General features: G+C 42.5%; 1 protein-coding gene across 2 annotated transcripts; it reads left to right on the top strand.

Annotated features, from left to right (window-relative positions):
• The first annotated feature begins 20,531 nt into the window (after window positions 1-20,531).
• MRPS5 (mitochondrial ribosomal protein S5) lies at window positions 20,532-58,514 on the top strand. Of its 2 annotated transcripts, NM_001131367.1 has the most exon segments (12): window positions 20,532-20,607; window positions 24,393-24,473; window positions 28,161-28,298; window positions 33,840-33,965; window positions 35,471-35,704; window positions 37,428-37,462; window positions 39,166-39,256; window positions 42,170-42,216; window positions 43,002-43,059; window positions 43,356-43,418; window positions 54,370-54,506; window positions 56,996-58,514. In NM_001131367.1, coding segments are annotated over 12 exon segments (1,290 nt in total). In that variant the 5' UTR covers window positions 20,532-20,549; the 3' UTR covers window positions 57,218-58,514.
• Window positions 58,515-72,089: the final 13,575 nt, after the last annotated feature.

Here is a 72,089-nt window from a genome sequence, read left to right as displayed (position 1 = left end):
GGGTTTATTTAATGTCATTTGTTCTGTAGGTGCAAGTGAAAAAGCCATTGCCTATTATTCCCTATAGACTCATTTGATGAGACTAGAGCTTGTCAAATGTATTTATCATGGTGGTCTGGTGACGGATGGTATAACCAATGTTGGTAAGATTGAGGGTACTGGCTACTGTTTAGGATAATGTAAGAATGGCATTAGAATGAGCATGTTCTGACATAACAATTATAACAAAAATGAAAGAAAAGAGACAAAGGGCCACTGTGGGTGGATGACAACCAGGGGTCTATAGAAAATGAAAAGAAGAATGACCATAAGCAAGCAGATGAAAAACAAAACAGAAGTTTTACAGACGTCTTGGTCTGATATCTTGGGCAGAGGCTATCTACTATTCAAGATAATTTATTCTGAGGGTCTTGAATTATCTGTATAGTTCTGAAGATCAGCTATGTATAGAATACCCTGGAGAATCCTAGTTTTTAATTTTCTATTGGAGTAGCCATCTTGTTGTGTCAATTCTTAATTGTTTCCTTAGTTGCAAAATGAATACAACTTGACTCCCTAGAGTTTGATTGATTTATTCCCTGGAGTTTCACTGCTGTATTTTTTGCTAATGGTACCTGATAATGTCCCTCACAATAAGGTTCAAAAACAGTTTTTCTTGGATGACTCTTCCAGTAGACAAAATCTTATGATTTAACATTATAAAGAGGCTGTTTAGGAAGATGTGGGAAGGTGGCCTCAACCTGTTGGTGATAAGACTGTTGGTGACAGTACTTGAATCCTTTACCCTATTTTGCCATGCCTTCATACAGCATGGTAGAGTATAGTATTGGAGGTAAAATCCCTAAATAAGTGGGCCTTCCAATTACCAGTTCTTAGGGGGAGAACTGATATGTCCCCAGGGGAGTGAACCAAATGGCCATAAGGTATTCTGGAAGTACCTTTGCCTAGAGAGTGCAAGGATTTCTGAAAATTTTGTTAATTTTAACTTAAGGATGCTATTTATTCTTCCAAGCTTTCCAGAAGATTGTGGATAATAAAAGAAGTATAATTTTTGAGTAAGGGTTAATGCCTTATGGAGTTTTGTTACGTGGTTCCTGTATTAGGCTGTTTTTGTATTGCTATAAAGAAATACCTGAGACTGGGTTTTTGGGGAACAGGTGGTATTTGGTTACATGAATAAGTTCTTTAGTGGTGATTTATGAGATTTTGGTGCACCCATCACCCAAGCAGTATATACTGTACCCAATGTATAGTCTTTTATCCCTAATCCTCCTCCCATCCTTTCCCCTGAGTCCCTGAAGTCCATCTGTTGTATCGTTCCTTTCTTTTCTTTTTTTTTTTTTTTAAGACAAAGTCTCACTCTGTTGCCCAAGCTGGAGTGCAGTGGCGTGATCTCAGCTCACTGCCACCTCCACCTCCAAGGTTCAAGCAATTCTCCTGCCTCAGCCCCCTGAGTAGCTGGGACTACAGGCACACAACACCATGCCTGGCTAATTTTTGTATTTTTAGTAGAGACGGGGTTTCACTATGTTGACCAGGCTGGTCTCCTAACTCCTGACCTCATGATCTGCCTGTCTCAGCTTCCCAGAGTGCTGGCATTACAGGCGTGAACCACTGCACCCGGCTCCATTGTATCATTCTTATGCCTTTGCGTCCTCATAGTTTAGCTCCCCCAACATCCCAACATATATATATATATATTTTTTTTTTCAAGATGAACTCTTGCTCCGTCAACTAGGTTGGAGTGCAGTGGTGCAATCTCGGCTCACTGCAACCTCTGCCTCCTGGGTTCAAGTGATTCTCCTGCCTCAGCCTCCCTGGGATTACAGGCACATGCCACCACACCTGGCTAATTTTTGCATTTTTAGTAGAGATGGGGTTTCACCATCTTGGCCAGGCTGGTCTCAAACTCCTGACCTCAAGTGATCTGCCCACCTCAGCCTCCCAAAGTGCTGGGATTACAGGCGTGAGCCATTGTGCCTAGCTCCCCAACATACTTTTTAAAAAAACGTTAAAAATTTTTTTCTGGCCTTTTATTATTATTATACTTTAAGTTCTATGGTACATGTGCATGGTGTACAGGTTTGTTACATAGGTATCCATGTGCCATGTTGGTTTGCTGCACCCATCAACTCGTTATTTACATTAGGTATTTCTCCTAATGCTATCCCCACCCCCAGCTCCCCCCACCCCCTGACAGGCCCTGGTGTGTGATTTTCCCTTCCCTGTGTCCAAGTGTTCTCACTGTTCAATTCTCACCTATGAGTGAGAACGTGTGGTGTTTGGTTCTCTGTCCTTGTGATAGTTTGTGAGAATGATGGTTTCCATCTTCATCCATGTCCCTGCAAATGACATGAACTCATCCTTTTTTATGGCTGCCTCCCCAACATACTTTTCAATGACAAGATCTTGTAAGCACTTTTTCCATTCATGAGAACTCCACCCCCATGAACAAATCACCTCCCACCAGGCCCCACCCTCAACATTGGTATTACATTTCAACATGAGATTTCAGTGTGGACAAATATCTAAGCCATTTCATTCTGTCCCTGGCCCCCTCCAAATCTCATGTCCTTCTCAAATTGCAAAATACATTCATGCCTTCCCAATAGTCTTCCAAAGTCTTAACTCATTCCAGAGTTAACTCAAAGGTCTGAAGTCTCAAGTTTCATTTGAGACAAGGCAAGTGCTTTCACTTATGAGCCTAAAAAATAAAAAAACAAGTTATTTACTTTCAAGATACAAGGGGTGTATAGGCATTGGGTAAATATTCCTATTCCAAATGGGAGAAGTTGGCCAAAAGAAAGGGGCTACAGTCCCCATGTAACTCTGAAACCCAGCAGGGCAGTCATTAAATCTCAAAGCTCCAAAATAACCTCCTTTGACTCCATATCCTGCATCCAGGGCACACTGATGCAAGGGGTGGGCTCCCAGGCCTTGGGCAGCTCCACCTCTGTGGCTTTTCCATGCTGAGATTGCAAGCTGCTGGTGGCTCTACCATTCTGGAATCTGGAGGGCAATAGCCCCCTTTCCACAGCTCCACTAGGCAGTGCCCCATTGGGGACACTGTGTGGGGGCTCCAACCCCACATTTCCCCTTGACGATGACCTAGTTGAGGTTCTCTGGGAGGGCTCCACCCCTGCAGCAGGCTTCTGCCTGGGCACTGAGCCTTTCTCATACAGACTCTGAAATCTAGATGGAGGCTGACAAGCATTCTTCACTCTTGCACTCTGCACACCAACAGGTTTAATACCACGTGAAAGCTACCAAAACTTACTGCTTGCATTCTCCAAAGTGGCAGCTTGAGCTGTACCTGAGCCCCTTTGAACCACAGCTGGAGCTAAAGCAGCAGATATAGGCAGCACTGTCCTGAGGCTGTGCAGGAAAGCATGGCCATGGGCCTGGCCCATAAAACCATTCAGTCCTCCTAGGCCTCAGGGCCTGTGACGGGAGGGGCTGCCACAATGGTCTCTGAAATGCCTTAGAGGCTTTTTTCCCATTGTCTTGGCTATTAGCACTTGGATCCTTTTTAGTTATGCAAATATCTCTAGCAAGTAGTTGCTCCACATCCTGCTTGAATTCTTCTCCCAATAAAGCTTTTTCTTTCTCTGCCACAAAGTCAGGCTGCAAATGTCCCAAACTTTTACACTCTGCTTCCCTTTGAAATATAAATTCCAACTTTAAGTCATTTATTTGCTTCCACATCTGAGCATTGGTTATTAGAAGCAGCCAGGTCACATCTTGAATGCTTTGCTGCTTAGAAGTTTCTTCTGGCAGACACCTTAAATCATCACTCTGAAATTTAAACTTCCACAGATCCCTAGGACATGGATATAATACAGCCAAGTTCTTTGCTAAGGCATAATGGGTGACCTTTGCTTCAGTTCTCAATATGTTTCTCATTTCCATCTGATACCTTGGCAGTGTGGACTTCACTGTCCATATCAATATAAGCATTTTGGTCACAAGTACTTAACTAGTCTTTAAGAAGTTCCAAACTTTCTCTCATCATCTTATCTGCTTCTGAGCCCTCCAAACTCTTCCACCCTCTCCCTGTTACCCAGTTACAAAGCTGCTTCTGCATTTTCAGTTATCTTTATAGCAATGTCCCACTGCTGGATACCAATTTTCTGTATTAGGCTGTTCTTGCATTGCTATAAGGAAATACTTGAGACTGAGTAATTTATAAGGAAAAGAGGTTCAGCTGGTTCATAGTTCTGCAGCCTTTACAGGAAGCATAGTGCTGATACCTGTTCAGCTTCTGGGTATGGGCTCAGGAAGCTACAATCATGGTGGAAGGTGAAGGGTGAGTAGCCACATCACATGGTGAAAACAGGAGTGAGAAAGAGTTGGTGGGAGCAGGTATTACCTAAATGACCAGATCTCATGAGAATGCACTCCATTCATGAGAACTCCACACCCATGATCCAGTCACCTCCCACTAGGCCCTGACCTCAACACTGGTGATTACATTTCAACATAAGATTTGGGTGGGGACAAATATCCAAACTATTAATTTATCAGTTCCCCTAAAGTGTGTGTGCCTTGATCACTTGCTATAAAAGTTTGGATGTTCCAGGTTGGAAACCTCTTAGTGGCTGTAAGGACTGCAAATTTTCAGAAAGGAAATGCTTCAACCCATTAATATAATACATACGATACTAAAACATACAATAACTAAAACATATTCAAATATCATGAAGGGAGGAGGCTGGATAAAATCCATCTGAAAGTTTCCAGAGGGCTCCTGAGACTTTGGTTCCTGGCCATGTCCTGCCTTTACAGTTTTTCCAGGACTATGTTGACAGATGGTGTACAGCCTAAAAATACTGTTAAAAAGCTGTTCTTCAAAGTTTCTTCATCAATGATAATTTAAGATAGTAACAGTCGTATGTACCATAATGGATAATATAATGGAGAAATTTAGCTGATATCCGCTTGAAAAAACCTGGCACAACCACATGGCCATTTTGGGAACACTAGGGATTATTTGAGTGAAGGTTATAATTTTTAACACTTTTCATTTCCAGAATCAGGGCCTTAATGTTGATATTTTTGAATCTCTTGGAATTCCTCCAGAGATGGATCCTTTGAGGGTTCAGTGAGGAACATAGCCTTGGTTAAGGCTGCTTCTTTGGCATGGTAATCAGCTAGAGCATTTTCTTTCACTTCCATATTATCTTTTTCATATTTTCACTTCTCATACTATCTTTTCATGAGCCTTAGCTTTCATAACAGCTACAATCTAAGAAGTAGGAGTGCATCTACCTAATAAAAGTTCTTTAATTTGTTGTTCATTTTTGAAGAGGGTTCTATCTGAGGTTAGGAAACCCTCTTTGTTTTTAGAGTACCCTAAAGTCATATACTCCTCCCAAGCATGTCTGCTATCTGTATATATGTTTACTCTCTGGTATTTGGCTAGTTGATGAGCTCTATATAGTAAGTGAGATAAGTTCTGCCATCTGGGCTGATTTTACCTCAGATAGGGGACTATATTCTAAAGAGAACTTAAATTAGTAATAGCTTGTCCTGCTTAATAACCTCCAGTTTCAGTTTTAAGGTATCATCCATCATAAACAACAACAAAAATATTAGGCCATGGTTCTCACAGGAGTCTCTAATGGATCTGAGTGAGGTACAGAAAGTTCCATAACTTTCTGTTAGGTAAGACAATTGTGAGGTCCCTCTTTTTTTTTTTTTTTCTGTTAGGAGCAGGAGAATGGCAGGATTCAGAGTGCTGCAGTGGTGAACAGAAACGTCAGAGGGAGAGAATAATAGAGCCAGGTGCGGTGGCTCATGGTTGTAATCCTAGCACTTTGGGAGGCAGAGGCAGGTGGATCACCTGAGGTCAGGAGTTCAAGACCAGCCTGGCCAACATGGTGAAACCCCATCTCTACTAAAAATAAAAAAAAATTAGCCAGGTGGGGTGGTGTGTGCCTGTAATCTCAGCTACTCAGGAGGCTGAGGCAGGAGAATCACTTGAACCTGGGAGGCAGTGAGCCAAGATCACACCACTGCACTTTAGCTTGGGCAACAGAGTGAGACTCCATCTCAAAAAAAGCATTGTAAATGTTTAATTAGTTGGTTGAACATGAAAAACTATTTCTATTCACAAATGATATGATCTTGTGTATAGAAAATGCTAAGGAATCCATTAAAAACCTTTTAGAGTAAATGAGTTTAGCAGCATTGCTTGATATAAGATCAATATACAAAAATGAATAATATTTATTTACTTAATTAATTTAATTTTTATTTTTTTGAGACGGAGTCTCGCTCTGTCACCAGGCTGGAGTGCAGTGGTACGATCTCGGTTCACCGCAACCTCTGCCTCCCAGGTTCAAGTAATTCTCCTGCCTCAGCCTCCAGAGTAGCTGAGAATACAGGCCACCACGCATGGCTAATTTTTGTATTTTTAATAGAGAGGGGGTTTCACCATGTTGGCCAGGATGGTCTCGATCTCTTCACCTTGTGATCCACCTGCCTCGGCCTCCCAAAGTGCTGGGATTACAGGCATGAGCCACCGTGCATGGCCAAAAATGAGTAATATTTCTATACATGTGTGATGAACAATTCAAAAATAAAATTAAGAAAACAATTCCAGACCAGACGTGATGGGTCATGCCTGTAATCCCAGCACTTTAGGGGGCTGAGGCAGGAGGATTGCTTAAGCCCAGGGATTCAAGACCGGCCTAAACAACATAGTGAGACCCTGTCTCTACAAAAAATACAAAAATTAGCCAGGTATAGTGGTGTGGGCCTGTAGTCCCAGCTACTTGGGAAGCTGAGGTAGGAGGATTGCTTGAGCCCAGAGGGTTGAGGCTGCCATGAGCCATGATCATGCCACTGTACTCCAGCCTGGGCAATAGAGCTGACCCTGTCTCAAAGAAGAGAAAGAAAAAGAAAGAATGAAGGAAAGAAGGAGGGAAGGAAGGAAGGAAGGAAAACAATTCCATGTGTAATACAATGGCATCAAAAAGTATAAAATACTTAAGGTATAAATTTAACAAAAGAAGTGGCAAAACATATTCTGAAAGCTACATGATACTGTTGAAAGAAATTAAAGAAGATATAAATAAATGAAAAAACATCTCACGTTCATGGATTGGAAGACTTACTATTGTCAAGATAACAATACTACCCAAATTGATCTACAGATTCAAGGCAATCCCTATAAGAATCCCAGCTATATTATTGGTAGAAATTGAAAAGTTGATTTCCAGCATTTATATGAAATTGCAAGGGATCTAGAATAGCCAAAACAATCTTGAAAAAGAATAATGAAGTAGAAGGACTCACACTTACTAATTTCAAAACTTACTATAAAGCAACAGTAGTCAAGATAGTATGGAAATGGTAAAAGTGTGGACATACAGACCAACAGAATAGAATTTTGAGCTCAGAAATAAACCTATGTGTCTATGGTCAACTAATTTTCAACAAGAGTGCCAGGACCATTCTATGGGGAAGGAATAGTCTTTTCAACAAATGGTGCTGGGACACCTGTACAGCCATATGCAAAAACTGGACTCTTACCTAACCCAATATACAAAAATAAATGCAAAATGCATCAAAGCTAAAATGGTAAAACTCATAGAAGAAAACGGATAAATTTCGTGACCTCAGATTTGGCAGTGGGTTCTTAGTTAAATTAGTGGTTTCTTTAAGCTAGGGCGACAGACTGGACGAAGTTTAGGGGAGAAACAGCTAAAGGGTATGGGGTTTCTTTTCACAGTAATAATAGATGTTCTAAAACTGCCTCTGTTCATGGGTGCACAGTCCTGTGAATATACTAAAACCCACCAAGTTTTACACATTAAATGAGTGAATTGTGTGGTGGGTGAAATATATCAAAATGTAGCTGTTATAAAAGGGGATGAGGTCAGCCCTAGGGAACCGGGGAGCCTTAACCACGGCCTGAACTGCCTGTATCTGGTTCTCCGGAGCATTGGTAGCGAGTCCTTCCAGGGAAACACCTGGGAGGGAGGCCTTAAAAAGCAGTTCGAATAACCAGGGTGCAGAAATAGGGGTGATCCCTAAGACTGAGGCCTAATTTGCTGGCCTGGTTTGAGCAAATGAGTAAGGGTGATGAGATGTGGCTTGGACATCCAGGGACCACCAGAAAGAACCTTTGTAAAAATCACAAAGTTTATGATTTTTGAGAGGCTATCAACTCCCAGTAAAAAAATATGGCCAAGATTCTTGGTAGGGAAAAAGATTCCTTTAGTCCTTGGTATAAGATATCCATTCTCATGGTCAGCTGAACTTTTTTGAGTTCATGTACTTGTTACATTAAAATTTTTATTTGGAAATAACTGTAGATTCTCATGCAGTTGTGAGAAATAATACAGAGAAATCCCATGTACCCTTCACCTAGTTTTCTTCATGGTAACACTTTGCAAAACAATAACAATATGACAACCAGCATATTGACATTGATACAGTTAAGTTACAGAATATAGTCATTCCTCAATATCCCTGAGGGATTGGTTCCAGGACCCCTGTAGATACCAAAGTCTGCGACTGCTCAAGTCCCTGATACAAAATGACATATAATAGTATTTGCATATAACCCATGCACAATCTCCTGTAGACTTTAATATCTAGATGACTTATAACACCTGATACAATGTAAATGCTATATAAGTAGTTGTTATACTGTATTGCCTAGGAAATAATGACAAGAAAAAAGTCTGTACATGTCTAGTACAGACACAACCATCCTTTCTTTTCTGAATACTTTTTATCTTGATTGGTTGAATCCACAGATAAGGAACCCATGGATTTGGAGGGCCAGCTGTACTTCCATTACCACAAGGATTCACGTTGCCCTTGTATAGCCACACCACTTCCCTCCTGCCGCCACCCCCTTCCTAACTCCTGACAACCACTCATCTGGTTTCCATTTCTATGTTTGTCATTTCAAGAACATTGTGTAAATTAAACCATGCAGTATGTGACCTTTTGAAATTGACGTTTCCTTTTTCTTTTTGAGACAGGGTCTTGCTCTGTCGCCCAGGCTGGAGTGCAGTGGTGTTGTCGCAGCTCACTGCAGCATCAACCTCCTGGGCTTAAGCGATTCTCCCACCTCAGCCCCTCAGAGGGCTGGGATTGCAGGCATGAGCCATCGTGCCTGGCCAAGATTGGCTTTTTTTCATTTAGCATAGTTTTCTGGAGAGTCACCCAAACTGCGTGTATCAATGACTTACTCCTTTTTATTGCTGAGTAGGAGTATATGACATGGATTTACCAGAGTGTGTTTAACCATTGACCCATTGAAAGATGCATGGGATGTTTCCAGTTTGAAGGCTATTACAAATAAAGCTGCCATGAACGTTCATAAACAGGTTTTTTTGGTGTGTAAATAGAAGTTTCCATTTATCTGAGATAAATTTTCAGGAATGCAATTGCTAGGCGTAGTAGGGTAGAAGCATGTTTAGCTTTTTTTTTTTTTTTTTTTTTTTTTGAGACGGAGGCTTGCTCTGTTGCCCAAGTTGAAGTGCATGGCGTGATCTCAGCTCACTGCAACATCTGCCTCCTGGGTTCAAGCGAGTCTCCTGCCTCAGCCTCCTGAGTAGCTGGGATTACAGGCACATGCCACCACTCCCAGCTTATTTTTGTATTTTTAGTGGAGACTGGGTTTTGCCATGTTGACCAGGCTGGTCTTGAACTCCTGACCTCGTGATCTGCCCACCTTGGCCTCCCAAAGTGCTGGGATTACAGGTGTGAGCCACTGTGCCTGGCCTGCATGTTTAGCTTTTTAAGAAACTGCCAAAATGTTTTCCAGAATAGTGGTACCATTTTATGTCCCCACCAGCAATGTATGAGTGATCCTGTTTCTCACATCCTCATCAGTTTATGGTGTTTGGCACTACTTTTTACTTTAGCCATTTTGATAGGTGTGTAGGGATATATCATTGTGGGTTTGATTTGCATTTCCCTAATGGTTAATGTGGTGGGACATCTTTTCATATACCTCTTTGCCTTCTGTACATCTTTTTTGGTGAAATGTCTTTTCCTCATTTTCTAATAGAATTGCTTGTTATTTTACTGTTGAGTTTTGAGAATTCTTCATAAATTCTAGATACTAGTGTTTTGTCAGGTATGTGGCTTGCAGATATTTCCTCCCAGTCTGTAGCTTGTCAGTTAATTTTCTCTCTCTGATTTTTTTTTTTTTTTTTTTTTTTGAGACAGAGTCTTGCTCTGTCGTCCAGGCTGGAGTGCAGTGGCACAATCTTGGCTCACTGCACCCTCTGCCTCCTGGGTCCAAGTAATTCTCCTGCCTCAGCCTCCTGAGTAGCTGGGATTACAGGTGTCTGACACCACGCCTGGCTAATTTTTGTATTTTTAGTAGAGACAGGGTTTCACCATGTTGGCCAGGCTGGTCTTAAACTCCTGACCTCAAGTGATCTGCCCTCCTCGGCCTCCCAAAGTGCTGGGATTACAGGTGTGAGCCACGGCACCTGGCCCATTTCATTCTCTTAATGGAGTCTTTCATTGAATACATGTTTTATAAAAATTATTGTGGAAGTCTAATTATTTGATAAAGTATAAGGTTCAGGTTGTGGCTTGCTTATTTATTTTGCCTGTGGTTGTCCAGTTCTTCCTGCACCATTTGTTGAAAAGGCTATCTTTTCCTCACTGAATTGCTTTGGCCTCTTAGTAAAGAAATCAGTTGGGCATTGTTTTAATGCCCTCTCATTCACTCTGTTGGTGAGGGGAAGATTCCAGCTCTGGGGTTTAGGGATGGCTGAACACCTGACACCCGAAACTGGAAAGAAGAGCTCCACAGTGGTTTATGACTCACATGTACTGAGAGAAGGATACCCCATGCCCACTGGGCAACATGGAGGCTGCATTTGGGAACAGAGTGAACCAGCAAGGGCTGTGGGAAACAGGCTTTGTAGTATTAAGAGGGAGAAATGACTCCTGGTTCCTGTGGGAGGATGTACTAGTTTGTTTGAATAATTCTGTGGGCTGGCAGGAACTGAACTCCATTACTCTGAGATAAGCAGGAACTGTGCCTGGTCCCTTTGTTATAGAGCATTGCTTGGTTCTTATCCACAAGGAAGAGTGGGGAGTAGATCTTACAGTTAGGCCATTAGGAGCCTTCCTGATTTCACCAGATGTCAAGGCAGCAGTCCATATTATTGGGCTTTAATTTTAGGCCTTACACAACAGGCATATTTGTGTATTGCTGGATTTTCTAATCTGTTCTGTCAATCTGTCTATCCTCCTGTTGCGGGAAGTCAGGGACCCCAAACAGAGGGACTGGCTGAAACCATGGCAGAAGAACGTGGATTGTGAAGATTTTATGGACATTTATTAGTTCCCCAAATTAATACCTTTGTAATTTCTTATGCCTGTCTTTACTGCAATCTCTAAACATAAATTGTAAAGATTTCATGGACACTTATCACTTCCCCAATCAATACCCTTGTGATTTCCTATGCCTGTCTTTACTTTAATCTCTTAATCCTGTCAGTTGAGGAGGATGTATATTGTTCCAGGACCCTGTAATAATTGTGTTAACTACAAAAATTGTACAGCATGTGTGTTTGAGCAGTATGAAATGTGGGCACCCTGAAAAAAGAACAGGATAACAGCAATTGTTCAGGGAATAAGAGAGATAACCTTAAACTCTGACCGTTGGTGAGCCGGGCAGAACAGAGCCATATTTCTCTTCTTTCAAAAGCAAATGGGAGAAATATCACTGAATTCTTTTTCTCAGCATGGAACATCCCTGAGAAAGAGAATGCGCACCTAGGGGCAGGTCTCTGAACTGGCCCCCCTGGGGGCGTACCTGTCTCTTATGGTCGAGATTGCAGAGGTGAGATAAACCATACCTGTCTCTTATGGTCGAGATTGCAGAGGTGAGATAAACTGCAGTCTCCCATAGCGCTCCCAGGCTTATTAGGAAGAGGAAATTCCCGCCTCATAAATTTTGGTCAGACCGGTTGATCTCAAAACCCTGTCTCCTGATAAGATGTTATCAATGACAATGGTGCCCGAAACTTCATTAGCAATTTTAATTTCGCCTTGGTCCTGTGGTCCTGTGATCTCGCCCTGCCTCCACCTGCCTTATGATATTCTATTACCCTGTTAAGTACTTGATGTCTGTCACCCACACCTATTCGCACACTCCCTCCCCTTTTGAAAATCCCTAATAAAAACTTGCTGGTTTTTGTGGCTTGTGGGGCATCACGGATCCTACCAATGTGTGATGTCTCCCCCGGACACCCACCTTTAAAATTTCTCTCTTTTGTACTCTGTCCTTTTATTTCTCAAGCCAGTCGACGCTTAGGAAAACAGAAAAGAACCTACGTGATTATCGGGGCAGGTCCCCCGATATTCTCCTCCAAAACCACATATTCTTGATTATAAATAAATAAATAAGAGACCCCTGGAGGCCTCTTAGGTGTCTCTTTCTGGCTGACCTAGCTGGCTGTGCTTAAGTGCTGTTACCAGACTCCTCCTACTTGCTGACCAACAAAATCACTGTTCTTAAGAGTTCCCTTAGGTTTGAACTTCCCCAAACTCTGTTTTAAATAAAGTCAATTCCTTGAGGGGTAGCTTTGGAGCTCTCTAGTCTTGTGGACTCTCTCTCCTACTGGGCAAAATCTCTGAGCCTCTACTCCCAGACAGTGGGTGGGGGTGGTAGCCTCAGGTCTTCTTGGCTTGATTCTCCTGGTGTGGAATCCCTGTCCAATGAATGAACTGAGATGAGGGCAACGGGAGCCCCTGTCTCCTCAGCCTGGTGCACCAGTGATCCAGGCTTATCCTGTAAGTGGGGGCAGTTTGGAGGAAGGAAGCCTCTGATCTCTCAGCTGCACACAGTAGGAATTTAGCCTCTTCACCTAGGAGTTGGAGGTGATGAAGAATCTTGTGGTCTGCCTTTCCCAGCGAGACACCACATCCCTTGATTGGGAGCTGAGGTGAGCCCTGTCTTCTTCATCACACCTGTCGAGAATGGAGCCTTCATCAAGCTGAGCTGGGAAGGAGGGTGCTGAGGGTTGGAGTGGATTGTAGCTCACATGCCATGGACTCTTTTGTTCTTATTGAGTTTTAGTAGATCTTCCTGAATAAATGTTTCTTCATTTGCTGCACGTCCTTAGGACAATTTCCAGAGATTAAAAAGCTTCTTAATAGTTTTCACCAATTATGCTTATTTCACTGGGGAGTGGGTCTGCATAACTCCTCACCATGCCACCCTGGAAGTGAAACTCCTCCTTAAGCAAAACTTTCAGAGTCAATGTTTTGGCTAAAGAGGCTAAAAATGTCACCAACAGTTTTCTTCGTAGACTGACAGAAGTGTAGGCCCAGAGTGGCCTATACCAGAGGAAACTGAAATACCAGAATTTCCTTGGTATACTACAGAAGAAGTGATCCAAAGGCTTGGGGAGATTAGAATGATGGAGTGGATTTATCTTATGAGACCTGCTCACCCACCTTGAGAGTGTTGGAGGATCCTCCTTTCACCACAGTTGTGAGAAATAAGTTGTGAGATGAGCTTCAGCGTCCTTGAAGAGCTCTGTGATGGCTCTCTTTTTCCACCTCTCCTTCTCCTCCTGTTCCTCCTCCTCCTCCTCCTTCTCCCTCTTCTTCTCCTCCTCCTTCTTCTTCCTTCTTCTCCTACTCCTCCTCCCTCCTCCTTCTTTCTCCTTCTTCCTCCTCCTCCTCTTCCTCCTTTTTCCTTCTTCTTCCTTATTCCTCCTCCTTTTTCTTTCTTCTTCTTCCTCCTCCTCCTCCTCTTCCTTCTTATTTCTTCTTTTTCTTGAGATGGAGGCTCACTCTGTTGCCCAGGCTGGAGTGCAGCGGCACGATCTTGGCTCACTGCAACCTCCACCTCCTGGGTTCAAGCAATTATCCTGCCTCAGCTCTCAAGTAGCTGGGATTACAGGGACACACCACCATGCCCAGCTATTTTTTTTTTTTTTTTGAGACGAAGCCTTGCTTGTGTCGCCCAGGCTGGAGTGCAGCAGCACGATCTTGGCTCACTGCAACCTCCACCTCCCAGGTTCAAGCAATTCTCCTGCCTCAGCCTCCTGAGTAGCTGGGATTACAGGCGCCTGCCACCATGCCTGGCTTTTTTATATTTTTAGTAGAGATGAAGTTTCACTATGTTGGCCAGGCTGGGCTCGAACTGCTGACCTCAGGCAATCCGCCCATCTCGGCCTCCCCAAGTGCTGGGATTACAGGCGTGAGCCATTACGCCCAGCCCTAATTTTTTATTTTAAAAACTTTTTGTAGAGGTGGGGTCTCACTATGTTGTCCAGGGCTGGTCTTGAACTCCCAGACTCAAGTGGTCCTTCCACTTCAGCTTCCCAAAGTGTTGGGATTTACAGGTGTGAGCCACTGCATGTGGCCATGGCTCTTCAGGTCAAAAATACAGAGGGAACAGCTACCATCAAACTAAAACATTAGGACGGGTGCGGTGTCTAACGCCTGTGATCCCAGCACTTTGGGAGGCCGAGGCAGGTGGATTACCTGAGTTCAGGAGTTCAAGACCAGCCTGACCAACAGGGTAAAATCCTGCCTCTACTAAAAATATAAAAATTAGCCGGTCGTGGTGGCAGGCACCTGTAATCCCAGCTACTCGGGAGGCTAAGGCAGGAGAACCACTAAGGCGGAGGTTGCAGTGAGCCGCGATCATGCCACTGCACTACAGCCTGGGCAATAAGAGCAAATCTCTGTCTCAAAAAAGAAAAACACAAAACACAAAAAACAAAAAAAAAACAAAAACAAAAACAAAACAACCAAAAAACCCCAAAAAACACTAAACACAATGAAGACAGTGAGGTGACAGGCACTATGTGGTGGCACTTAATCACTGAACAGAAGTTGGGTATGGTTACCATATAGACAGTAGAACAAACACAGTCGTCAGAATGGCCAGGCTCACCAGGACCTTTGGTGTTGCTACCTTTGGTGTTTCTGGAAATAAAAGAGATGGAGAACCTACTGAAGTCTTACTGGATTTGTATAGGCAGAAAATATCTAGGCCTAGTGAACAGAAGAATCACCAAAAGAGGGAGTCATGTCTCCTCAATCAATTCCCAGACTTGAGTGAATTCACAGATCCAGAGTCCCTTGAGTGAAGGGCAGGCTGGGTCCCCTTTCAGGAAGGGCATTGGTACACTACCAAAAACGTACAGTTAATCTTCCTTTCAGCCTTCCCCAAAGGTACTTGTAGCCATTTACCAGGGTGACTATGCATTAAGGACAGAGAAATATCCAGATGTTTTAAGGATTACTCAACACTGGCTCTGAGCTGACACCAATTCCTGGAGACCCAAAATGTCACAGTGACCAGTCAGAGCACAGGCATAAAGAGATCAGGTGATTGATGGAGTTTTAGGTCAGGTCTGTCTCACGGTGGGTGCAATAGGTCCCAGAACCCATCCCGTGGTTATTCCTGTAGCTATGGGAGGCCAAGGCAGGAGGATTGCTTGAGGCTGGGAGTGTGAGGCTGCATTGAGTTATGATAGTGCCAGTACACTCAGCCTGGGCGATACAGCAAGATCCTGTTTCCAAGAAAAAAGAAAAGAAAAAGAAAAGAAAATGGACTCACATGTAGAATATACAAAGAATTCTCAAAACACAACAGTGAAAGAAACCGAACAATCCAACTAGAAAATGAGCAAAAGACATGAACAGACATTTTACTCAAGAGGGTATACAGATGGCAATTCTAGAAGCACATGAAAAGAAATTCAACATCATTAGCTATTAGGGAAATGTAAATTAAAACCATGATGATATGTCACCATACCAATGAGAGCAGCTAAAAAAATGGGGACAACACTGAATGTTAGTGAGGATACAGAGAAACTAGATCTTTCACACATTGCTGGCAGGAATATAAAATGGAATGGCCACTTTGGAAAGTAGTTTGGCAGTTTCTTTCTTTTCTTCTTCCTTTCTTTCTTTCTTTTTTTTCTTTTCTTTTTTTTTTTTTTGAGATGGAGTTTCACTCTTGTCGCCCAGGCTGGAGTGCAATGGCTCAATCTTGGCTCACCGAAACCTCCACCTCCTGGGTTCAGGTGATTCTCCTGCCTCAGCCTCTTGAGTAGCTGGGATTACAAGTGTGCGCCACCACACCTGGCTAATTTTTGTATTTTTAGTAGAGATAGGGTTTCACCATGTTAGCCAGACTGGTTTCTAACTCCTGACCTCAGATGATCCACGCACCTTGGCCTCCCAAAGTGCTGGGATTACAGGCGTGAGCCACCGTGCCCGGCTGGCAGTTTCTTTAAAAACTAAACATATACTTACCACACAATCTAATAATCTCATGGCTTGACATTTATCCCCCCAAATTAAAACTTATAGCCACAGAAAATCATGTACATGATGGATATATTTCAAAATAATTGAAAGCAGAAATTTGAAGAGATTATCTGTACACTCATGTTCACAGCAGCATTATTCACAATAGCCAAAAGCTGAAAGCAACCCAAGTGTCCATTGACAGATGAATGGATAATAAAATACGATCTATTCATACAATGGAATATTATTCACAATATTAAAAGTAAGGAAATTCTGGCACATGCTATACCTGGATGAACCTTGAGAACAACATGCTAACTGAAATAAGCCAGTCACAAAAGGACAATACTATATAACTGCACTTACATGAGGGGAGAGGGGAATGGGGAGTTATTGTTTAATGGCTGCAGTTTCAGTTTTGAAAGATAAAAGACTTCTGTGGATAGATGGTGGCAATGGTAGCACAACAACGTGAATGTACTTAATGCCACTGAACTGTACACTTAAAAATCATTAAGATGGGCCAGGCGCGGTGGCTCACGCCTATAATCCCAGCACTTTGGGAGGCCAAGGTGGGCGGATCACGAGGTCAGGAGATCGAGACCATCCTGGCTAACACGGTGAAACCTGTCTCTACTAAAAATACAAAAATTAGCTGGGCGTGGTGGTGGGCGCCTGTAGTCCCAGCTACTCAGGAGGCTGAGGCAGGAGAATCGCTTGAACCCAGGAGGCGGAGGTTGCAGTGAGCTAAGATCATGCCACTACACTCCAGCCTGGGTGACAGAGCGAGACACGAGACTCCGTCTCAAAAAAAAAAAAAAAAAAGGATGGCAATTTTTATGTTATGTGTATTTTACCACAATTTTAAAATTTCTGGTTGGGCACAGTGGCTCATGCCTGTAATCCCAGCACTTTGGGAGTCTGAGGTGGGTGGATTGCTTGAGGCAGGCGGATCACTTGAGGTCAGGAGTTTGAGACCAGCCTGGCCAACATGGTGAAATGCTGTCTCTACAAAAATACAAAAATTAGCTGGGCATGGTGGCACAGGCCTGTACCTAGCTACTCAGGAGGGTGAGGCAGGAGAATCGCTTGAACTTGGGAGGGGGAGTTTGCAGTGAGCCGAGATCGTGCTACTGCACTCCAGCCTGGGCGACAGAGTGAGACTCTGTCTCAAAAAAATAAAAATAAAATAAAATTTCTAAATATCAAAAAATCACATACATGAATGTTGATGGCAGCTTTGTTTGAAATAGTTAATAACTGGAGATAGGCTGGGCGCAGTGGCTCATGCCTATAATCCCACCATTTTGGGAGGCCGAGGTGGGTGGATCACTTAAAGGCCAGGAGTTTGAGACCAGCCTGGCCAACATGGTGAAACCCCATCTCTACTAAAAATACAAAAAATTAGCTGAGTGTAATGGGACACGCCTGTAATCCCAGCTAATCGGGAGGCTGAGGCATGAGAATCGCCTGAACCCAGGAGACGGAGGTTGCAGTGAGCTGAGACTATGCCACTGCACTCCAGCCCGGGCGACAGAGCGAGACTCTGTCTTAAGGAAAAAAAAAAAAAAAAAAAGGAAAAGGAAAATAAAAATAATAATTTGAGACAAACTAAATGTCCTACAGTGGGTGAATGGTTAAACAAATGTTAGTGCCATGGAATACTACTCAGCAATGTAAAGGAAGAAACTATTGGTACATGGAACTACTTGGATAGACGTCAAGGGTATTATGCTGAGTGAAAAAAAGCCAGTCATGAGATCATGTATTATATGATTCCATTTATATAATGTTCTCAAAATGATAAAATTATAGAGATGAGAAACAGATTAGTGGTTGCCAAGGGTTAAAGATGGTGGAGGAGAGGATAAAAGGGGGTGGGTTTGACTCGAAGGGAGATGCACAGGTGGTCTTGGAGATAGAACAGTTCTGTATCTTGATTGTGGTGCTGGATACAGAAATCTACACGTGACACAATTGCATAGAACTATACACACATACACAAATGAGTGTATGTAAAACTCATAAAATCTATGGATTGTACCGATGTCAGCTTCCTGGTTTTGATGTTGTACTATAGTTATGTAAGATGTACCATTTGGGGAAACTGAATAAAGGATACATGGGACCTCTCTGTACTATTTTTGCAACTTCCTATCTGTATCTTTGAATCTGTAATTATTTCAAATTTAAAAGTTAGAAACAAACGACTAAGTAATCAAAACTTGCTTTGGGCCTTAACAGAGTCTGAAGGCTTGACCATTGACCAGCAACTTACCATGCAGTTTAAGCTGCTCATCATGAACTGGCTGTTGTATGATCACCAAGCCATAAAGTTGTGTGTGCACAGCAACACTCCATCATCGAATGGAAGTGGTACATATGAAACTGAACTGGAGCAGGACCTGAACATGTAAGCTACATGTTCTCTCTCTCAACCCCTACCCACAGCTTCATGAGGAATTACCTGTGACCAGTTGCCTGAAGAAGAAAACTCTTGGGCTTGGTTTACTCATGGTTCTGCATGATCTGCTGGTATCACCTGAAAGTGGAGAGCTGCAGTACTGCAATCCCACTCTGGGATGCTTCTGAAGGACGGCGGTGAAGGGAAATCCTCCCAGTGGGAAGAAGATAAGAGTAGTGTGCCTGGTTGTTCATTTTGCCTGGTTAGAAGTATAGATCTATACTTTTTCATGAGCAGTGGCTAATGGCTTGGCTGGATGGTCAGTACTTGAGAGGAACATAATTAGGAAGTTGGTGACAAAGAGGTCTAGGGAACAGGTATGTGGATGGACTTCAGCCCAGAATGTGAAGATAATTATTTCCCACATGAGTGCTTATCAAAGGGCGACCTCCACAGAGGATTTTAATGAGGTGGATAGAATAACCCATTTTGTGGATGTCAGTCAGCCTCTTTACCTAGCCAAATGGACTCATGAATAAAGAGCTAGGGATGGAGGTTATGCATGGGGTCAACGTGGACTTTCACTCGCCAGGGACAATCTGGCTACAGCTCCTGATATGACAACACTCCTGGGGGCTCAGCCAGCTATCTGGTTGTAGGTTGATTACATTGGACCATGGAAGGGGCAGCAATTGTTCTCACTAGAATAGACATTTTGGATATGGATTTGCTGTTCCTGCCCACAGTGCTTCTGCCAAAACAACTATCCTTGGACTTAATACTTAATTATTTCACACACTGTTGCCTCTGACTTAGGAACTGACTCCACAGCAAATGAAGTGTGGCAGTAGGTCCTTGCCCATGGAATTAGCTGGTCTTACCATGTTCCCAATTATGCTGAAGCAGTTGGCTTTACACATAGGTGTAATCAATCTCTTTTCTCTTAATTTCGCCAACTCAATATATAAAAGGTCTGTTGAAAATGGTGTGCATCAAAATAACCTGGAGTGAAATAAGTTGTCTATTTCAGCAAAGAAAATGGGAAAATAATAGATGAAACAACTGTGTTCCTCTTGATAATCGTTAACTCTAGCTTGTCAGTATTTTTACTCTTCGGTATGTTTGAAAATTTTTATGCTAGACTCGAAAACCAGACGTTTATCTGAGCAGGCTACCCTCTTACAAGACATTGTGCCCTTCTGTGTTGCAGGTGTGTGGGTTACTTGAGTAGGCGTAGATGGTATGGAGGCAATAAAAAAACCATGGCCCAGGGCTGAGATATGCATGTGTGACCAAACGTTAGAATCGGTATGAATCCACAAGTGTATGTGAAATGCAGGTCATTTAAGTGCTTAATCTAATGAAACTCAGAGCTTTACTGGAGTTGGGGATGAACACCTTCTCTACATTCCTGGCTTATTCATCCCTTGGATCCTCATTGCACTTGGCCCCCTTCCGTGCTTCTATGAACCTCGCAGGGGTCCGCAGTGACAGCTCGGGTAAATCCGAGGGTCCCCTGCCAGCGGACCCCTCCAGAGCCCCTGCACCAGCAGCCAAATCCACCCGACCGGTCGTACCCTCTCTCTCCGGAGCTGCAGGCGCCAGCCAGCCCCGCCCACGCCCGGCCGCTAGTCCAAGCCCCGCCCTCGGGTCCTAACGCGAGGCTCCCGCGGGGCTGTCCGCGACTGCGCCGGGCTCCGCCTGCCGTGTGGCCCGTCGGGACAGTCCCTCACCCCGGCCTGCCCTGCTGCGTGGACTCGGGCCTCAGGAATTCCGCTGCGGCCCAAGGCTTGCCGTTTGACGAGGAGCAGTCGCGGTAGGCGGTGGGCAAGGCTGCCCTGGGCGGAGGCCGAGGTCCGGCTCGGGCTCCAGCATGGCGACCGCGGTGCGCGCTGTGGGCTGCCTCCCCGTGCTGTGTAGCGGGACGGCAGGTGAGAGCTGGGACGCCGGGAGCAGGGGCTCTGAGCGGGCCGGGCGCTGGGGGCTCGCCTGGGGCCTGCAGAAGCCGGGGCGGAGGGAAGCGAGAATCCGCGGCCCCCGGCTCCTCACGCCGTGCCCGCACCTTCCCCCGGAGCCGCTGTGTGACCTTGCGCGCGTCCTCTTCCTCTCTGGGTCGCGGAGCTTTTGTCTGTAAAATGAGGGGGAACTGGACGTCGTTCTTCAGGGTTCTTCCCAGTTCACGAAACCGCTTGAGCGTGCTTGGCGAAGAGGAGCGGAAACTGGCTAGCATCGCCTTTGGGGCGCCTGCGATCCCCGGGTTCATTTGATGTTGGCGTGGGTTTGTCCTCCAGCATAACGTTTATCTCTAGGAAACACTCCGTGATTGACTTTGCATTTTCTGTTTGCTCAATTTTATTGGAAGTCCGCAATCCACCGTTTGTAGTTTCGAAATCTGAAGAGCCCTAAAGCCCGAATATGTGTATTTTAAAACTCATTTAGCTGCAATCTTTGACCTGAAGTCATTTGGCAGAAAATCTGACTTGAACATTGTTTTGTCCATGTTGTCTCCGTCTCCTCTGTTTTTTTGTTTTTGTTTTTGTTTTTTTTGAGACAGTCTTACTCTGTCGCCCCGGCTGGAGTGCAATGGCGCGATCTCAGCTCACTGCAACCTCCCACTCCCGGGTTCAAGCGATTCTCCTGCCTCAGCCTCCTGAGTAGCTGGGATTACAGGCGTCTGCCACCACGCCTGGCTAATTTTTGTATTTTTAGTAGAGACGGGGTTTCACCATGTTGGTCGTGCTGGTCTCGAACTCCTGACCCTGACCTCGTGATCCATCCGCCTCAGCCTCTCAAAGTGCTGGGAGTGCTGGTGTGAGCCACTGCGCCCGGCCGTCTCCTGCTTTTTCAAGGCCCTGTTCAAATGGCTCCTAGCTGTTGTAAATTTCCTTCATTTTCCTCACCTTATCTTCGTGAGGTATATACTGCTATTCCCATTTTACAGATGAGGGAGTTAAGGCACACAGATTCAGAAACTTGCTTAAGGTTAGGCTAGGTGGACATCAGGTTTTTGCACCCATATCACCTGGCTCCAAAGCCTGTTTTTTGTTTTTGGTAACAGTTTCCTTGTTGAGACATAATTCACATCATACAATTAATCCGTTTAAAGTGTACATTTCAGTGGTTTTTAGTATATCACCAGAGCAATGCAGCCAACATTATAATCACTATAAAAAGAAAACCTGTACCTTTTAGCTGTCACTTCCCAGCTTCCCATTGGCCTCCAGCACAACCACTGATGTACTTTCCCTGTTTCTCTCTGTAGCTTGCCTGTTCTGGACATTCCATATAAGTAGAATCATGTAATATGTAGTCTTTTGTGACTGGCTTCTTTCATTTAGCATAATGTTGTAAAGGTTCATCCTTGTAGCATGTACCAGCACTTCATCCTTTATGGCTAAATAATATTCTATTGTATGAATACCACATTTTGTTTATCTGCTCATCAGTTGAACATTTGGGTTGTTTCCACCTTTTGGCTCTTAGGCCTATTTTGCTAGAAACATTTGTATGCGATGTTTTTGTAAGTATATTTTTATTTCTGTTGGGTATATACTTAGGATTGTAATTGCTAGGTCATATGGAAACTGTGTTTAATGTTTCTTTTTTAACCCCCTTCTGTCGCCCTGGCTGGAGTGCATTGGCACAATCACGGCTCACTGCAGCCTCCATCTCCTGGGCTTAATCCATCCTCCCACCTCAGCTGCCCGAGTGGTTGGGACTACAGGGGCATGCCACCATGCCCGGCTAGTTTTTCTTTATTTTTTGTAGAGTGGGTCTCACTATGTGCCGAGGCTGGTCTCTAACTCCTGGGCGCAGGCAGTCCTCCCGCCTCGGCCTCCCAAAGTGCTGGGATTATAGGTGTGAGCCATACATGTGACATATATGTTTGGGTGTCAAGGAACTGCCAAACTGTTCTCCAAAGCTGCACCATGTTACATTCCCACCAGCAGTATATGAGGCTTCCAATTTCTCTACTTCCTTGCCAGCACTTAATGTCTATCTTTTTGACTATAGCCATCTTAGTGGATGTGGGTTTTTGTTTTTTTTTTGAGACAGGGTCTTGTCCCATTGCCCAGGTAGAAGTGCAGTGGCACAGTTGCAGCTCACTGCAGCTTCAACCTTCTGGGCTCGGGTGACCCTCCCACTTCAGCCTCCTGTGTAGTTGGAACTACAGGTGTGTGCCATCATGCCTGGCTAATTAAAAAAAAAAATTTGTAGAGACAGGGTTTCGCAATGTTGACCAGGCTGGTTTTGAACTCCTGGGCTCAAGCAGTCCTCCCGCCTGAGTCTTCCAAAGTGCTGAGATTACAGACATGAGCCTCCTTACCTGGCCAGCCCAGTGGATGTGAAGTGGTATCAGTTTGTGGTTTTGATTTGCATTTCCCTCATGAATAAGAAGCATATTATCATGTGCTAATGGCCATTTGTATATGTTTTCTTTTGTTTTGTTTTTTTTTTTGAGAAATAGCTATTCAAATATGTTGCCCACTTTTATATTGGGTTGTCTTTTTATTGTTGAATTGTAGGTGTTCTTTATGTTTTTTAGGTGCAAGACCCTTATATCAGATATATGATTTGCAAAATTTTTGTCCCATTCTGTGTGTCTTTTCACTTTCTTGGTAGTATTTTTGAAGCCACAAGTTTTAAATTTTGATGAAGTCTCATTTATCTATTTTTTTTCTTTTTGTTGCTGTGCTTTTGGTGTCTCATCTAAGAAGCCATTGCAAAATCCAAGGTCATGATGATTTATCCCTATGTTTTCTTCTAAGTTTCATCGTTTTAGCTCTTACCTATAAGTCTTTGGTCCATTTTGAATTAATTTTTGTATGTGGTGTGAGGTAGGGTGCCAACTTCATTCTTTTACGTGTTGATATCCAGTTGTCCCAGCACCACTTGTTGAAAACATGATTCTTTCCTCATTGAATGGTCTTGATACCCTTGTCAAAAATCACTTGCCCATAAATGCTGTGTCAGAGCCTGTTCTGGAGTATCACACTGTGTAATGGGGTACACAGTACAGTCAGCGTGGTGCTGCGGGGGTTCCAGAGGGAAGGGGGAACATTGTAGGATCAGGGAGGCTTCACTAAGAGGTGATGTTTCAGACAAACAGAGAACCTTGCAGAGACACAGAAGTATGCGAGAGCACAGTAGGTTCAAGACTGACTACAAGTCTGGCATGGCCAGAGGGAAGGTGGAGGAGAGAAAGTTGGGGCAGCAGGCTGGTGTGGAAGCTTGGGGCCATGTGGCAGGCCTGTAGGCCATGCTGAGGAGTTTTGACTTTGTTCTGAAGATAGTAGGGAGCCAGAGAATAATCTGTCAGAGCTGTGAAGTGACCAGACCTGTTATTTTAGAAAAGCCATGAAGCAGAGGGGGAGAGATTGAAATTGGGAAACTGCTAGGAAACTTGTTACTCTGTGGCTGAGTGGTGATAAGGCTTGAGCAAAGAAGGGGCATTGAGGCCACAGGAAAAGGTGCAGCTGGCAGGTGGATTGATTTTTGAGGAGACTGAAGGGCTTGGTAACTGGTTGGATGTGAGGGTGAAGGGAGAAGTTGAGGTATGGTGTCAGCTACTTGACAAGTTGTCCTGGAGCCCAGAAATTACTTACTCCCTTGTCTTGGTTCTTTATTCTATAGATAAATTTTGTGGGTGTTACTGTTTAAAATGTTCCTTTTCATGTAGAAATGTATCTTAAATTTTTTTTTTTCCAATTTGCAGGTCATTTATTGAGGAGGCAGCATTCCCTAAACACCTTACCAGCAGCTTCCATTTTGGCATGGAAGAGTGTTCTCAGCAATGGTGAAATTCATTAATGCTACTACCTTTTCTCATAAGATCTAATGTCGGAGTAGTTTCTGTAGTTTTAAAAAATATAAGTAATCACCTGCTTTTTTCTTTTCTCTCTTTTCTTTTTTCATTTTTTAGCCTGGTTAGTCTTACTGCAATAATCACATTCTTTATGATGCGATTACATAGGATCTGAAGAGTATTTTCAGATTTCTTATGATTGCAATTGTTATAGTTCAAGGCTTTACAAAATAGTAACTAAATAACAATTACGGGGTAGTTTCTGTGTATTAGGCTTAGAGCAGGGACAAAGAAGAGTTAAATTTTCAGTTTATCAATTGTTATGTTAATTGAAAATTTAACTCTTCATTGTCCCTGCCTTCTCCAACATAGTTATAAGCACAATTTTGATGAATCTCTGGTCAGTGTTTTTATTATTAAGTTTGTGTATATATTTACAGCTGAGTTAAGTAGAATTCTATCATTACGTTTTCTTTTTCTTACAACAGTTTCCTTAGTACCTGTTACAGTATTTTTCTAAATGCTGCAATAGATTGGTCAGACAAATAGCAATAATTTTCTAAAATCTCTCAAACACATCACTGATCAGCTGGTTTGATTTAATAGATGAGATTTGAATTAGGAGGAAGAAGTTCATCATGGTGAAAACTGTAAATGCAGAAACAAAACCCTCCTCGAGGTCAGGCTATGTTTCTTTTTTTTTTTTTTCTTTTTGAGATGGAGTCTTGCTCTGTTGCCCAGGCTGGAGTGCAATAGCTTGATCTTGGCTCACTGCAGCCTCTGCCTCCTGGGTTCAAGCGATTCTCCTGCCTCAGCCTCCCGAGTAGCTGGGACTACAGGCATGTGCCACCACACCCAGCTAATTTTTGTATTTTTTGTAGAGACGGAGTTTCACTATGTTGGCTAGGCTGGTCTCGAACTCCTGACCTCAAGTGATCCACCCTTATCGGCCTCCCAAAGTGCTTGGATTATAGGCATTACAGGCATGCGCCACCATACCCAGCTAATTTTTGTATTTTTAGTAGAGATGGGGTTTCACCATGTTGGCCAGGCTGGCCTCTAACTCCTGACCTCAAATGAGCCACCTGCCTTGGCCTCCCAAAGGACTCTGCATGTCTTTGACTTGAGCCACAGGAGGGTGCATTTTGGGCTTGGCCCATTTTGGATTCCAGGGCAATTGTTTCCTGAGATGGGGACTTCATGGTCTGGAATTAATAATAATTCAGAGAATAAGAATAAAACTAAAACTGGTAATTGATCATTGATAATCTGTAACTGAGTAGTTTAGCATAAGCTGATGCCATCTCCTGTTATAAAAATTATAACACGTTTTAAACAAAGTTAGTTGTAACAGTGTATTTTAAGTGACTGTTTCTCAACTCTAAAGTCAATTTCTTTCTGCTTTTGACAGTTGGACCTTTTAAGGTACATTATTAGATAGGAGAAGTATTTCAGGCTTTCAAAAAAAGTTAAAGAATTCTAGGCCAGGCGCGGTGGCTCACGCTTGTAATCCCAGCACTTTGGGAGGCCGAGGCGGGCGGATCACGAGGTCAGGAGATCGAGACCACAGTGAAACCCCATCTCTACTAAAAATAAAAAAAAAAATTAGCCGGACGTGGTGGCGGGCGCCTGTAGTCCCAGCTACTCGGAGAGGCTGAGGCAGGAGAATGGCGTGAACCCGGGAGGCGGAGCTTGCAGTGAGCCGAGATCGCGCCACTGCACTCCAGCCTGGGTGACAGAGCGAGACTCTGTCTCAAAAAAAAAAAAAAAAAAAAAGAATTCTAAATTTATTAGTAATGATTTTACACTTTTTGAAGTATATCAGAGATTGCAATACTAAACAGTACAAGATTAAATATCTTATTTAATATTAATATAAGTAACTTAATATTAAATAAGATATTTTGTTGAAAATTAAAGAGCTGGCCAGGCGCGATGGCTTATGGCTGTAATCCCAGCACTTTGGGAGGCCAAGGCGGGTGGATCACGAGGTCAGGAGTTTGCGACCAGCCTGGCCAACATGGTGAAACCCTGTCTCTACTAAAAATACAAAAATTAGCTGGGTGTGGTGGCGGGCACCTGTAATCCCAGCTACTTGGGAGGCTGAGGCAGGAGAATTGCTGAACCTGGGAGGTGGAGGTTGCAGTGAGCTGACATCGCGCCATTGCAGTCCAGCTTGGGTGACAAGAGCAGAACTCCATCTCAAAAAAAAAAAGAAAAGGAGCATACAAGAAAAGCTAAAGCTAAAGTGTATGCTGCATGATGGAATTTAGAATGATGAAGTCCTGAATTTAAAAATGAAAAGCCAGTATTTCCTATCTACTTTTTATTGACTAATTCATTAAGTGAGCTAAGAGGGAACTCAGTGTGTCATCTGTCTGCCTCTGTGCAGTTGAGTAACTCATCTGGAATTAGAATTAGTGTTTAAATCCCACCTACTAACTAGTCTTGTGACTTTTGGCAAGTCCCTAACCTCATAGGCCTAAGTTTGTTTTGTAAAATGAAAGGATTGGATTAAATAATTAATTTAATTAGATCATTTAAATTAAAAGAGGAATAACCTCCTTTTAATTAAATTAGATATTTAAATGATTTTAAAGATCATCTAATTTAATTAAAAGGAGATTATTCCTTTATTTTTCAGTGTCTATATGCAATGGAGATATTTCGATAGCCTACTGTAACCATTTAATACTACTTGTTATTGCCACGTAAGATCATTGCTGGTGTATGGCCCTCTGTGGCCATAAAGCAGCTGTTACCATCTTCTTCATAACTTCACATAGACTTGAAAATAGCTGTTGTTGTCACTGTTTGGTTTTCTATTTTTCAAGCCTAATATTCTTAAATCTTTTTTTTTTTTCTCAAGGGTTCTTTTAATTCCCTTCATCACTTCTCTTGGAGTCACTAGTTTCTCTGTTGAAATGCAGAGCTTAAGAGTGTGTACACTGTTTTTGTTAGCAGTGTTCCCATTTCTTCACATCCACCAATTCTCAATCTCCGCTCTTCCTCACAGAACTTTACCCTCCATGAATTGATTAGATGCTGCCTCTAAGACATGGATGTTTAAAAACTTTTTAAGTAGTATGTGCGCTTGATGATAACAATTCCAAAAAACACAAAAAGGCAAGTCCCTCATACCCAGTTTTAAATGTATCAGATTTCTTCCCCAGAGGCAACCGTTGTTTCCAGGTTCTTACATACTTCTGGGTTAGTCTATAAAATGCATTCACACCCGCTCCTTGTTTTTTAACATGAAGAGTAGGATAGTGTACATGCTCTCCTGCACCTTGCTCTTCTGACCTGGCCAGTTGCAGGTCTTTCCACAGCAATATGTTGCTGGCTGTTTACAGCAGAGGGTGCCAATTGCCCAGAGTAGACTGCTGACCTAGGTTAGCGAAAGCAGTGCTGAAACCGCGGTATGGACAAATCTACTTCTTTCTTTACCCAGCTGCCCCCATTGTGCGGATCAACTATAACTTTCCCAGCTAGGCTGGGCATTTAGGTTGTTATTGGTCAAAAGTTTTATTTTTAAAAGAAAGACTGTCCTAAAAATCTGATTCTTAAAAGTTCAGGATTTTAGTGACTTATTTTTGTTAGTAATGATTATTTGATGCTAGCAGTGTTTTTCCACAGCTGTGAAACATCTAACTCAAAGTTTAACCCATCTGCCTACAGGTCATTTGTCATCACTGGGAACCAGAGATACCCATCCCTACGCCAGCTTGAGCCGTGCACTGCAGACACAATGCTGTATTTCTTCTCCCAGTCACCTGATGAGCCAGCAGTATAGACCATATAGTTTCTTCACTAAATGTATGTAGAATGGCCACAAACTTCCTGTTTCTTGAAACAGGAAAAGGATTTCTTGTATCTGAATTTTTCTTCTTTTTTACATGAATTAAGATTTTAGTGATTAGTTTACAATGTACTGTTAAAATGAAAATGCTCCTTGATGTACATCCTAGAGTTATCTCACATGCTACCAGTTGTATTCTGGGGAGTACTAGTTTGCTTTAGTCCCCTCGTTTGGGGCACCTGAGGCCTGAAGGGTATTGAATCATGGCCCATATCTCTTGCTGACTTAGATTCACACAAGAATATACTCAGTTTTCATTCGTGCCTTAGTTGAGGAGACAGGACATCTAATTGGAAAAAGTTAATTGTAAAGAGATATTGTTCACTAATACTACTCTTATTTGTGATAGCATTTAAAAGAGTCTAATCTGAACTGAGACTAGCTTGTCAGGTAATAAATGGAGATTGAATTTCAAACTCAGCATTAGGCAGATTAAAAGAAATTAGGATTGGCTGGGCGCGGTGGCTCATGCCTATAATCCCAGCACTTTGGGAGGCCGAGGCGGGTGGATCACAAGGTCAGGAGATCAAGACCATCCTGGCTAACACAGTGAAACCCCTCTATTAAATATACAAGAAATAAACCCTCTATTAAATATAGCCTCTATTAGAAAAAACTGGGGCTATGGACACCAAGAGGAGAGACTAATGGCCCCAACTCTATCCATCTCTCTTCTCTCTATCCATCCATCTACCCCAACTACAGATACAGCTGAATCTGTAGTTGCAACTAAGCCTATGTTGCTTAATCCTCCACCAAGTCTTTTCTGTGTTGTTGCTACACAAATGACCTAGTTACTAGGAGACTTCCAAATTAAAGTGAGCTGTATCCATACAATGAAATACTCTATGGTCATAACGTCGCACTGCAGAAGTCCACGGAAAAATGCAATATATTACATTAAAAAAAGCAGAAGGCCAGGCACGGTGGCTCACACCTGTAATCCCAGCACTTTGGGAGGCTAAGGCAGGTGGAACACAAGGTCAAGAGATCGAGACCATCGTGGAGATAGAGGTCTTAATAGAGGCTATATTTAATAGAGGGTTAAATATTAACCCTCTATTAAAAATACAAAAACAAAATTAGCCAGGCATGGTGGCGGGCGCCTGTAGTCCCAGGTAGTCCCAGCTACTTGGGAGGCTGAGGCAGGAGAATGGCGTGAACCTGGGAGGCGGAGCTTGCAGTGAGCTGAGATCGTGCCACTGCACTCCAGCCTGGGCGACAGAGCGAGACTCTGTCTCCAAAAGAAAAAAAAAAATTAGGATTATAAAGGCAATTCATGATTAGTTTAGAATATTTGGTAAATACAGAAAAGTAGAAAAGAGATAATCACCTGTATTCCTACTATGAAATACTGAGTTTGCTGCCTTTTGTTTTTTTTTTTGGGAGATGGAGTCTCGCTCTGTCACCAGGCCGGAGTACAGTAGTGCCATCTCGGCTCACTGCAACCTCCGTCTCCCTGGCTTGAGCGATTCTCCTGCCTCAGCCTCCCGGGTAGCTGGGGCTACAGGGGCGTGCCACCACACCCAGCTAATACTTGTATTTTTAGTAGAGACAGGGTTCCACCATGTTGGCCACGATGGTCTCGATCTCTTGACCTTGTGTTCCACCTGCCTTAGCCTCCCAAAGTGCTGGGATTACAGGTGTGAGCCACCGTGCCTGGCCTTCTGCTTTTTTTAATGTAATATATTGCATTTTTCCGTGGACTTCTGCAGTGCGACGTTATGACCATAGAGTATTTCATTGTATGGATACAGCTCACTTTAATTTGGAAGTCTCCTAGTAACTAGGTCATTTGTGTAGCAACAACACAGAAAAGACTTGGTGGAGGATTAAGCAACATAGGCTTAGTTGCAACTACAGATTCAGCTGTATCTGTAGTTGGGGTAGATGGATGGATAGAGAGAAGAGAGATGGATAGAGTTGGGGCCATTAGTCTCTCCTCTTGGTGTCCATAGCCCCAGTTTTTTCTAAGAGTTGACTTTGTACTTTAGTGGGTATATCAGATTTACAAGCCTTGGGAATTTTTATTTATTTTTATTTATTTATTTATTTTTGAGACGGAGTCTTGCTCTTGTCGCCCAGGCTGGAATGCAGTGGCGTGATCTCGACTCACTGCCACCTCCGCCTCCTGGGTTCAAGCGATTCTCCTGCCTCAGCCTCCTGAGTAGCTGGGACTATAGGTGCGTGCCACCACGCCCAGCTAATTTTTTGTATTTTTAGTAGAGACGGGGTTTCACCGTGTTAGCCAGGATGGTCTCGATCTTCTGACCTTGTGATCCACCTGCCTCGGCCTCCCAAAGTGCTGGGATTACAGGTGTGAGCCACTGCACCTGGCTGGGAATTTTTATTTTTTAATCGAGCTTTCCCTGTTCTAAAAAGACTTGTTCTAGAGGTGGCCTTACTCTCCAAGACCTCATCCTTCACGGTTGTCCCACCCCTGCCTCGGACTCTGTTCATTCACTGGTGTTCTTCCTCTTCTTCCTCAGTGACATGACTCAGTACTTTTTTTTTTTTTTTTTTTTTTGTTGAGACGGAGTCTCCCTCTGTCACCCAGGCTGGAGTGCAGTGGCACAATCTCGGCTCACTGCAAGCTCCACCTCCTAGGTTCATGCCATTCTCCCTCCTCAGCCTCCCGAGTAGCTGGGACTACAGGCACCCACCACCACGCCCGGCTAATTTTTTTGTATTTTTAGTAGAGATGGGGTTTCACCGTGTTAGCCAGGATGGTCTCGATCTCCTGACCCCGTGATCCACCTGTCTCGGCCTCCCAAAGTGCTGGGATTACAGGCGTAAGCCACTGCGCCTGGCCTGACTCAGTACTTATGTGGGTTTATGGCTCCAAGTCATAGTAAGATTTGCTCCAGTGGGGCCAACTCAGTTGAAACTAGCATGGGGCTAGTTTTTGCTGTTTCAGTAGGAAATAGTCTTTGATTTCTGAATCTCCAGGAAATAGAAGGACACACTTTTTGAAAAATGATTTCCTATGAATATTGAATCTTACACTTATAAACCTATCTGTTTTCTGTAGAGGATCCACTGTTTAAATCCCTTTGATTCAAATTAGCAATCTGTGTTACTTAGCATGATTAAGAGGGAAATAACTCCATGTATAAGATTAGACACTACAGTGGATTTATGTATATGTGTGTGTAGATATATATATAACATGAGGCCGGGTGCAGTGACTCATGCCTGTAATGCTAGCACTTTGGGAGGCTGAGGTGGGCGGGTTACCTGGGGTCAGGAGTTGGAAACCAGTCTGACCAATATGGTGAAACCCCGTCTCTACTAAAAATATAAAGATTAGCTGGGCTTGGTGGCGGGCACCTGTATTCCCAGCTACTCGGGAGACTGAGGCAGGAGAATCTCTTGAACCTGGGAGGCGGAGGTTGCAGTGAGCCGAGATCGTGCCATTGCACTCCATCCTGGGCGACAAGAGTGAGACTCCATCTCCAAAAAAAAACAAAACATGAACTTAATCTTTTATAACTATGATAGTTAATAGGTGTATATATTAACCTAACTGCACCCTTCTGGAAAAATGACAGAAAGAATTGAAATGATAGTAGATGTGTTCTGACTAGCCTTTTAGGTTATTTAGAATCTTAGACCTGAGGTAAAAATAGTAAAATCTCTATTGAAAGAACTTAATTCACCTTGCAGCCATTACAAAATTATGTTGATGAATAATATTTAAGAATATGGGAAAAGACTCACAATGTAATATTAAATTAAAAAAAAACAGGATACAAATGTGCATATGGTATAATTCTGCTTAAATATATACTATGTATGCATGCATAAAGAAAAAGGCAGAATATACATTCTTATCTAACAGTGGTAATGGGATTATGATTATTTTTGCATTCTGTATTTTCCCGATTTTTAAAAATAACTATTTTATAATTTGAAAAAGGATTAAAAACATTTTTAATAGCATAATGGCATTCAAAGATTGACTAATGACTTGCTGTCTTTTTCAAATATAGTTAGATATTTTATTTTCCTCTTACTATATTATATAAAAGAGCTAAACTCTTAATTCAGTCTTTTTACATTTTTGTCTCAATGTCAAGTTCTTTTTAAAATTGAGTCTCTTTTCATCTTAATGAGTGATTTATGAGTTCTGATTCTAAGTGAAAGAAAACTCTGTGATTGATTGACCTCTTAGTATGCCTCCATTACAAGTGAACTTTCAAGTTTTCCGTGGCGTTTATAGGTACCACCATTTTTTAGCACTTAGGGAGAAAAATCAAATCCTTAGTGAGAGTTTGGTTGGAGGTTGGTACTTTTATTTTGAGCCTGTGGTCTTTTAAAGTGAATGAGAGTTGGCTTAAAGTTGAGCCGAATCCTTTGTTCTGATCAGGGATGTCCAAAACAACATGTGATGTGGAATCTCACTTCCCTGAGCCTCACTTACGAAGACCAGCTGTGATATATGTGTGTGTTTTTGAAAAATTGGATGCTATACAGATATAAAGCATTTAAAAGTATTATAAACCTAAAGCATTTTTCTCTTTTCGTGTTATCTACCTGGAGGATCAGCGTAAGACCTTGCAGGAAGCAAGTAGGTAGAAGTTTTAAACTCTAAGCATTCATAAGAGAATGAAGGTACTCATTTATCTTCTAGAATTTGTTTAGTATTTCAGTTGTATAGTTATAAATATGTCTTAGGTTTTTTACTGTTATAACATTTTGTGGTTCCGATTCTTTATTAAAGAAATTGGTAATGGAACAATTATTTTTTTGAAGGCAGGGTCTCACTCTGTCCCCAAGGCTGGAGTGCAGTGGCATGATTATAGTAATCTCAAACTCCTGGGGTCAAGCGACCCTCCCACCTCAGCCTCCCTAGTAGCTGGGACCATGGGCAGATGCCACCACACCTGGCTAATATTTGAAGTTTTAGTAGAGATGGGATCTCACTATGTTGTCCAGTCCGGCCTCCACCTCTGGCCTCAAGTGATCCTCCTGTCTCAGTCTCCCACAGTTCTGGGATTACAAGAATGAGCTACTGTACCTGGCCAACAGTTGATTTTATAACCATAGATTGTGTTCCATATTTATGGGTTCAGATTGAAATGTTGATTCTTGTTTGGACTAGAAAACTTAGGAAGGATAGTTATTAGTTATCTTAGTGGTTATAATGGAGGCAAGAGGACAGGGAAGACACCTATATCATGGTTGATAAAATGTCAGGGAAACGAACCTATTGGTAAGTAACTGAGATTTGAATGCTGGCTTTTAAGCAGTTAGAAGGAAAAATAAAATATTTAGTGAGAGTTTTGTGGAGGAAAGTAATAGAATTGTCTCTTCTTGGGCTTTCCAAATGTAACCATCTGATGTGTGCAAAGGATGATTTAATTTTCTTTCATTACCTCAGTGATGCATGGGTAAAGCTGTAAGCTGACCTCCACTTCTCTTATTATTCAATAGGAGATCATAGACCATTGCTTGAAAACTACAGAATTAAGAAAAGAAACCCTGTTTCATTACAGTGACTGCAGATGAGCTGTGGAAAGGCGCTTTAGCAGAGACTGGTGCTGGAGCAAAAAAAGGAAGAGGCAAAAGAACTAAAAAGAAGAAAAGAAAGGATCTGAACAGGGGTCAGATCATTGGTGAAGGTAAACTTATTTATAAAAATAGCTAAAGTGCTTTTTAAGTTTCTTACGCCAGATTTTATAGATATTTTACAAACTAGAAGCATCAAAACATTTCTTATGAAGGGCACTACGATCTATGGTTTTAGAATTCAACCAGGTGACTTACTCATTGCCCCAGGATTCTGGGCGAGGAAAATCCCATAGAAATGGATTTATTCATTCAGCAAGCATTAAATGTCCCTAGGTGTCATCTCCTATAATAGTGCCTGCCCTCAAAGAGGTTATAATTAGTGATAAAATAGAGACTAAATGGAGAGTTGGCGAATATTCCCTGCAAAGGGAAGATAGTAAATGTTTTTGGCTTTGTGAGTTACATAGTCTGTTTTGCAGCTGCTTAACTCTGCTGTTGTAGCACAGAAACAGCCACAGATAACACATAGTCGAATAGGCATCACTATGTTCCAGTACAATTTCATTTACAAAAACAAGTCACGAACTGAGTTGGCCTGTGGGCCTTAGTTTGTTGACACCTAGAACATGTGATTGTTTATACTCGTGCTTTTGGAAGAGTAAAAATAGTGTAGTGTGCTTCAATCAGCCCGTCTTGTACTGTGCTTGCTGACAAACCATCTTTGATAGTAATAGCCTTTAGGGATAAAGAAAACACCTGGCACCACACTTCCAGCATCGCATGTCCACTTGGATATTTTTCTTTATTACTTATATCTTATTTTTTTAACACTTTTTTTTTAAATTAAAAGAATCATGTATGTATACTTTCTCAGTGAAAAATGTAGATTATAGAGAAACCTGAAGTCCCCCTGGATGCTTCTTCTACCTTCTTCAATCCTATTGTCTCCCTCAAGGAAAGCACTGGCCTCATATTGGTGTGTTTCCTTCAGTTTTTTAATACATAAATGCCTAAAAAGGTATTTATGTATTAAATTTTAGGTATTTATACATAAATACCTAAAAAGATTAATACAAAAGGTATTATTTATTAAATTGTTATTAATTTATACATAAGTACCTAAAAAGAAATAGATATCTTCTTTTTTAAAAAAAATTTAGATTATATCACATGGTACATGCTGTCTTACAGTTTACTTTTTTCACTCAATAATAGGTCTTGGAAATCATTCCACATCAGAACCTAAAGAGTTACCTTGTTCTTTTGATTTAGTGCAGTGTTTCCTATGCTGGAGACGCTGTGGTTCATTTAACCAGTCCATAATTGCTGGACATTTGTATTAGTTGCATTTCTTGCCTTTGCAAATAATGTTTCAGTGGACGTCCTTGTCCAAGCATCCATATGCCTTGTACCTGTATGTGAGTGTTTCTCTAGGTAATACCATGAAGTATATTTAAAATTTTGATTGTGCCAAGTGACCTACCAAGTTAATAATGTTAGCTTAAGCTCCAGTGAACAGTGTATCATCATTATCTGTAGATGCATTGCCTGACATTTTAACACTTGAAAAATGAGTACTTTAAAAAAATTATTATTTATATTTTTAAACCTTCAGGGCGTTATGGTTTTCTATGGCCTGGGCTGAATGTCCCTGTTATGAAAAATGGAACAGTGCAGACCATTGCCCAAAGAAGCAAGGAAGAGCAGGAGAAGGTGGAGGCAGACGTTATCCAGCAGAGAGAAGAGTGGGAACGAAAGAAGAAGATGAAGGTTAAACGGGAACGAGGATGGAGTGGAAACTCATGGGGAGGCCTCAGTCTTGGCCCCCCTGACCCTGGTCCCAGTGGAGGTAGCAGACTCCTGGTTTTGTTTGCCTTTGTGACAGAGAATACTTGTAGTTTAGAATTTCCTTGAAATGGTATTATTACTTGTCTGTTTATACTACCTTTTTCCAAAAAAAGATTTGAACATCTTTGAAATAACGTATCACATCAATATCCCAACTGTATTTTGTGGAGTGCAGAAGTATTCCACTAACAGGATAGAAAGTACTGGGTTCCTGGTATTTATCATGTACCTTCTCAGATCCTTAAATGTGGGGATGTGCACTGTGGACCTATAGGAGCTGCCTATAGGATACATTGTTTCCAAAACACAGGTGGCCACAGGGGTACCTGTGGAGCAGCATGGCTTGGGAATGCTGTTTCTGTACTAGAAATCAGCAAAGCAGATAGTTGTCATGTTAACCCTGTAAAAGCACAAATGAAGCAAAAATTGAAAATATTTAGGCCAAATTTGAAAACAAAGTTTCCCCCAGCCCTCCTTGAGTATGTAAAGCAGTAAAAATCATCCAAGAGACGTGTTCTTGTCAATGAGTGGGAGAAGAGGAAATAGGTAAGAGTTTCACTGCTTTCTTAAGAAGTTTGGCTTAAAGAGGAGGGGAGAGGTTGAAACTGGAGGGGAGAGATTCCAAAGAACATGCTTAGAACTGATCAAAATGCTTCAGTCAGGAGGATGAAGGTATGGAAGGGAGAGAACAAAATCCATGAACCAAGTCCGTAATGACAGCCCAGATCCAGAGTCTGGAGAAGCGGCTTCACCTGCTCACAGAAGAAAGGGCAGGGCACAGAATCAGGGGAGCCTGTGGGGTTGTAGTGGAAAGGTAGGTGGGGGTGTTGCGTGATGTGGCCGCAGTTGGTCTGTAAGGAAGAGGCGGAATCATCTGCGGAGAGTGAGATGGGGACATTGATGATTATGGCCTCCAGATTATTTCTTTATGAAAAGGTAGAGTATCTGAAACTGGCTTCAAAATTATCCAGTGGAGTGAGAGTTGAGCAGAGTTTAGAGGAAAGAAGATTGGCTGTAAGTTGATGCGTGTTGAAGCTGACTAATGTATACATAAGCTTTCTGCTGTTCTATTTTTGTTTGATTGAAATTGTCTGTGATAAAAATATTTAAAAAATAAAAGAACGTAGAGAGTCTTTGAAATGGCTGCAGTGGTGAACGGAGAGAGACCTAACCGAAAGGACATAAAGGCCAGCTGGCAGCAGGGAGGACTTGACGGAATTGGGGTTCGTGGATTTTTAGTGGGCCCTGTGTATGCATACTTTGACTTCTTTCCAGCAGCACCCAGCAGGTCAGGAGTGGCCAGAGAGCTGCATGGATTCAGGCCTGGCTAGTGTGGTGGAGAGAGCAAAGGGTGAAGGGGTTGAGGGCATCACAAGGTGTGGTGGAAATGATGGACTGTGGTGTCTTGGCCTAGGGGGAGAGGCTGTGAGAGGGAGGGAAGCAGAAGGGAGAGCAGGGATCCAGGGTCTGGAGGGGCCAGGAGCTGATGAGAGATGGATGGGGAGGAAGGTGCAGGTAGGGAGATCAGTGACTGAGTTTATGAACTTACTGGTGGAGCAGTCTCTAGTGATGACGGGCGACTGGGGCATGGCCTTGAGAGTGGTACCAAAAGACTGAGATTCTTTCTCCCTGAAAGGTCTGTGATGGTGCCTGTGTTGAAAATGCTTTCATGTTAGTTGTGTACACACATTTCATCTGTATCCCTGTTTCTTTTCTCCCTACAGAAACATATGAGGATTTTGATACCAGGATACTTGAGGTAGGCATGCAGAATTAAATACCTGGTTAAGCCTTTGGAGAGGTTGGGGTGGGTGGGGCAGGGACAGGGCAAGAGGAACTGTAAGGGAAGGCCTTGGATGCATGACTATTTCTGACACACAGCTGATCTGGGTAAGGAAAATTATGCAACTTTAATTTCAGTTACTTGATACTGGCTCTTCTGACTACTACCCTCTTTGTCGGGGGGCTACCACTGAGGTCTCATGATAAGGTGGTATTGTTAACTACAGGATTTGGAGATGAGGTTTAAATTGTCTCCTTCCTAAGGCTAAAGTGGCATTGGGAGTCTATGTTTGAATTATAAACCAGCTGTATCTAGCAGTCTGTGCAGGGATCTGGGATTACGGGGAGCCCTGGGCAAGGTAGAAAGCTTAAGAGTTGTGGTGCATGTCTGGTTCTTGATGGGGAAATGGTCTCTGGGTTGTTCACAGGCCCTTGAAACTAAAGCCTGTATCAGGTAAACTATAGTCGCTTTCCGGAGCATTCTCTAAAATAGTCAACTTCCCTTTGAGCTGGCACTGAATGCTCCGTGTTAAATACCATGTGGAATAATCATTTATTGAGTTTGTTATTGAGCCTCTGAATATATGTATTGTTTCCTCAATATCAATTGCATTGTAGGATTTAAAATGTTTACACATATTATGTCTTTGGTATTCCCACTTACAGCTTTTGGAAGTTAATCTCTTTGAAGAATTCGTATATATGTGGGTGATTTTCTATAAGATCCACAGAGGTGGATTCAAGCTCCCATTTCTTTTAACCCCATTTTATCGGGAAGAGACAGCTATGCACCAGAGAGCCAGCTGCCACGTAAGCAGTTTAGTTAACAGTTCAATAGTTCCTGGCTTTTTTTTTTTTTTTGAGGCGGAGTCTTGCTGTGTCGCCAGTCTGGAGTGCAGTGGTATCGGCTCACTGCAAGCTCCACCTCCCGGGTTGACGCCATTCTCCTGCCTCAGCCTCCCGAGTAGCTGGGACTACAGGTGCCTGCCACCACACCCAGCTAATTTTTTGTATTTTTAGTTGAGATGGGGTTTCACCGTGTTAGCCAGGATGGTCTCGATCTCCTGACCTCGTGATCCGCCCGCGTCGGACTCCCGAAGTGCTGGGATTACAGGCGTGAGCCACTGTGCCTGGCTGTTCCTGGCCTTTTAAATACACAGAAAAAAATACACAGAATAAGCAGGTATTTCCAAATATGTTAATCTTTAGTGTAGAGGCCAGTCCTGTGCTGGTTATGTCTATATACTGCATATCATAATTTCTAAGGTGTACATTTTCCTCACATTTTAACATCTCTGACATTGGGATACATCTTACAATCAGTGATAAATTACATCAAAGTTTGATCAGCAACTTTTTTCCTTCTTGTAATACATTCATTAAGCTAGGGTGTATTGCGATGTATAATGTCAAATTCCTTTAAAGGTTTTCTCAGTTAAACCTTCTCATAAGCCTGTGAAATGAAGAGAAAGTCTCATTTCTGTTTTCTTCCGGAAACAGTCCAGGAGGAGGTTTTGTTTGGAAAAAGGCTGTTACTTGTGCTCAGGAGTTGGAGGATTGTGTGCCTGTTCTCTGTGTGTGCCTGTTCACCGTGTATGCCTGCAAGGAAGGGGGCTCCCTCCAGTTCCCTCCTTCAGATTTTCTTAATGTACAATATTTATGAGACATTTTGCCTTTTAGGTAAGAAATGTTTTCACTATGACTGCGAAAGAGGGAAGAAGGAAATCGATCCGTGTCCTGGTGGCTGTGGGGAACGGAAAAGGAGCTGCAGGTGAATGGGGAGTGATGGCATCACAGTGGCGGTGGTGTGCAGGGAAAGGCGTGGCACGGGCCGTGCTGTGGAGCCCATGGGCTCATGCTGCTGGCCAGACTTTTTCCATTGATTAAACCTTTTAGTGGTTTGGGTTCACAAAGCTTGTGGTAAGTCCGTAACTTCCCTTAGAGAGAAAAGAGAGAATAGATTCTACTGTACTTGCCTTTTCCTCTGAGGAAAAGGAATGTTATAAAAGGCTGAAGACATTATTTTATTATGTATAATAGTGGAAAATTAGGGAGAAAAACACTAAATATTCAATAGGGCCATGGTTATAAAAACAGTGTAGCCATGCACTGTAATATTCTGTATCCATTAAAGAATTATGGGAAATTACTTTTAAAATAATGCTAAGTTTAAAAAAAACACAAAAACATTATATAAGACCATATAAAATCCTAGTTTTGTTTTTTCTCTTTTAAAAGTATATTTATATGCCAAGAAAAGACTGGAAAACTATACACTGTAAAGGTTAATAGTGTTTACTCCAATTAGTAGGTTCACTGGTGATTTAAATTTTCTCCTATGTATAGTTACCATAGTGGATACCTGTTTTTGAAATGTATTCATGTCTATTGAAGGAAAAGAACACAGGAAAATGGCCTAGTTAGCCCATACTGACATTTAACAAAAGTAATACATATATATATAGTATGTGGCCAAAGGAAACCAGGCCTAACAGCTACTTTTGTAATTTTCCTAAATTTTGTGTTCATATTATTATCATACATCTTTAAAAAAATTTACACAAAGGGATCACATTATAGCCATAATTTTGCACCTTGATTTTCTTACCTAGTATTATATTCAGAGATATTAATACTCAGATTAACATAAACATTCTCCTTGATTCTTTGTACTGGTTGCAAAGTGTTCATTGTGCATGCATAAATTTTGTAACCTTTTCCGTGTTGCTGAATATTTACGTTTCCAAATTTTTACTAATTATAAAAAACAGTACGGTTTGTGTATGTGTAATTTGTTTTACTTCTGCAGGTATATCAATAGGGGAAACTTCTTGCAGTAAAATTGCTGCCCCAAGATTATATGTATTTTAAGTGCTGATAAATATTCCTAGATTGCCTCCCCACAAAAGGTTGCATCAATGTGTGTGTTCCTCTACACCATCTCACCCTTGTCAGCCTCGGGTTTCATCAAACCTTACTGATTGTCAGTATGATCTGTGAAACAAATCTCTCAGTTTTGATTTGCATTTTTTAAATTATGAGAGCTTGAACACCATTTTACATGTTTATTGGCTGTTGTTATTTCCTTTTTGAGATCTGTTCGTTATATGCTTTGCCCATTTTTCTATTGGGTGGTTATTATTTTTCTTATTGAATGATATAAGCTCTTTGTAAGTTAAGGACATTAGCCCTTTGTCAGTCAGATATTTTGACTTAGGTTTTAATTTTTTTCCACACAGAAGTTTTAAGCTCTGTGGCAAATTTATCAGTCTTATATCACTACAGGGTTATAAATATTAGTTATCACTTCGGGTTTGTGTCTTGCTTAGAAAGCCTCATTTGAAGATGGTAAATGTTAGTAAGTTTCCCCATATTTTCCTCTAGGACTTCCATGGTTTAATTTGTTTTGTTTAAACTAGGAGTTGGCATTCACATCCTCTTTTGTCCCAGGTCTCAGAGGTGCCTTGTATCTTATAGAGCAGTATTGTTTTATGTTATTTTCCCATGTATAATTTAAAAACAAAATACGTTGTTCAAAACAAAATACAGTGGCAGCAGATAATGGCAGTATCTGTGTAACTGCTGGTAAACTGTATTTCATAGTGAAGTGTTCATAAACTAAAGAGTCATTGATTTGGTTTCCTGGCTAATTAAAATCTGAATTCCACTTGAAGTTCCATTGAAATCATGGTTTTACTCTATAGCAGTGGATGTTTTTTCCCAACCTTTCTGATATTTTTTTCCTTTCTGAGACAGGGTCTTGCTCTGTCACCCGGGATGGAGTGTAGTCGCACCATCACGGCTTACTGCAGTCTCAACCTTCTGAGCTCAAGTGATCCTGCCACCTCAGCCTCTTGAGTAGCAAGGATTACAGGCACCTACCACTGTGCCTGGCTAGTTTTTATATTTTTTGTAGAGATGGGGTTTCACTATGTTGCCCAGGCTCATCTTGAACTCGAGCTCAAGCAATCTGTCCATCTTGGCCTCCCAAAGTGCTGGGATTATAGGCGTGAGCCACCGCATCTGGCCCCTTTCTGATTATTTTAATCTATCTTTAAATGTTCAAAGTGATTTGCCTAATTAATTTAGAGCATATTTAGTTTTTTTTTAAATTGAGTGTATTTTATCTAGCTATTTTTAAAAGGCAGCATCTAACCTTGGATTTTATAAATACATCTAAATTTGTTATTTCCAGAATGCTTCAAAACAGATCTCTGTAGCCTCATGCTTTGTTATTGTTAGTTTTTTTTTGTTTTGAGACAGGGTCTTGCTCTATCTGGAGTGCAGTGGCACAGTCATAGCTCACTGTACCCTCAAACTCCTAAACTCAAGTAATCCTCCCACCTCAGCCTCCTGAGTAGTTGGGACCACAGTCATGCACCAACATGCCTGGCTAATTTTTAAAATTTTGTTCTTAATAGAGACAGAGTCTTGCTGTATTGTTCAGGCTGGTCTCAAACTCCTGGGCTCAAGCGATCCTCCCACCTCAGGCTCCTAAAGTGCTGAGATTATGGATGTGAATCATTACACCCAGCCTGTTACTGGTTTTGTATAGCAAGTCTTTTGTGGGTGGTGGAAAAATGAAGTGCTATGAAATATTGTAGGAGCAGAAACTTGAAATGTGGCAAAAACCACATGGGCCAAATTTCTGTCTCTTTTCTTATTTTTGCTTTTTTGTTTAAAGGTTTTGCTATTGGGAAAGCCACTGATCGGATGGATGCTTTCAGGAAAGTATGTACATTTTTTTCTTTGTTGACACTCAGTAAAAGATTAATAAGTTATATGCCAGACGCAGTGGGAACCACAAAACAATAATAATTTGTCCCAGAACCTTCCCATGAGGCTTGCTGTCAAGGGTTAATTAGCTCATAAAAATCAGTTTCAGAAGTACTTATATTCCTTTACACCATTTTTTATCAGATTTGTAATTGTCTAGCCAAGTTATGAGACAACTGTGGAAGTTTGAATACTGACAGAATGTTTGAAGATACTAAGGAATTGTTAATTTTTTTTTTTTTTTTTTTTTAAGACGTTGTCTCGCTTTTGTCACCCAGGCTGGAGTGCAGTGGCACAATCTCGGCTCACTGCAACCTCCGCCTCCTGAATTCAAGTGATTCTTCTGCCTCCGCCTCCCAAGTAGCTGGGATTACAGGTGCCCACCACCACACCCGGCTAATTTTTGTATTTTTGGTAGAGATGGGGTTTCTCCATGTTGGTCAGACTGGTCTCGAACTCCTGATCTCAAGTGATTGGCCTGCCTCGGCCTCCCAAAGTGCTGGGATTATAGATGTGAGCCAACACGCCTAGCCAGGAATTATTGTTAATTTTTTTAGGGGTGATAGTGATATTGTAGTTAAGAGTTTTAAAAAATAAGTCCTTATATTTTAGAAGTATATACTAACCTTTTTGCGTAAGTGAATTTTTAATAATGAAACATTTTTATTAAAAGTGTTTTTGGAATCCTTGAAAAGATGTACATTTCAACAATAGAGTTAAGAAAAACATTTTCCTTTCAGGCAAAGAACAGAGCAGTTCACCATTTGTATTATATAGAACGATATGAAGACCATACAAGTGAGTGTTAATCTATTTTTTTTTTTAATTTGCAGGATTACATTCGTTAAAGTCTGTGTGACAATGTATCTCTATAGGTATCTTTGTGTTTCTCTCTTATTACATTCTTACAAATATATGAAGTGTGAAAACAAATCTCCTAAGAAGGTTACTAAAATGAATGAAATCAGAGCTTACCATTTATCTTTGGTCAATATGTGCTGGCTGTTGAGGCTAGTATACATTGCTTTGTGATATTTGCAAAGGCTTATTAAAGCCACATACCTAATCCTTCTGTGTTTGTTTTTACCCTCCAGTATTCCATGATATTTCATTAAGATTTAAAAGGACGCATATCAAGATGAAGAAACAACCCAAAGGTAACTTTAAAACTCTTACCATTTGTTGATGATAAAGCAGAGAAATGATAACAGTTCTATCCTCTCCTCTATTTTTGTTCATCTTTAGTTGAACTTATCTTGGAAACACCAAAATGTGAAAGGCTTATGTTAGATTTAAGAACGATGAGGCTCTTGGAGAAATAAGAATAGTCAAGGCACACAGGCTACTGTGAGCACAGGCCTGTTCCAGGAATAATTTACGGTGGGGAGAGCGCATTGGAAACAGGAAATAGCACCTGAGTGAGTAGTAGGGTTTGGACGAGTGGGAACATTAGTTCCTCATAGGGAATTCATTGATGCATTTAGGTGTTTCAGTTCTGACTCAGGTCCAGGTGTTTAGTGCTCATCAAATTCTGATTGGATGCCTTCTGTGAGCTAGGTGCTATGCTAAGCACTAGGGATGATGCAGAGATGGCCTTTCCTGTTTTGTGGACAAGCAGGCAGGCAGGCAGAGTTCAGGTCATGGGCTAGGGCAGTCATGCCTAGTGGTCTCTGAGTGTAGGATTCTTTTTTTTTTTTTTTTTATGAAGTATTTATTGATGATTCTTGGGTGTTTCTCGGAGAGGGGGATATGGCAGGGTCATAGGATAATAGTGGAGAGAAGGTCAGGAGATAAACACATGAACAAAGGTCTCTGGTTTTCCTAGGCAGAGGTCCCTGCGGCCTTCTGCAGTGTTTGTGCCCCTGGGTACTTGAGATTAGGGAGTGGTGATGACTCTTAAAGAGCATGCTGCCTTCAAGCATCTGTTTAACAAAGCACATCTTGCACCGCCCTTAGTCCATTTAACCCTGAGTTGACACAGCACATGCTTCAGAGAGCACGGGGCTGGGGGAAAGGCCATAAATCAACAGCATCCCAAGGCAGAAGAATCTCTCCTAGTCAGAACAAAATGGAGTCTCCTATGCCCACCTCTTTCTACACAGAGACAGCAACAATCTGATCTCTCCTTCCTTTCCCCACACTTCCCCCTCTTCTTTTCAACAAAACTGCCATCGTCCTCATGGCCCGCTCCCGATGGTCGCTGTCTCTTCGGAGCTGTTGGGTACACCTCCCAGACAGGGCGGCCGGGCAGAGGCGCTCCTCACTTCCCAGACAGGGTGGCGGCCGGGCAGAGGCGCTCCTCACCTCCCAGACGGGGCGGCCACCTCCCAGACGGGGCGGCCGGGCAGAGGCGCTACTTACTTCCCAGATGGGGCGGCCAGGCAGAGGTGCTCCTCACTTCCTCCCAGACGGGGTGGCGGCCAGGCAGAGGCGCTCCTCACCTCCCAGACGGGGCGGCCGGGCAGAGGTGCTCCTCATCTCCCAGACGGGGTGGCGGCCGGGCAGAGGCACTCCTCACCTCCCAGACGGGGCGGCCGGGCAGAGGCGCTCCTCACTTCCCAGACTGGGCAGCCGGGCAGAGGCACTCGTCACTTTCCAGATGGGGCGGCCAGGTAGAGGTGCTCCTCACTTCCCAGACGGGGCGGCCGGGCAGAGGCGCTCCTCACTTCCTCCCAGACGGGGTGAGTGTAGGATTCTTGAACCTGCTGATTTGCATTTCACCTGTAGTTCTACAGTAAAAAATGATTTTATATAACTTTTGGTATATAAGTCTCAAAAAGTGTGAGCCAGAAGAGATAAAACATTATATTTAAAATTTCATATCAAAGCTTCTAATACAACGTTGCTAGAGCCACGGCTTGGAAATAAATCGGGAAAAAACCCTCAAATACAGAATCAGTTGTGTTAATGCACCAGAGCTTGCCTTCTGCTTTAAAGCCATAATTAATCATTTAAATGCTGGATAAAAACCATGTGTTTTATCATTAGAAAAGGTGTTGAGTGGACTTCAAGGTTTAGATCTGTGCTGTTCCATACAGCAGTCACTAGTCACTAGCCGGCCTGGCTATTGAGCACGTAATATGTGGCTATTGAGATGTGCTCTAATTGTAAATACACACCAGAATTCAAAGACCTAGTACAAAAAAAGAACATAAAATATCTCAAAAATATTATTGTATTGACTACATTTTAAATGATAATGTTTGGACATATTGGGTTAATAAAACACATCACTAAATAAACTTTAAAAAAAAAAACTTTTCAAAATGCATCTATGAGAACATTTGAAATTATGTATATGGCTTCTGCTTACAGCTTGGATCATGTTTATGTTGGGCAGCATAGTTTAGACACATTTATATCTCAATGATGTTTGAATGACTGCTACAACTTTTTTTTTTTTAATTTTAAAAATAATTTTTGCCCGGGCACGGTGGCTCATGCCTGTAATACCAGCACTTTGAGAGGCCAAGGTGGGCGGATCTCGAGGTCAGGAGATTGAGACCATCTTGGCTAACATGGTGAAACCCCATCTCTACTAAAAATAGAAAAAATTAGCTGGGCGCAGGGCGGGCGCCTGTAGTCCCAGCTACTCGGGAGGCTGAGGCAGGAGAATGGGGTGAACCTGGGAGGTGGAGCTTGCAGTGAGCCGAGATATCACCACTGCAGTCCAGCCTGGGTGAAAGAGTGAGACTCGTCTCAAAAAAAAAAAAAAAAAAAAAAATAATAATAATAATAATTTTTATTTCTCTGGCAAGGTTCCCATATGTTTATGTATTATATTCATGTTTTCTTTCTTTTTTTTAAATTATACTTTAAGTTCTAGGGTACATGTGCACAATGTGCAGGTTTGTTACGTAGGTATCCATGTGTCATGTTGGTTTGCTGAACCCATTAACTCGTCATTTACATTAGGTATATCTCCTAATGCTATCCCTCCCCCACCGCCCCCAACCCATGACAGGCCCCAGTGTATGATGTTCCCCGCCCTGTGTCCAAGTGTTCTCATTGTTCAGTTCCCACCTATGAGTGAGAACATGCGGTGTTTGGTTTTCTGTCCTTGCGATAGTTTGCTCAGAATGATGGTTTCCAGCTTCATGTCCCTCCCTACAAAGGACATGAAACTCATCCTTTTTTATGGCTGCGTAGTATTCCGTGGTGTATATGTACCATATTTTCTTAATCCAGTCTATCATTGATGGACATTTGGGTTGGTTCCAAGTCTTTGCTATTGTGAATAGTGCGGCAATAAACATATGTGTACATGTGTCTTTATAGTAGCATGATTTATAATACTTTGGGTATATACCCAGTAATGGGATGGCTGGGTCAAATGGTATTTCTAGTTCTAGATCCCTGAGGAATCGCCACACTGTCTTCCACAATGGTTGAACTAGTTTACAGCCCCACCAACAGTGTAAAAGCCTTCCTGTTTCTCCACATCCTCTCCAGCACCTGTTGTTTCCTGACTTTTTAATGATTGCCATTCTAACTGTTGTGAGATGGTATCTCATTGTGATTTTGATTTGCAAAACCAGTGATGATGAGCATTTTTTCATGTGTCTGTTGGCTGCATAAATGTCTTCTTTTGAAAAGTGTGTGTTCATATCCTTTGCCCACTTTTTGATGGGGTAGTTTGATTTTTTTCTTGTAAATTTCTTTGAGTTCTTTGTAGATTCTGGATATTAGCCCTTTGTCAGATGGGTAGATTATAAAAATTTTCTCCCATTCTGTAGGTTGCCTGTTCACTCTGATGGTAGTTTCTTTTGCCATGCAGAAGCTCTTTAGTTTAATTAGATCCCATTTGTCAATTTTGGCTTTTGTTGCCATTGCTTTTGGTGTTTTAGACATGAAGTCCTTGCCCATGCCTATGACCTGAATGGTATTGCCTAGGTTTTCTTCTAGGGTTTTTATGGTTTTAGGTCTAACATTTAAGTCTTTAATCCATCTTGAATTAATTTTTGTATAAGGTGTAAGGAAGGGATCCAGTTTCACCTTTCTACATATGGCTAGCCAGTTTTCCCAGCACCATTTATTAAATAGGGAATCCTTTCCCCATTTCTTGTTTTTGTCAGGTTTGTCAAAGATCAGATGGTTGTAGATGTGTGGTGGTGTTTCTGAGGCCTCTGTTCTATTCCATTGGTCTATATCTCTGTTTTGGTACCAGTACCATGCTGTTTTGGTTACTGTAGCCTTATAGTATAGTTTGAAGTCAGGTAGCGAGATGCCTCCAGCTTTGTTCTTTTGGCTTAGGATTGTCTTGGCAATGTGGGCTCTTTTTTGGTTCCATATGCTCCATATGCACTTTAAAGTAGTTTTTTCCAATTCTGTGAAGAAAGTCATTGGTAGCTTGATGGGGATGGCATTGAATCTGTAAATTACGTTGGGCAGCATGGCCATTTTCATGATACTGATTCTTCCTATCCATGAGCATGGAATGTTCTTCCATTTGTTTGTGTCCTCTTTTATATCATTGAGCAGTGATTTGTAGTTCTCCTTGAAGAGGTCCTTCACATCTTTTGTAAGTTGGATTCCTAGGTATTTTATTCTCTTTGTAGCAATTGTGAATGGGAGTTCACTCATGATTTGGTTGTCTGTTGGTCTGTTATTGGTGTATAAGAATGCTTGTGATTTTTGCACATTGATTTTGTATCCTGAGACTTTGCTGAAGTTACTTATCAGCTTAAGGATATTTTGGGCTGAGATGATGGGGTTTTCTAAATATAAAATCATGTTATCTGCAAACAGGGACAATTTGACTTCCTCTTTTCCTAATTGAATACCCTTTATTTCTTTCTCTTGCCTGGTTGCCCTGGCCAGAACTTCCAACACTATGTTGAATAGGAGTGGTGAGAGAAGGCTTCCCTGTCTTGTGCCAGTTTTCAAAGGGAATGCTTCCAGTTTTTGCCCATTCAGTATGATATTGGCTGTGGGTTTGTCATAAATAGCTCTTATTATTTTGAGATGCATTCCATCAATACCTAGTGTATTGAGAGTTTTTAGCATGAAGGGCTGTTGAATTTTGTTGAAGGCCTTTTCTGCATCTATTGAGATAATCATGTGGTTTTGACATTTGGTTCTGTTTATGTGATGGAGTATGTTTACTGATTTGCATATGTTGAACCAGCCTTGCATCCCAGGGATAAAGCTGGCTTGATCATGGTGGATAAGCTTTTTGATGTGCTGCTGGATTTGGTTTGCCAGTATTTTATTGAGGATTTTTGCATCGATATTCATCAGGGATATTGGTCTAAAATTCTCTTTTTTTTGTTACGTCTCTGCCAGGCTTTAGTATCAGGATGATGCTGGCCTCATAAAATGAGTTAGGGAGGATTCCCTCTTTTTCTATTGATTGGAATAGTTTCAGAAGGAATGGTACCAGCTCCTCTTTGTACCTCTGGTAGAATTTGGCTATGTATCTGTCTGGTCCTGGACTTTTTTTGGTTGGTAGGCTATTAATTATTGCCTCAATTTCAGAGCCTGTTGTTGGTCTATTCAGCAATTCAACTTCTTCCTGGTTTAGTCTTGGGAGGGTGTATGTGTTGAGGAATTTATCCATTTCTTCTAGATTTTCTAGTTTATTTGTGTAGAGGTGTTTATAGTATTCTCTGATGGTAGTTTGTATTTCTGTGGGATTGGTGGCGATTTTTTTATTGTGTCTGTTTGATTCTTCTCTCTTTTCTTCTTTATTAGTCTTGCTAGCAGTCTATCAATTTTGTTGATCTTTTCAAAAAATGAGCTGCTGGATTCATTGATTTTTTTGAAGGTTTTTTTGTGTGTCTATTTCCTTCAGTTCTGCTCTGATCTTAGTTATTTCTTGCCTTCTGCTAGCTTTTGAATTTGTTTGCTCTTCCTTCTCTAGTTCTTTTAATTATGATGTTAGGGTGTCGATTTTAGATCTTTCCTGCTTTCTCTTGTGGGCATTTAGTGCTATAAATTTCCCTCTACACACTGCTTTAAATGTGTCCCAGAGATTCTGGTACGTTGTGTCTTTGTTCTCATTGGTTTCAAAGAACATCTTTATTTCTGCCTTTATTTTGTTATTTACCCAGTAGTCATTCAGGAGCAGGTTGTTCAGTTTCCATGTAGTTGAGCGGTTTTGAGTGAGTTTCTTAATCCTGAGTTCTAGTTTGATTGCACTGTGGTCTGAGAGACAGTTTGTTGTGATTTCTGTTCTCTTACATTTGCTGAGGAGTGCTTTACTTCCAACTATGTGGTCAACTTTGGAATAAGTGCGATGTGGTGCTGAGAAGAATGTATATTCTGTTGATTTGGGGTGGAGAGTTCTGTAGATGTCTATTAGGTCTGCTTCCTGGATATCCTTGTTAACCTTCTGTGTCATTGATCTGTCTAATATGGACAGTGGGGTGTTAAAGTCTCCCATTATTATTGTGTGGGAATCTAAGTCTCTTTGTAGGTCTCTAAGGACTTGCTTTATGAATCTGGGTGCTCCTGAATTGGATGCATATATATTTAGGATAATTAGCTCTTGTTGAATTGATGCCTTTACCATTATGTAATGGTCTTCTTTGTCTCTTTTGATCTTTGTTGGTTTAAAGTCTGTTTTATCAGAGACTAGGATTGTAACCCCTGCTGTTTTTTTGCTTTCCATTTGCTTGGTAGATCTTCCTCCATCTGTTTATTTTGAGCCTATGTGTGTCTCTGCATGTGTGATGGGTCTCCTGAATACAGCACACTGGGTCTTGACTCTTCATCCAATTTGCCAGTCTGTGTCTTTTAATTGGGGCATTTAGCCCATTTACATTTAAGGTTAATATTGTTACGTGTGAATTTGATCCAGTCATTATGATGTTAACTGGTTATTTTTCCCGTTAGTTGATGCAGTTTCTTCCTAGCATCGATGGTCTTTACAATTTGGCATGTTTTTGCAGTGGCTGCTACTAGTTGTTCCTTTCCATGTTGAATGCTTCCTTCAGGAGTTCTTGTAAGGCAGGCCTGGTAGTGACAGAATCTCTCAGCATTTGCTTGTGTGTAAAGGATTTTATTTCTCCTTCACTTATGAAGCTTAGTTTGGCTGGATATGAAATTCTGGGTTGAAAATTCTTTTAAGAATGTTGAATATTGGACCCCACTCTCTTCTGGCTTATAGAGTTTCTGCTGAGAGATCCGCTGTTAGTCTGATGGGCTTCCCTTTGTGGGTAACCCGACCTTTCTCTCTGGCTGCCCTTGATATTTTTTCCTTCATTTCAACCTTGGTGAATCTGATAATTATGTGTCTTGGGGTTGCTCTTCTCAAGGAGTATCTTTGTGGCGTTCTCTGTATTTCCTGAATTTAAATGTTTGCCTGCCTTGCTAGGTTGGGGAAGTTCTGGATGATATCCTGAAGAGTGTTTTCAAACTTGGTTCCATTCTCCCTGTCACTTTCAGGTACACCAATCAAATGTAGATTTGGTCTTTTCACATAGTCCCATATTTCTTGGAGCCTTTGTTCATTTTTTTACTCTTTTTTCTCTAAACTTCTCTTTTTGCTTCATTTCATTAATTTGATCTTCAATCACTGATACGCTTTCTTCCACTTGATTGAATTGGCTACTGAAGCTTATGCATGCATCACGTAGTTCTCGTGCCATGGTTTTCAGCTCCATCAGGTCATTTAAAATATTCTCTACACTGTTTATTCTAGTTAGCCATTTGTCTTATCTTTTTTCAAGATTTTTAGCTTCCTTGTGATGGGGTTTGAACATCCTCCTTTTACTTGGAGAAGTTTGTTATTACTGACCTTCTGAAGTCTACTTCTGCCAACTTGTCAAAGTCATTCTCCATCCAGCTTTGTTCTGTTGCTGGTGAGGAGCTGGGATCCTTTGGTGGAGAAGAGGCGCTCTGGTTTTAGAATTTTCAGGTTTTCTGCTCTGGTTTCTCCCCATCTTTGTGGTTTTATCTACCTTTGGTCTTTGATGATGGTAACCTACAGATGGGGTTTTGGTGTGGATGTCCATTTTGTTGATGTTGATGCTATTCCTTTCTGTTTGTTAGTTTTCCTTCTAACAGTTAGGTCCCTCAGCTGCAAGTCTGTTGGAGTTTGCAGGAGGTCCACTCCAGACCCTGTTTGCCTGGGTATCACCAGTAGAGGCTGCAGAGCAGCAAATATTGCAGAACAGCAAATATTGCTGCTTGATCCTTCCTCTGGAATCTTCGTCTCAGAGGGGCACCCGGCTGTATGAGGTGTCATTCGGCCCCTACTGGGAGATGTCTCCCAGTTAGGCTACACGGGGATCAGGGACCCACTTGAGGAGGCAGTCTGTCCATTCTTAGAGCTCAAACACCGTGCTGGGAGAACCACTGCTCTCTTCAGAGCTGTCAGACAGGGACGTTTAAGTCTGCAGAAGTTTCTGCTGCCTTTTGTTCAGCTATGCCCTGCGCACAGAGGTGGCGTCTACAGAGGCAGGTGGGCCTCGTTGAGCTGCGGTGGGCTCCACCCAGTTCGAGCTTCCTGGCCGCTTTGTTTACCTACTGAAGCCTCAGCAATGACGGACGCCCCTCCCCTAGCCAGGGCTGCTGCCTAACAGTTCGATCTGGGACTGCTACGCTAGCAGTGAGCAAGGTTCCATGGGCGTGGGACCTGCTGAGCCAGGCCCGGGATATAATCTCCTGGTGTGCTGTTTGCTGTGACCATTGGAAAGACGCAGTATTTAGGTGGCAGTGTCCCGGTTTTCCTGGTAGTCTGTCACAGCTTCCCTTGGCTAGGAAAGGGAAATCCCTGGACCACTTGCGCTTCCCGGGTGAGGCGATGCCCTGCCCTGCTCCATGGGCAGCACCCACTGTCCAACCAGTCCCAGTGAGATGAACCAGGTACCTCAGTTGGAAATGCAGAAATCACCTGTCTTCTGTGTCAGTCACGCTGGCAGCTGCATCTTGGAACGGAATCCTATTCAAATGACTGCTGTAATTTTAATTTAATTGAGGAAGCTACCTTTTAAAATCTTTCCTGTCTTCTAATCAAAGCTGTATTTTTCAGGTTTTTGTAGTATCTAGACCATTACCTGTGTATTGGGGTTAATCTGATTTTGAAGCTAAAACAGTATATAATACTTTTAGATGTTTCCTGAATACATACACATTTATAGACATTTTGTACATACATGTACAAATAGGCATTTCCTAAACGATGTGCCCATGTGTTACTAGTTCTGTAGGAGATAGAAAAGGTTTTACTCCAAAAAGGATGCCAAATGGCAGAACTGGATTAAGGAAAGGCACCAAAAGTGTTTTTGCATCTTTGTGAATGTTGCAGTCTTTAATGCACTGCCATGCATTATGAATCTCCCAAGAGAAATGGAGGGTGTGGTGTTCCCAAATGTATTTAACCATGGAACACTTCTACCTCGGCTATAGAACGGTATTCAGTTCCACACACAGCACTGCAAAACTTTGCCATATTTATTAAACAAGTGTTTTTTGACACAGTCTCTGCCTGGAAGGTAGTCAAATCATTACCATAGGACTATGACCACTGTCACGTGGGTGTTTGTGTATGTGTCACACAGTGGCCAGTGTTCATGCAGTGTCGTTGCTGGTCCAGGTACTGTGTATTACACATCATCTTGGTGCTCACCAGCAGCACTGCCAAGTAGGTGTTTTAGGGAGGCACCTTCTTGTCACAGTCATTCAGCGAGCAGTGGCAGGGTAGAGGCTGCCTCTCAGCTCCTTCCGGAATCTGCATGATACCCCCGTCCACGTGTACCTCTCTCTAGGTGCGTGCACACCTGTGCTCATCCAGACATGGGTGCATTGTGTTCACACGTCGGCGGCACCTGTTCTGTGTGTACATAACTCCACCTGGAAGAACAGAGGACCCCATTGTGACCTGTCTTTAGCTATCCTCTTAAGTTCTTGCATGCTCTGGCATAATTATGGAGGCCACAGTTCATTGGCCCTTTCAAGTAGAAGGAATAGTTCTTGACCATAAAAAGTCAAACTAGAAAGCCAGTAATGTCCAACTTCCAGAGTAGATCGTCTGCCTTGGAGCAGAAGAGGTGTGTGCTGAGTTTTATGTCTGGTAAATAATATTAAAGGCCAAACTTGGGCCCTGCAGCTCCGTCACTCCACCTGCATTTGCCAGGTACTGCTCTGGGCTCTGGGGACACCGCAGTAAACAAACAATATCCTGGCCTTTATGGGAGCCATCTTCCACTCAGGGGAAGCATTGGATAAACAGGTTTCGTTGAGTGCCCTAATCAGGGTACTGTGTTAGAGTAGGAGGGAGGAAGGCAGAAGGAAGGATGCCACCTTGAATAGCATGGTCACAGAAGGCCTGTCTGAGGAGGAGCAATTTGAGTGGGACCTTGAAGGTGAGAAGGAGCCAAGGGGGCAGAGCTGGGAGGACATTCCAGGGAGAGGGAATCCCAAGTGCAGTCCTTAAGGTGAGGAAGCCAGCAGGAGGTGGCGTGTCTCTAGATGAGGTCAGGGAGGTGGGCAGGACTCAGGCACAGAAGGCTCTGAATAGGCCATGGCGTTCTTTATTTTAATCTCAAGAACAGTGGGAAGGAGGGATCTTTAAATGGGGAGCAACGTGTTTGGTTTGTGTTTTTAAAGCTCTCTGGAGAAGGAATTACAGGCAGAAAAGGGTAGGGCAAGTGGCTGGAGGGGAGACCCCCCATGATTTAGAGGCCAGCAAGGAGGAGAGGACAGGCCAATAGCTAGGAGGAAATCCAGGAGAGGATGTGTTACCAAAACGAAAAGAGGAGCTTCTCCAGGAGGAGGAAGTGTGGACCCTTTGCTCAGGGCAACGGAACTATCAAGGAGGGTGAGAAGAGATGTGTCCCTCCATCCTTAGTTAAATGAGTCTGGGGTGCCAAGAATTTTCATGCATGTTTATTAATCTCAATAACAATCCTGTTTTTTTGCCCTCAAAATGTGTTCAAGATATTTGTAGATGTCATCTTTTTAATCCTTGTAGTATCCTGTTTGACTAAGTGTCATCTTGGAAGTTAAGTAAGTTGTTAAGGGTCAGCTCACTAGGAAGTGGTGATACCAGAATATGAACCAGTTTCCCGAAGCCCAGAGCCTGAAGCCATGCGAAAGCCAGCAGGGTGACTCCTCCCGCTGCAGGTGAGTGGGCTGTGTTTCACCCGGTTTCTCCTTTTCTAGGTTACGGCCTCCGCTGCCACAGGGCCATCATCACCATCTGCCGGCTCATTGGCATCAAAGACATGTATGCCAAGGTCTCTGGGTCCACTAATATGCTCAGCCTCACCCAGGGCCTCTTCCATGGGCTCTCCAGACAGGTAATCCTTTCCCGGGGTCTGAAACAGAAGTTCTAGTTTGTATTTCACTTGTGTGTGTTGGGGGTACGATGCCCTGGGGCCTCCTGGAGATGCTTTCCTGGGGCCACCTGAGGAGTTGGGCATTCTTTGCTGTCTGTGACTGCATCAGTTTAGTTAAATCCACTGATGAGTTCATGAAAATTACCTTTTAAAAAGTACTTCATGGGTTTTTCTAAGCAGCATTTTTAAAGCCAGTAATTACAATCTACATGTTATTATGAAAATAACACCTGCTTGTTCTAAAGCTCCAACAGTATGGGAAAGTAAAATCAAAAGAGAAAGTCCATTTCCTAATTTAGTCCTTTCAGTTGGGGCTAGGATGAAGCACCCAGGGCACCTCTGCACTCAGGGCAGGCACAATCAGTTCCCTGTTACCTGTGTAGGTGGTTCGGACTGATGCCTGGGTTGGTAGGGAACTATGAACATTAACATACCAGGTTACTTTTCCTCATACGTGGGAGCCCTGGGCCTGGCTCCCAATCACCCACCATGGAGGGCAGGGCTGTGACTGTACCGGGCCCCCATTCTTGGGCAGCTCCCCTACCTGCCCAGGAGGGCTGGCCTGTCTCCTGAAAGGATGGGTAGACCTTAGCATAGGTGGATGAACAGAAAAAACAACCAGGTTCAATAGGCTCCATTTGCTGAACTCTGTTAGCTGAGGACTTTGGCAGGCTTCCTGACATTTCAGGAGTACAGTGGTGGGTTTTAGTTAAAGTGATCCATGGAGTAATTTTACATGTCTCTGTTTAAAATAGGAAAATTAAAAGAAAAAGGTGGCTTTGGGTAAAAGCTTTCTGTTTTCTGAACAGCTTTTGTGTGTGTTACTGTCTAAAACACCCTTCAGAGCACTTGTAAATTGAAACATTAGAGGTTTAATTAAGATGTTGATTTTAGATAGGTTTTATTTATGATCCAGTAGACTTGTTCTGTTTTTGGTTTTTTGTTTGTTTTTGCTTTTTGAGACGGAGTCTCGCTTTGTCACCAAGGCTTGGAGTGCAGTGGCTCCATCTCAGCTCACTGCCACCTCCGCCTCACGGGTTCAAGCAATTCTCCTGCCTCAGCCTCCTGAGTAGCTGGGACTACAGGCACGTGCCACCATGCCCGGCTAATTTTTGTATTTTTAATAGAGATGGGGTTTCACCATGTTGGTCAGGCTGGTCTTGAACTCCTGACCTCGTGATCCACCCGCCTTGGCCTCCCAAAGTGCTGGGGTTACAGGCGTGAGCCACCGCACCCAGCTTAGACTTGTTCTTTTATGTGATATCTTTGTTTTCTGTTAGTCTTTTAAACCTTCTGATATAGTTACCATATGTCATCTCTCCTAAAATGCCATCAGCTATAAAAGGTTGCATTATTTAATATGTCACTCCAAAAGGAAAAGATGCCACCACTTTAGGTGATATGCCTTTGATTGAAAGATACACCAATATAAATTATTTTATTTTGTTTATGAAATGGCAGTATCTCTTTTCTAATTTCAAACATACTGCAAGGCATTAGATATATAATTAGAATAGTGCAAGGCAGCCATAAGGCCTGGGATCACGGGATTGACATAGCAGGTATGTCATTGTACCATGAATAACGTCTACTGAACTAATCTGCCTGCTTCCAGATCTCTGTGGCTTCCCTCTACAATGAATCCCCATGGCCCTGTTACCCAGCTCATGACCAGTCTTTCTTCTTAGTACCACCCCCAGTTATTTAGAACCAAATCTCAGACATTTTATTTCAACCCTAAATATTTTAGTATGTATCTTCGAAAAGATAAGGATTTTAAAAAATACCCTGTAATACTATTATCATACCTAAAAAGTTAATAGTAACTTGTATCATCAAACATATCCAATCATTGTTCATACAAATGAACAAATTCCATTTGTTAGATTAAAAAAAATTTTTTTTTTTTTTTACACAATGTGTTTGAATCAGGTTGCAGAACAGGTTAATGTATGTTTTTGCTATGCCTTTTAAATAGGTTCGCCTCCCCCTGCCCCGCCCCGCTTACGATTTTTTGTTGAGGAAACCAGGTTGTTTGTTTTGTAGTGCTTCCTGGCCTGTTGCTGACTAAAATACCTATAGGGTCCTTAATGTCTTATCTCCCCCTATATTTACTGTAAATTGGTAGTTAGATCTAGGGGGTTGGTGAGATTCAAGTTCAGTGTTTGGCACAGCATGGTGCATAATCAGGAGGGTTTAGAAGGCAAGAGACCAGAGGCCAAGGCCCTTCCTCTGTCCAAGTTTGGGGTGGGCAGATGCAGCAGATGAGGCTGAAATGACTCCACCCATGACAGGTTATCAGAGTTTAGCCACAAATCACATTAACCCAAATCCACTAAAATGGCCTTTGAATTCCCCCAGGCTGTACTGTTGTGGCCTGTGGAAGTTCCTGCTCTTTATGTTGCAAATGTACTTCAGACCTAACCTGTTCTGAATTTGGTCTTGCCTAGGAAACCCATCAACAGCTGGCTGATAAGAAGGGCCTCCATGTTGTGGAAATCCGAGAGGAATGTGGCCCTCTGCCCATTGTGGTTGCCTCCCCCCGGGGGGCCTTGAGGAAGGATCCAGAGCCAGATGAGGTTCCAGACATCAAACTGGACTGGGAAGACGTGAAGACTGCACAGGGAATGAAGCGCTGTGTGTGGTCTAATTTAAAGAGAGCCGCCACGTAACCTCTCTGGCCTTGTGCAGCCAGTTCCTGTGCTGCCTTGCACCTAGGAGAGACTCAACCCCTTACAGCTTGGGGTGTTGTCTTGCCTTTTGTTTGTTTTGAGGAAAGTTTAATCTTTAAACTCTTTAGAAATAAATAATTATAGCTTTCGTTTATTGAGCACATGTTATATGCCAATGTGATAGAACCTTTACATACATATCTTAGTTCAAGACTACTTTAAATATTCATCCAAAGTAACAAAAGTAAATGAATTAGGGAGACGGGGTTAATAATTTGACCCAATCAGTAATAATGTACACAATGATAATTGCTATAGTAATTATAGCTAATATATATGAACTCATTCATCCAAAGTGAATGTGATTAACTTCATTTTACAGAGCAGTTAAGTAACTTGACTACCGTGAGGAACTTCCAAACCATTTTCCACAGTGGAAATGGAAGTTGTAGGCTACTATTGGGAATGTTAAATGGTATATTAATTGTATACCATTGCAATTTTGACTTGTATTTCCCCGATGGCTGATGATGTTGAACATCTTTTCATGTGCTGATTGGCCATTTGTGTATGTTTTTTGGAGAAATGTCTATTCAGAGCCTTTGCCCATTTAAAAAGTTATTTTTTATTATTATTGAGTTCCTTATAGTTTCTAGATATAAGCCCCCCTATCAGATACATGCTTTACAGAAGTTTCTACCCATTCTGTGGAATATATATTTTTTTATTTCTTTGCATACTGTTTCTGCCCCACCCACATCCTCTTTCTGGGAGACTGATGACCAAAATGTTAAATCTTTTCCTATTGTCCCGTGAGTCCCTGAGACACTGTTTATTTTTTTTCCAGTCTGTTTTCTCTGTGTTGCTCAGTTTAGGTAATTTCTATTGTTTTATCTTCAGAATAACTGGTTATTTTCTCTTTCCTTTCCATTCTGCTCTTGAACCATCCATGCAGTACTTTAACTTTGGCTGTCATTGTATATTTAAGTTAAAATTTCCATTTGATTTTTTTTTTATATCTTATCTTTCTTTGCTGAGGCTATTTGCTGAGACTGTTTTTTTTTTTTTCTTTAAATGGCTTCAAGAGTGTTTATAATTGCTCACTGAAGCATTTTTATGGTGGCTGCTTTAAAATCCTTGTCATCAGGTGGGTGTGGTGGCTCACACCTGTAACCCCAGCACTTTGTGAGGCTGAGGCAGGAGGATTGCTTCAGCCCAGGAGTTTGAGATCAGCCTAGGCAACAAAGTGAGACCTCATCTCTACAAAAAGTAAAAGTAAATTTAAAAGTTAGACACATATGGTGGTGTGCGCCTGTAGTCCAGCTACATAGGAGGCTGAAGCGGGAGGATCATTTGATTGCAGGAGGTTGAGGCTGCAGTGAGCCTTGTTGATGCCACTCCAGCCTCGGTGGCAGAGTGAGACCTTGTCTCTAAAAAAAAAAAAATTGTCATAAAATTTCAACATGTGTGTCATCTTAGTGTTGACATCCCTTGAGGTTTTTTCTCATTCAAGTTTATAATGTCCTGGTTCTTGTTATGGTGAGTGACTTTGGCTGTATCCTTGACATCTTCACTGTTATGTTATGAAGCTCTGGGAGTTATTTAAATCTCTCAGCATGCTTCCTCTGATGGTGCTGGTATGGGATGGGGCACTGCCTCGTTACTGCCTGTGAGGATGGAGATCCAGGTTTCCTCCTGTTGCTGTCCTCGGGACCTCTGCTGAGGCCTTTCTGCTGGAAGTAGGAGGAGCACCCTAATGGCACCATGGGATAGGGAGCAGGCCATATTAGGCTGGATGGTGAAAGTTTTCAGCCTGTGACGTTGTCTGGTGTGGGTGGGCCCCCTTTTTTTGTGTGTGGTATTTTGCTAGAGTAAGGTAGTTATTTCCTAAAGGTTATCTGTCTTGTTAGTTTTCCTTCTTTTCTTAAACACCCGGCAAATATAAAGACAATGAACTTCAAGCAATAAAGGACAATGATCCTTTGGAGAGGGGAAACAAAATTATCCGTACTTACTATCTGCGGAGAGTCCGTGGTTCTAGGAAGGGTTACCCCATCAGGACCTGGCGGTCTCCTGGAGTTGAGGTGCAGTTGGGCAGTCGAAATGGCTAGAGTTCACAGGGGAGAATGCCTTTGAGGAGAGAGTTGCACAGCAGGAGAACTAAGATCTGCAGAGAGTTTCTATCAGATATTTAGTTACACACTAACAGTGCATGCCTGTGAGGAAACTCACCCAAAAGAATTAGCGGGAACAGTGTTTGGAGTGGAAAATAGTGCCTGTTATCAACAGTCACAGTGGAAAACTTTGTAATCTAGGTGGCATTGGAAGAGAACTAAGATGCCCTAGTAGTAGAAAAATTAACTCTGCATAAAAACTACCCTTGGTCCCAACTCAGAAAGCTTAGAAACAAGACCAAACTGGAACACAACTGTTTACAAGTAACTTAATTGAGTTCTAGAACAAAGCTCAAGAATATAGGAATACAAAAAATATACCCAATAAAGTAAAATATACAATACTTGGCATCTAATAAGTCACTAGGCAGCCAGGCGTGGTGGCTCATGCCTGTAATCCCAGCACTTTGGGAGGCCCGAGGCAGGCAGATCACCTGAGGTCAGGAGTTTGAGACCAGCTTCACCCACATGGAGAAACCCCATCTCTACTAAAAATACAAAAAAATTAGCCAGGCGTGGTGGCACATGCCTGTAATCCCAGCTACTTGGGAGGCTGAGGCAGGAGAATCACTTGAACCAGGGAGGTGGAGGTTGTGGTGAGCCAAGAGCATGCCATTGCACTCAGCCTGGCCAACAAGAGCGAAACTCCGTTTCAAAAAAAAAAATACTACGCATGCAAAGAAGCATGAACATAAGCTCATAATGAAGTGAAAAATCAGTCCATCAAAACTGACCCAGGAATGGCACAATGACAATCAGTAGACAAGGACATTAAAGCAGTATTATGACTGTATTCCATACGTTCAGAAAGCTAGAGAGAAAAACATGGAAGATAAAAAACACCAAGTTGAACCTCTAGAGATGAAAACTGCAATATCTGATGAAAAACGCTGAATGGGGTTAACAGCAGATTGGACATCTCAGAAAAAGATATGAAAGAATTTGAAGACAGCAACTGAAACAGGAAAAAGACTGAAGAAGAGATGGTAGGAGAAATTGGGCATTAGAGAACTATGGGACAACTTTGGGAGCCAAATATGTATATAATTGGAGTCCCTGGAGAAAGGAGGTATAAAAAACAATTTGAAGAAATGGCCAGGCGCAGTAGCTCACGCCTGTAATCCCAGCACTTTGGGAGGCCGAGGCGGGTGGATCACGAGGTCAGCAGTTCAAGACCAGCCTGGCCAACGTGGTGAAACCCTGTCTCTACTAAAAATACAAAAATTAGCCAAGCATGGTGGCAGGCACCTGTAACCCCAGCTACTCCGGAGGCTGAGGCAGGAGAATTGCTTGAACCCAGGAGGTGGAGGTTGCAGTGAGCCGAGACCGCGCCATTGTATTCCAGGCTGGGTGACAGAGCAAATCTCAAAAAAAAAAAAAAAAGTTTTTTTGAAGAAATAATAGCTGAATTGATGGCAACTACTGAGACCCAAGAAATATAATAACTGTATCAATCAAATTTCAACTAGCAATAAAGAGGAAATTTTAGAAGTGAGGAAGAGAGAAGATTAGGTACAGAGGAACAAAGGTAAAGATGACAGCAGCTTTCTTGTAGGAAACAACGCAAGGTAAGAGATGGGGAAACACCATCTTTAAAGTATGTAGAGAGAGACATTACCAACCTGGAATTCTTTACCTAATGAAAATATCTTTCAGAAATGAAGGCCAAATGGAGGGTTTTCCAGACATAAAATCTGAAAGAATCAGCAGACCTGCCTTACAAGAGTTGTTAAAGGAGGTACTTCGTGCAGAAGAAAGATAGTAACAGATGGAAACCTGCTTCTATGCAAATAAATGAACACTAGAAATGATAACTAGGTAGGTTATTATATGCATAAAGAATTTCATATATCCTTTTATTTAGATATCTTTAACACCTAATTGACCACTTAAAGCAAAAATAATGTGGTTTTCAACATATAGAAGTAAAACATGATAATAGCACAAAGGCAGAGGGGAGAAATGGAAATACGTAGTCATGCGGTTCTTACATATTTGAGGTCCTGTAGTATCATATGAAGGTAGATTCGTTTAAGTTAAAGATGTGCACTAAAAATTCGCCCTAAAGGAATCACTGAAGTAACACAGTTACAGCTATTAAGCCAACAAAGAGGATACAAATGCAGTCTTAAAACTTTTTTATTAATAAGTTTTAAGATTGTATTCTAAAAGAAGACAGGAAAAGAGGAACAAGGAACAGGTAAAATAAATAGAAAACAAGACGCAAGATAGTAGATTTAAACCCAGCCATATTCATAATCACCTAAAGTGTAAGTGATCTAAATGTGTTCATTATAACCAGTTGGTTGATGGTGGTGGTAACTTTCAACTGTGTCCTTACTGATGTTCCTCCTGCTAGATCTGTCCGTTTCTTGAGAGGGGTGTTGATGTCTCTAACCTATAATACTGGATCCTCTATTTCTCCTTGCAGTTCTCAGTTTTTGCCTCATGTATTTTTTGATGCTCTGTTGTTCATTAAAGATTGTTATCCAACCTAGGCAACATGATGAGACCTCGTCTCTACGAAAAGTTACAAAATTAGCCAGGCACGGTGGTGCGTGCCTGTAGTCTCAGCTACAAGGAAGCTTAGGCAGGAGGACTGTTGGAGCCTGGGAGGTTGAGACTGTAATGAGCCATGTTTGTACCCCAAAAAACAAGGATATGTCTTCTAGGAAAATTGACCCCTTATCATCATGTCATCTTCCCATATCCTTGCTAATTTTCCTTGCTCTGAAGTCAGCTCTGTCTGAAATTAATATAGCTACTCTCTTGATTTGTGTTAGCATGATATATCTTTCTCCATTCCTTTACTTTTAATCTACATACATTTTTATATTTAAAGTGGATTTATTGTAGCCAGTATATACTTGATTTTTGATCAAGAATCAAAATCTGCCTCTTCTGACAATCTGTCTTTTCATTCGTGTATTGAGACCTTTGACATTTAAAGTGATTCTTGATAGAATTGAACTAATGTCTGCCATAACATTACTGTTATCTGCTGCCCTTGTTCTTTGTTCCTATTTTTGTTTTCCACTTTTTCTGCCTTTTGATTCCATATTCTCTCCTTTCTTGGCATATACTCTTTTTTTTTTAAACTTTCCTTAGTGGTTACCATAGATCTTGCAGTACACATTTACAACTATCCAAGGCCAACTTCAAATAACAGTATATTGCTTCTTGGGTAGTGCGAGTACCTTGCATTAATAAAGTATTCCTAATTCCCCCCTCTTGTCCCTTGCTGTCATTCATTTTACTTATATAAACTATACTCATCAAGTACATTGTTGCTATTACTATTTTGAACAAACTGTTATCTGTTAGATCAACCAAGAAAAATGAAAAGTTTTTATTTTCCTTTCACCTATTCCTCCTTTGATGCTCTTCCTTTATGTAGAATCAAATTTCTGACTTTTGTCATTTTCTTCTCTCTAAAGAACTTTTTAACATTTCTCACAAGGCATCAAATTCCCTGTTGTTTGTCTGAGAAAATCTTTATTCTCCTTTACTTTTGAAGGATAATTTCACAGGATACAGAATTCTAGGTGGTGGGGTGTTTTTTTCTCTCTCACTACTTTAAATATTTCACTCCACTCTTGCTTGCATGGTTTTTGGGGAGAAGTTGGATATAATTCTATTTTTGCTGTCTGTAGGTAGGATGTTTTTTCCTTTAGCTTTCAAGATTTTTTTAAAACTCTTTATGAGAAATACTGCACATTCATGATGCTCTCTAGTCAGAAGTTCTTTGAAACAATGCTGTCGCCTTGGCCATTCAAAGAATGGAGTAATCTGACTCATTCGTTGTGCAAATGGCCTTGCAGATAGCATAGGTTTTGTTTCTGTTTTTGTTTTTTTGAGATGGAGTCTTGCTTTGTTGCTGAGGCTGAAGTGGAGTGCAGTGGCGCGATCTTGGCCTACTGCAACCTCCACCTCCTTGGATTCAAGCGATTCTCATGCCTCAGCCTCCCCAGTAGCTAGGATTACAGGCGTGCACCACCACGCCCAGCTAATTTTTGTATTTTTAGTACAGACGGGGTTTCACTATGTTGGCCAGGCTGGTCTTGAACTCCTGACAAGTGATCCGCCCACCTTGGCCTCCCAAAGTGCTGGGATTACAGGAGTGAGCCACTGCACCTGGCCAATAGCATAGGTTTTAAACTGGCCATTAAACCTGTCTGCAACCTTGTCAACTTTGGCCACTTTATCTGGATGGACGTGAGGTCCTTGGCACCAATGCCACAGTTGCTGGCAGAGTATTTCCATGGCACATTCAGGTCCATGAACTTGCAGGCATTGTTTTGCACATTGAGGCTGTGCCTGATGCCACCATGACACGTGCGAGCAGAGAAAGCTTTCAAGGTTTTTTCTTAATTTTTGATTTTCTGTAGGGTAAATATGACGTGTAGGTGTACTTTTTTGGCACCTTTGTGTGTGTGTATGTGTGTGTGTGTGTGTTTTCCTGGATCTGTGGTTTGATATCTGATGTTAATTTGGGGGAATTCTGAGTCATTATTGCTTCAAATCGTTTTTCTGTTCCTTTTTCTCTTTCCTCTTTCTGATATTCCCATTAGGTGTATGTTACACTTTTTGTTGTCCCACAGTTTTTAGATATTCTGTTCCAGTTTTTTGTTGTTGTTGTTTAGTCTTTTTTCTCTTGGATTTTCAGTTTTGGAAGTTTCTACTGACATGTCCTCGAGCTCAGAGATTCTTTCCGCAGCTGTATCCAGTCTACTGAGGAGTCCATCAAAGGCATTCTTCATTTTTGCTATAGCACTTTTTACAATCTCTAGCATGTTTTTTACTCTTTCTTGGAATTTTCATCTCTCTGCTTACGTTACCTGATGTTTTTGCAGGTTGTCCCCTTTTTCCATTAGAGCCCTTAGCATATTAATTGTAGTTGTTTTAATTCCTAGTCTGATGAGTCCAACATCCCTGCCATATCAGAGTCTGGTTCTGATGCTTGCTCTGTGTCTTTAGACTGTTTTTTGTCGTTTAGTATGCCTTGTAATTTGTTGTTGGACAAACATGATGTACTGGGTAAAGGGAACTCTTTCAAATAGGCCTTTAGTGATCTGGCGAGTTAAGGTGAGGAATAGAAGCAGCTTCTCTAGTCCTGTGATTAGGTCTTAGTCTTTTAGTGAATCTGTGGCCTAGGGCCATAATCTTTACAAGTACTCCTCGGTTTTTACCCACTTAGAACAGGATAACAGAGTTGAGTATTTCCCTTCTCTCAGGTCAGATAGGCTCTGATAACACAGTTTATCATAAGGGCAAGACTTTTTGAGAACGCATTCTGTCGTATTTCAAAATGGTTACTTTCCCTGTTTCCTTGCCGGAAGCAGGAGGAGCCTGGTAGGTGTTCACTGTGGGAACATGGTAAGTTCCTGGAGGTCAAACTCGTAGAAATGTTCCCCACCATGACTGGGTCCGCCTGGAGTTTTCACCTTTCAAACTTGGCCACACTGAGCCTCTAGCAATTCATCAGTTACAGTTTAGGTTTCCCTACCCTGAACTTCTTCCTGGAATGGTTCTGCCAGTGGGTTTCTGCTCTGGTAAGTTGTGATTCTTTGAATCTAGCCAATTTCTCAACTTCTGGAGACACCAGTTTGCCTTGTGAACTCAATTCTTTGATAAATCTAAGAAGAGGTTTTGATTTTTCAGTTTCTTTAAGTTTTTACTTATTAGTATGGAGTGTTGGCCCCCAGGCTCCTTAGACACCAGACCAGAAACCAGAAGTCTAAACATGTCAATTAAACAGTAGAAATTACCAGATTTCATTTTTAAAAAGCAAGACCCAACTATATGTTGCCTATAAGAAATCCACTTTAGATATGAAGACTGATAGGTTAAAAGTAAAAGGGTGGCAAAATAAACCACGCTAATGTAAGTTCATAGAAAGCTGAAGGATATGTTAATACTAGACAATGTAGATTTCACAGCAAGGACTATTACTAGGGATATAGAGGGCCATTTTATAATAATAATTCATCAGGACAACATAGCAGTCCTAAACATTCAGACACCTACAAATAGAACTTCAAATACATAAAGCAAAAACCGATTGGACTACAATGAAAAATAGAGCCACAATTAATAGAGATTTTAACATCCCTGTCTCAGTAATTGGCACAAATAGAATTGGTAAGGATATAGAAGATGTGAGCAGCATTATCAGCCAGCTTGGACTTCATTGGCTTCTTTTTTCTTCTTTTCTTTTTTAAGAAATGGGGCCTCTCTCTGTTGCAGAGGCTGGAGTGCAGTGACACAATCATAACTCACTGCAGCCTCGAACAACGAAACTCAAGGGATCCTCCCACCTCAGTCTCCTGAGCAGCTGGGACTGTAGGCATGTGCCACTGGACTCAGCTGATTTTTAATTTTTAATTTTTTTGTAGAGATGGGGGCCTTACCTTTTTGCCGATGCTGGTTTTGAACTCCTGGCCTCGACCAATCCTCCTGCTGTGGCCTGTCATTGACTTATAGAACACTCTACCAACAACAACAAAATACATACTGTTTTCAAGGGCATACAGGACAGTTACCAAGATGGACTATGTTCTGGGCCATAAAACAAGTCTCAATAAATTTAAAAGGATTTAAGTCACACAGAGTATATATTCTGATCACAGTGGGTTTAAATTAGAAATCAGTAGCATCTGGAAAATCCAAATATTTGGAAACTAAATGACATCTAAATAACCATGAGAAAGAACAAAAATAAAAAGGGGGAAATTAGCACTTTGAACTGAACAGACTAAAGCTACAGTCATTGACCTTGTGGTACCAGTGAAGATAGACACAGATCAATGGAAGAAAATAGAATATAGAAATACACCCTCCAAATGTGGTCAGTTGAGTTTTGACAAAGATGCAAAGGAAATTCAGTGAAGAAAAGATAGGAGAATAGGAGAAAGATAGGGGTGGTGGAATAGATGGATATCCATATGCAAAATATGAGCTTTGAACCATATATCACACTATATACAAAAATTAACCAATGATGTTTCAGACCTACATTTACAACCCAAAACTAAAACTGCTAAAAACCTAGATGCAATCTTTGTGACCTATAGCTACAATATCAAAGGCACAATCTGTATGTTGATAAATTGAACTTTATCAAAATTCAGAATTTCTTCTCTTGAAAAGATGTGTTTGAAAAAGTCTTCCACAGACTGGGTGAGTCACACATGGAAGAAATTATTTGCCAGACATATCTAATAAAGGACTTGTATTCAGAATATATAAATCTCAAAACTCATAATTAGAAAATAACAATAAAAATGGGCAAAATATTTGGACACTTTACCAAAGAAGATATAGATATGGCAAATAAGCCTATGAAAAGGTGCTTATCAGTCATTAGAGAAATGCAGTTAAAACCACTGAGAGATACCACCACATACATTAGAATGTCTAAAGATCCTTCTGCCAAATGGTGAAGATAGGATGAAATAACTGGAATTCTTGTATATTGTTAGTGGGAATGTAAAACGGTACAGCCACTTTGGAAAATACTTGGGCAGTTTCTTAAAATGTTAAAGATACACTTGCCACATAACCTGATCATTCCCTTCCTAGGTATGTATCCAAGAGAAACAAAAGCATCTGCCCTTACCAAGACTTGTATATAAATGTCCATGGCAGTTTAATTTGTAATAAAAACTGGAAACAACACCAATGTATATCAACAGGTAAATGGCTACATTTTTATTGCTGAGTAATAACTATTGTATGGATATACCACAATTTGTGTAGCCATTTACCTGTTGATATACATTTGATAAACGAACGATCAATAAAAATGGACTACTGGGCCGGGCACGGTGGCTCACGCCTGTAAACCCAGCACTTTGGGAGGCCAAGGCAGGTGGATCATGAGGTCAGGAGATCGAGACCATCCTGGCTAGCTTGGTGAAACCCCGTCTCTACTAAAAAAAAAATACAAAAAAAATTAGCGAGGCGTGATGGTGGGCGCCTGTAGTCCCAGCTACCTGGGAGGCTGAGGCAGGAGAATGGCGTGAACCCGGGAGGCAGAGCTTGCAGTGAGCCGAGATTGTGCCACTGCACTCCAGCCTGGGCAACAGAGCAAGACTCCGTCTCAAAAAAAAAAAAAAAAAAAAGAAAGAAATGGACTATTGATACACAATACAGATGGATCTTAAAATGCATTGAGTGTAAGAAGTAAGACCAAAAAGTGAGCACATGCTGTATGATTTCATTTCTGTAGAATTCTAGGAAGTGCGAACTAGTCTATAATAACAGAAAGTGGATCAGTGGTTGCCTGGGGCTGGGAGGGGTAAAATGGGTGTGAGGGAGGGATTACAAAGGGGCATGAAGCAGCTTTTGCAGGTCAGGTGACAGATATGTTCAACAAATTGGTTGTGTGATGGTTTCGCAGTGTGTATATATATATATATATATATATATATCAAAACTTAACCAAGAGTACACTTTTTTTTTTTTTTTTTGAGACAGAGTCTTGCTCTGTCGCCCAGGCTGGAGTGCAGTGGCGCGATCTCTGCTCACTGCAAGCTCCGCCTCCCGGGTTCATGCCATCCTCCTGCCTCAGCCTCCGGAGTAGCTGGGACTACAGGCGCCCACCACAACGCCCGGCTAATTTTTTGTATTTTGAGTATAGACGGGGTTTCACTGTGTTAGCCAGGATGGTCTCGATCTCCTTACCTCGCGATCCGCCCTCCTCGGCCTCCCAAAGTGCTGGGATTACAGGCGTGAGCCACCGCGCCCAGCCAAGAGTACACTTTTTAGTGTGCAGTTTATCTAAACATCTTTACAACCACCAGGGGACAGGAAGAGCTTCCCAAATATAGCAGTCCCTGTTTACTGAATGCTGCAATGTAGACATTGATGATTTTAGTAGAAACCTATCTCTCCTTTCAGTGAAATAGTTTGCAGTTAGAAATGCTTGTGTCTGGGCCAGGCGCGGTGGCTCACGCCTGTAATCCCAGCACTTTGGGAGGCTGAGACGGGCAGATCACGAGGTCAGGAGATCGAGACCATCCTGGCCAACATGATGAAACCCCATCTCTACTAAAAATACAAAAATTAGCTAGGCGTGGTGGCACATGCCTGTGATCCCAGCTACTCGGGAGACTGAGGCAGGAGAATCGCTTGAACCAGGAAGTCGGAGGTTGTAGTGAGTCAAGATTGCGCCACTGCACTCCAGCCTGGGCTACAGAGCGACTCCATCTCAAAAAAAAAAAAAAAGAAAAGAAAAGAAAAGAAATGCTTGTGTCCTACAGAGGTAATCACTTCTGTTTGAAATGCTAGATGTGTGATCTTCAAGGGCTGTAAATACCTACTAGCAACATGATTCCAGATTTGCATGACAAAGACTACCTTGAAAGAATCGCATTTCTTCTCTTCCTCTCCTGAGCGGTTTTCAAACACCTTTCAGCTGCAGATCATGCATTCACACTGCAGTTTATCACTAGCCTAAAGTGTAAGTCAGGGTTGTTGGGGCAGAGGCAGGACGCACACGGGATCTGGGGACTGCAGCTTGAAAACTCATCAACTTGCTGTGTGACGTCAGTCGTGTTGCTTAACTCTTCTGTCCGCCCCCAGCACCCTCCACCACCATCTTAGCTTTCTGAAAGTAATGAGCTCTCCATCGCGTGAGTGTTACATAAAATCCACACTGTCAGCCAGTATAGCATGGGTGGAGAGTAAAGCGTCCTGCTGGGTGTCATTGGTGGCTGATGGGCTGCAGGGGACAAACAGCAGCTCAGGGAGTGGAGCCTTCTGAGCTCCTCCTAGACCTGTGGCATGTGAGTTGGAGTCAGCATCTCAACAGCCCAGTGCTGCTACTTCTAAGAGGCTCATTTTTTAAAAAATTTTTGATTTTTTTAGGGACAGAGTCTCAGTCTGTTGACCAGGCTGGAGTGTAGTGGTGTAAACAGCTCACTGCAGCCTCGACTTCCTGGGATCAAGTGAGCCTGTACTTCAGCCTCCCGTGTAACTGGCCACAGGCACATGCCACCACACCCAGCTAATCTTTTTTTTCTTTTTGTAGACACAGTATCTCACTTTGTTGCCTAGGCTGGTCTTGAACTCCTGTGCTGAAGCAATCCTCCTGCCTCAGCCTCCCAAAGTGCTGGGATTACAAGCGTGAGTAACTGCGCCCGGCCAGAGGCTCATTTATTTTTAGAAAGAGGCCAGCAAATGAGAGCCGAGCTCTAGGTGCAGGCAGAAGCAATGAGTGTCTATGCTGCACAGTGCTGTCACTGGCTGCCACAGCTCTGCAGCCTGCGACAGGCAGAAGCACCTTGGCCTTTTTCTTAGCACTCAAATCAGTGATTCTGGACCCTCAGAGATTTGCTCATTACTTTGATGTTGATTGAGCTCCTCATTCTTAACTAGAATATTGTTTGGTGTGTGTTAGTGTCCTGTGACTTTAAGGTTTTTTTTTTTTCAATGTGCTGACATTTATTGAACACTTGACATGTGCTTGACAGTGTTGTAATCCACTTACATATTTAAATTAATAACCTTGAGCACTTATATCCCCAAATTAAAAAACTTGCTCAAAGTAACACATAGCTAGTAAGAGGTGAGGCCACGGTTGACATCCAGGCAGGCTGGCTTCAGTGCCCAGCTCCTAAGACAAGCTGCCCCATTGAGGCTGGACAAGTTCCCTTACGTGGGAATCCCAGCTCAGAGAGTTGACGGGAGGCAAGTGTTTCAAAGGCCTTTGAAAGAAAGCTCAAGGAGCGCTGAGGAGTGAAAGGATTTTTGCGTAGGGTCATAAGGGACAGTAGGAGGTGTGTGCGTGCATGTGTGTGCACACACTGGGTAGAGGGCCAAGGGACTGTGGCCTTGGGGAGCTTATGGCTACTTCAGAGCTGAAGCTGGATTGTGTGTGCATGTGGGTCCCGAGCCATCTGTCGTGAGCGGTGCAAATGCAAGGATAACCGGGTCCGCACATGTTTTGTCTTTCCACAGTGTCAGACTTTGATTGATGTTATTTCAATCACAGGAGCCATGAGCACCGTGGAGTTCCCCAGGGGGCAGTTGTCCTTAGTACTTTCTGTTCACTTCCCAAGTCAGAGCACACATGCTCAAGCCACTCCACAAGCCAGTCAGTATTACAAGCCATGCAGAGTCATATATACTTAATCAGTATATAAATGTTATAGATTAAACATTCCACGGCACACAGTAACATTTAACATGAAGAGAAGGGCGGTAGGAAAAAGGTTAACAAACCAGTCCAAGGAGAGTAACAGAGAAAAAGAAATCTCCTGGTGTGGGCTGGTGCAATCTTCGGTACTTTTAGGAAGTGTCTTTGATGTGGGCAGATGTCAGGTGCTGATCACCAGTGACTGTTAAGACTGGGTCTGTTAAGACGGCCATTTGGGGCTGCTGAAGTCCTGCTCTTATGGCCACAGTGACCTCTGATGAGGACTGAGTGGAGGAGTGTGCTTGGTTATGTCCTTGTCTGGCTGGATGCAGTCTTTATTGATCAGGCGAAACATCTGGTCCCTGTTAGCGAAGTGTCCTATGATATGTAAGATGCAGTCTTTTTCTAAGATGGAGTTAGTTATGTCAAGGGTGCTGTGTACAGTGGGACACATAGTGGTTGCGGAGGCTTGTGGGGAGGGGGAACGGAGAGGACCCCAGCAGCTGCACAGGCCCCTGTAGGGTGGGCGGGACGCCCCGCCACAGTCCTGGGGCCCTCCGATCCCCCCAGCTCTGCCCAGCGGGCTGTTGAGCCCTGGTGGGGTCCCTGCAGGTGGGGGGCGCCCCGCCAGGATAGCGGCCAGGAAAACCTCTGTTTCGCCAGGCGCTCTAGGAGGCGCGGGCGGAGTGCGCTGGCGTTTGGGACGCTGGTGGCGCCTGCTGGGACTTGGGGAGCGTCCCCTGCCCCCACCCTCGGGCTGGCGGCGCGCTCAGCCGCAGGAAGGAGCCTTTGTTCCTTGTCCCCGGCAGTATCATCCTCTTAGCTGCTGCTGGTTTGTGGAGGGTTCTGTGAGGGTCTAGACGCCCCCGCCTGAACAAGCTCGCTTACTCGCCGCACTCGGTGTTTGCTCCGCGAACGCCACCTGCTGGCCCGAACTGGGTTGGGCACTGGAGTTTCACGAGAGCGCTGAGGCGCCGGTCCCGCCAGGTGAGCTGCACCCAGGAGGCACCCTCCTGCCAGGGGTGACCTAGTGGGCGGGGCCTGCCTGAGGGTAGCCAGGAAGGGGTTCCGGGAGGGAGGGAGGTACTGCTGGCCGAGGGCTCAGCACTCTGCACTGATTGTGGGGTTTTTTTTTCACTGTTTTTGTTTTTTGAGACGGTTTTTCGCTCTTGTCGCCCAGGCTGGAGTGCAATGGCGCAATCTCGGCTCACTGCAACCTCCGCCTCCCGGGTTCAAGCCTCAGCCTCCCGAGTAGTTGGGATTACAGGGACCCTCCACCACGCCCGGCTAATTTTTGTGTATTTAGTAGAGACGGGGTTTCACCATGTTGGCCAGGCTAGTCTCTAACTCCTGACCTCAGGTGATCCACCCGCCTCGGCCTCCCAAAGTGCTGGGATTACAGGCGTGAGCCACCGCTCCCTACCGATTGTGGTTATTTAAACAACCTGAAGTAGAAAAAAACCCATGAGCTTTACTTTCAAGCATAAAGTAGGATACAGGGATTGGGTGGCATTGGAAAGCTTCAGAACGTTCTTTCTTGGATGCATGGCGCAGTGAG

The sequence above is a fragment of the Pongo abelii genome, chromosome 12 (assembly GCF_028885655.2).
Source record: "Pongo abelii isolate AG06213 chromosome 12, NHGRI_mPonAbe1-v2.0_pri, whole genome shotgun sequence".
Taxonomy (NCBI): Eukaryota; Metazoa; Chordata; class Mammalia; order Primates; family Hominidae; genus Pongo; species Pongo abelii.
This window is presented reverse-complemented; position numbering and strand designations above follow the sequence as displayed.

Coding starts and splice junctions, on each gene's coding strand:
- MRPS5 (XM_024241868.3), top strand. CDS start 35,487: ATGGCCTGGGCTGAATGTCCCTGTTATGAAAAATGGAACAGTGCAGAC. Junction 35,626..37,427: donor AACGAAAGAAGAAGATGAAG/GTTAAACGGGAA, acceptor TTCTCCCTACAG/AAACATATGAGGATTTTGAT. Junction 37,463..39,165: donor TTGATACCAGGATACTTGAG/GTAGGCATGCAG, acceptor TTTGCCTTTTAG/GTAAGAAATGTTTTCACTAT.